The sequence below is a fragment of the Xenopus laevis genome, chromosome 8L (genome assembly GCF_017654675.1).
Source record: "Xenopus laevis strain J_2021 chromosome 8L, Xenopus_laevis_v10.1, whole genome shotgun sequence".
Lineage (NCBI taxonomy): Eukaryota > Metazoa > Chordata > Amphibia > Anura > Pipidae > Xenopus > Xenopus laevis.
In genome coordinates, this window is record NC_054385.1 from 120563690 (window position 1) to 120635778 (window position 72089).

The window sequence follows — 72089 nt, forward strand, 5'->3', positions numbered from 1 at the left end:
TACCAGAAAGCTCAAGCCCAGAGTCTTGAGCATTAGTAAATGAACCCTTAAATTTGACAACCATAAAAAAATCTAATACAGGTACGGGATCTGTTATCCAGAATGCTTGAGACATGGGGTTTTCTGGATAACAGATCTTTCCATAATTTGGATCTTTATACCTTAAGGCCCGAACTCCATGGTGCGAATATAATGTAAGTTATAAAAACATCACATCTACTAACTACATGCATCTGACACGACATGACTGTTTGATGTGAAGGCCGCACGCTGGGTCTTCATCCAAGAGTCATGTTATGTGTAGTTTGTAGGGGCGATGTTGCTATAAATTACATTATATTCGGCACCTCTGACTGGTCGTCTGTGTTTCCTCTCACTACATTGGATCAGAAGACATTGTGCTGTGGAGTTCAGGCCTTAGTCTCTCAGAAGATAATTTAAACATTAAGGGGGTTTATTTATCAAAAGTAAATTTTTGAGCTATCTGAGCTTTTTTAAACCTTGAATGAACTCGAATGAGCTCACAACTCGAATGGATTCTTATTTAAGGAAAAACTTGAATCAGTGAGTTCGAGTTGTGGAGCCCGAAAACTCGAAGTGATCAAGTTTTTAGTCGAAGAAAACCTGGAATTGTTTTAATTGGTCCAGCCTTAGACTTACAGCGGTGAACTGGCAAACCGGAAGTGGAACACACAGTCACCGGTATAGGCTGCTTAAGCTATATGCATGGACGCAGCTACCGGCAAACATCTGTCAAAGTGAATCGCATGGACTAACGTTAGCTGAGGGGGTTGCCAGGCAATGGTAAGAGCGTTTGACTCACGGAGCCTTCGTGTCACTTGCTGGTTCACCGCTGTAAGACTAAATTTGGGTTAAACCACACTTTACCCTTGTTGTGCCAGGCTGCAATGCTGAAATCCCACATCGGAATACTTGTAATCACCCTAAGGGCAGTATACATAAATTGTGTGACTCGATCTCGGTAACACTTTGCACACTTTTTGGTATTCAATTAGGTTGCTAGTTTGGCACCATTTCTTGTATTTAATTAGCTTTCTGTGTACTGGCACATCTTTTTCCCTGGCGAAGATTCCTGTATGGAATCGTAACGTTGGTCCACCAATAAACCTTCACTTGATTTGGACTTTTGCTTAAGTTTATTAATTGAGGAGTGCCGTCAGTGGTGGGATTATTCAGAATTTCAAGACTGGCACCCAGCTCTTCTATTTATTTATGGTTGTTCTTTCCTACTATACTCAGTAAAAAAAAACTAAAGTAATGCTGATGGAGTCATATAATTTAACCATTTCCAAGTCTGAGATCAAAGGTTGTTGAAGGCTATCATATAGAAAAGAGCAACATAACAATACAGAATCAATGGTGTCTGCAGCATAGATTTTATAGCAGGTGGCATGTTAACAGATACTATTACATTCCCACTACTCTTGTTATGGTTTTTTTAAAAATATGAATATAATGGGAGAATCAGAAAGGTTTTGATAAATTGTGAGAATAAACCAAGATCTCCCAGTTCAATATTTTTTTAATCTTTGTTAGCTCACCAAATTGAATTCCGCCTGTAAGTTGTCATGTAATTGACCATAATAAAATGTTTTCATTGATTTGAATCTGGCAATCAATCACTCACATCAAGCAAGGGTATAAAATTGTCATAAAGCAAAATCAGCACAACCCAAAAACAATGCAAACTCTACACATTTCTAGAAGGCATATATTTTCTGTTGCTTTTTATTTCCCCTCATCAAAACTTCATTGTGGGTTGAAAAGTCTTTATTGAGACCCTTCTATGGCTCATCACTAGGCTCAAAACTGACACAACAAAATATAAATATATAAATGAATATGTTTCAGGAAGACTGTATAGTGCGATATTGAACTAGTCAAATTCTGACATTGTTCATACAGAACAAACACTTTTTATTGAATAAATAGACATTTGCATGTATATAATTAAATGCATTTAGAGAATGCTTTATAAGTATTTTTTCTTAGGGTGCTTTTGATATCCTGATTTCTTATACTGTAGATGATGGGATTGAGCATCGGAGTTACAGATGTATATATAATAGACACTATTTTGCCCATTTCAGGAGAATAGGCTGAATGAGGGTGCAAATATATGAACATGATGGTGCCGTAGTACACAGCTACCACTGTGAGATGGGATGCACAGGTGGAAAAAGCTTTATATCTTCCTTGAGGAGCACGGATCTTGGCAATGGATGAGATTATATAGATATAAGATATCAGAGTCAAAAAGAATGCACATATGGCAATTATACAGGCTGATATGTACATTGCTAACTCATTGAACCAAGTATCTTGGCAAGACAGACGAAAAAATGGAGGGACCTCACAGAAAAAATGGTTAATGTGGCGTGACCTGCAAAAAGGCAGTTGAAATGTAAAGAACACATGGATGGTAGAGTTAATAACACCAACTCCCCAGCAGCCTAAAGCCAGACAAATGCACAACCTCTTGTTCATGATTGTATTGTAGTGTAGTGGTTTACAGATAGCTGCATATCTGTCATAGGCCATAACAGCCAGAATTAAACACTCAGTTGCTCCTAGAACTAAACTAACATACATCTGTGTAGCACACTCCAAGAGAGAAACACTTTTATCCTGGGAGAAGGTGATCACCAGAAGCTTAGGTACTACGGCAGAAGAAAAGCAGACATCAATAATTGAAAGGTGGCTTAAGAAAAAATACATGGGTGTCTGTAATTTTATATTTATTCTGACCACAACGATAAACAGAGAGTTTCCTAACACTGTGATTATATATATTATCAAAAATATTAAGAGATATAATTCCTGTAGGTATGGGATATTGGTGAGGCCAATGAGAACGAATCTGTTCTCAAAGGTTTGATTGGACACTGTCATAAGAATCTTCATGTCAAATCCAATTGGAAAAGCAAATCTGTCATTCAGTTCAATGTATGCATTTGTAAAGATCTGAAATTACATCAAAGATTGATTAATTAGGAACTCTGTTGCAAGGTTTTATATCATTCAAGCCATAATCTGATTGTCAGGGTAAATTGGACCACAGCAACCTGATAACAGTTTTTGACTTTTTAAACTGTTAAATAATCCAACCGATGCATATAATTAGGCTGCATACAACGGAGTACACCATAATATAGCACAACATGTAACAGCGTAATCTCATATTGGCTGATTTAACAATGGCAATTTAAAAAAAGTACAATTTTAAGTCATACTAGAAAATAAATTCTCTTCATTCTAGTTGTGGCAGTCACTGTACTCAGGGCCTTATTTATCAGATTTGTGTAATTTTAGAGTTTTTTCACTTCAAATAAACTCATAAAAGTTTAAAGTTTGTGCTCAAGACTACAGTGTTGGTGAAGCAATTCTCCTGAAGAATAATAGGGGGGCATATGGAGGGGCTTATACTTTACTGTCTGACGACTAGTGAATAGACCAAAGGCATTCATCTGTTTTTTTAAATTTTTTTTGAATGTGATTAAATCTTTTTATTATTTCTAGAAGAGATGTAGAAGTAAAACATGACACCTGTACCAGTATTGAGGTTTCCTTTCAGAAAGCAATGAACTGTAAAATCACAAGTGTGGGAAAGTACTTGCCCTTTCACAGTCAAAAAACCAGTGGCACCATTTTGATTTGCAATGTCTACAGCTAATCCTTTCAAACAGCTCCTCCCATATGGGTACATGTATGGCACCTTGTACTTGATGGTATCTAAGCTTCTTTAATGTTTAAATTCTTTTTTAGTATGGCGATATAAATTATGGAATGACTCCTTATCTGGAAAACCCCAGATCCCGAGCATTCTGGATAACTGGTCCTATACCTGTATTTTTATAAAGAAAAAAAAAACAATAGCAGAAAAAACTGTTAGATTTGAAATGGCTAATTTACAAAAAATATGAAAAAGTGGTGTAAAATGTTGTGACACTAAATATTTTTACCCACCTTTTTGTCAGCCAATAGTTTGCCCATGGCTACAGCTGTGTAAAATATTAAATTCATTTATAAATACAGATGTATATTATAGTGCTACGGTGGCGATGTTTAAAGATTCTGAATTGTTCGGCATTAATCAATTTAGTGATGGGCAAATTTCTCCCATTTCCCTTTGCCAAAATGTTGAGAATTTCCAGAGAAATTCGCGAAACAACGAAAAATTTGTGAAAATCGAATTTTGACGCCGGCCTCCAAATATTTTGGACGCCGACGACAATTCCGATGCTGGCAACAATTCTGACGCCCATTAAAGTTAATGGGCACCTAGCATTGCCGCCGGTGAATTTTTGCGTCAAGTTCGCGCATTTATTTGCCGGCGGCAAAACACGTGAATTCGCGCCTGCCGAATAAATTCGCCCATCACTAATCAAGTTGATTTTCACTATCCTTTTTCAGAATCTGTTTCTCTTCATTCTCTCTTCATGCAGCAGTTGGGTGTCAGATATTCATTGACAGTTAGATCCAATATCTTATAGGGGGGCTCCCTTTCCTAGCAGATGAATTATCATCATCATTTATTTATATAGCGCTGTAGAGCTCAATCAAGTAACTGATTCCAGTACAAACAAAATCGAACAAAATTCTGCATGTAGAGAGACATGATGTCTGGTGATTTTAAGAGAGTGAGCTCTAATACATCTTCTAGGCAAAAGGAACCTTCCTATAAGATATATTGCATCTAACTGTCAATGAATATCTGATACCCAACTCCTGCATGAAGACAGAATGAAGAGAAACAGAGACTGAGAGAGGGATAGTGAAGATAAACTTGATTATTTCAGAAACGGTACAGAATCTTTAATTGATCATATTTAGAAATCTTCTTATTTCAGTATGCTGAAGCATATATTAAATTTTCATTTTTGCGATAGTTCCCCTTTAATATAAAATCTAAAAAGTCCACTACATGGGTTGTATGAAAAAATATATGTAAAATACTGGCAGTCACTGCGGACAATTCTGAGATACTTTAGTATTTATGCTGACAATCAATGGTGAAACTGCCCCCATAAATAGCAACATTTATGAGAGATGATAATAAAACAATAACACCTGTCTAAGAATACTGTAATATACAGAGGCATTTAAACTGGAATAATTTGGAGTCTTCCCTTGGTGTAACAGCCACTCACATACAGTAAAGGCAAACTCACTCACTCACTCACTCACTCACTCACTCACTCACTCATTCATACTGAAGCAGAACCAATCTCATGCACACTCTATCTCTGCCTCTCTCTCTCTCTCTCTCTCTCTCTCTCTCTTCCACACAATCATGTAAAAAAGCTGGGCTCAGGTGTCTCTGGATGAAAAAACTAGTACAAGTATAGGATCCCTTATCCGGAGACCCGATATCCAGAAAGCTCCGAATTACGGAATGGCTGTCTCCCATAGACTCCATTTTATCCAAATAATCCAAATCTTTAAAAATGATTTCCTTTTTCTCTGTAATAATAAAACAGTAGCTTGTATTTGATCCCAACTAAGATATAATTAATCCTTATTGGAAGCAAAACCAGCCTATTGGGTTTATTTAATGTTTAAATGAATTTTTAGCAGACTTAAGGCATGAAGACCCAAATTATGGAAAGATCCGTTATCCGAAAACCACCAGGTCCCGAGCATTCTGGATAACAGGTCCCATACCTGTACCACGAATCAGGCTGCAACTGCCTGGCAGAGAAACTGTTACTGAGACTCTTGTTACTTACTGTTGCAGTCGGTAGAAAAGCTATACTACGGTGCTTAATATCGAATTTGCCTCCTTCACTTGAAGTCATGTTTACTAAACTTGATTATGCGTACCGTATGGATTGGCTGGAAGCCACTCTTGATAGAGAGCTAAGGGTTACATCTTTTTTTGCCACCTGAACAAAATACATACAAACACTACCCTCTGTTAGACAAAGAGAAATTGTCTATGTGTTCAGATTCACTACTTGGTATATGTCTGAAGAATTAGCAGGGAGAAATCCTTTAATGGATACTTTAAAGGACAAGGAAAGTCTAAAATAGAATAAGGCTAGAAATGCTGTATTTTGTATACTAAACATAAACATGAACTTACTGCACCACAAGCCTAATCAAACAAATGATTTATGCTTTCAAAGTTGGCCACAGGAGGCTGTCATCTTGTAACTTTGTTAAACATCTTTGCAAGACTAAGACTAAGCGCACATGCTCAGTGTGGTCTGGGCTGCTTAGGGATCGTCATAAACAAAGCTGCTTGAGTTCTGCATGGCTAGTAACTAAGGCGGGGGCTCCCCCTGCTGTTCATAAGTATGATTGTTTCCCTGCTCAGCAGTTAGGGACCATCTGACAATTCCTATCCACAGCAATAAAAGAAGGGAGAATTTCACTGCATACAGTCAGGTTTCTTATAAAAACGGTACACATTTTTTAATCAAAGTATATTGGAGATAGGTTTCTTTTTCATTAAAGAAAGTAAAAATGGGATTTTATTTTTTTTGCCTTTCCTTGTCCTTTAATAAGCGAGAATACACAATTAACACGTGGATAGTCTTTCATGTGACATAATCATTGGTGAGTGATGTGAGGTTCTAGGGTGGGAGGAGGGTGGAAAGATAATCTGTTCAAGGTTCAAAGTTTTTTAATGCTCAATGTACACTTCTAATCATTAGATGGTCAAAGAATCTGTAGACCTACTCCAGTTTATGTTTTTGACCCTCATTTATAATTGTATTGTCATGTTGCTTTTTGTTTGTGAACATGAATCTGCTTGGTGCAAACAATAAAGACCTTTTTTTAAAAAAAAAAATAATCTCGACAAATTGTGTTTTTTTTCACTAGAAATCTCGAATTTTTAGAAAAAAAAATACCTCAAATTTTTCAAGATTTATTATACCCCAAAGCTGCTAATAGTCTGAATTTAATAAATTTGCCATCTCAGACCTGTCGAAGTCCTGATTAAGTCTATGGGACATTTTAAATAAAATATGAGATACATTTGGATTTTAGTAAGTAATCCGCTAAAAGATAACTCATTATTGCACCATCCCAAAAAGTGCTCATTATAGTCACTGCTAGCAGAGGACCATGTAAATATTATCTCCTCCATTTTTTTTAAATTACTTCAGGTTTTCTTTCTTTCTTGTCCATAGTCCCTTTGCTTGCTCCATTTCTTTATGTATTTCAGTTGAGAGCCTTAATATTATCATTAAGCAAGTAAAAAATGTATTCAAAATGTTGCTTCTAAAAAAATGTATAACAATCCATTCTAGGGTATTCAAGATCATCAATAATAAGAATTTCTAAATAAAAAAACAAAACAAAATGATCACTATTATTCGATGTGATGTGTTTTCTTACCTCTGCTTAATATTCTGTATTCTTAAGATGTACATTTGTCTAATTAATGAACATCTTCGAGTCTGTGCATTTTTACATGAAGCGCAATCCGGAGGACACTTTTTCTTAAATACCATTTAATAGTTGTCGGAGGGCTCCCAGGTGTTGATGATATTTGAAAATCACATGTGAGCTGAAAGACTCCCAACACAATTAGAACTCTCTAGAGCTTCAGAATAAACCAGCTATGTGACTGTTACAGGACTATTTCAGTGGAAAGGAAACATTCTAATACAGACATTTATTTAATCAAAATCAGACCATAAAGATTGTTGTTTTATATATTTTTTTTTTAAAAGGTTTTATTTGTGTATTTTCAAAAAGAAAAAATTATCTGAACCATTACAGAAAAGAAAGAAATTAAAAAGAATAAAACAAAGATAATACAGTCTAAGGTTCAAGTGCAAGACAGGTATAGCACAATAATAGGGTCACATTGTCAATCATTGCAAGATAGCTCTTACACAGTAACACAGATGAATCACAGATAAAACATCTTAGGTCACTTTACAACTTAGGTTGTCCATTCTTATATTGCTCGTTACACGGGATTCTATTAGGGAGCAGCCGTGGGAAGCAGATCAATCCAGGGACCCCAAATTGTGTGGAATTGTCAGGGCAGCCTCTTGCTAAGTAAACTGCTTTGTGTAGTGGCAGTGTGTCATTAATGACTTTTTTCCAGCGGGTTAGTGTGGGAGGGCTGGTGTCCTTCCAAGTTAAAAGGATGGCTTTTTTTGCGTAGTACAACAGCTGTAAATAAAAAAGCCTCTGATATGATTTTAGCACTAGGGGACGCCTCTTCTATGCCTGCCTCTATTTGGACTCTTTCCCTTTTAATAAGGGAGATGAATTGTCCCCTGGTCCAAGCTTTTCAGGTATCCCATACTGTTGCTACAGGGGCAGAGTCCTTATTAGTGGACCAGAATTCTGCCAGCAGAGGGGTGAAGGACTCACGGATATTACTGTTGTAGATCCACTTGGGAGCTAGACGCCACAATTGAGATCTTTTTGGGCTAGGGAGGGTAAGGGTAATCTGTAGCGGGGCATGATCAGAGCAGACTGTAGGTAGGAATTCTGCTGCCTGTATGCACTGGATGGCCTCTGGGTTAGCTAGGGCAAGGTCTATGTGGGAGAGGGCCGAGGTTGCTACCGTGTAGCACGAGTATTGTCTCAGCTCTAGGTGTTTGGCCCGCCAGGCATCCAGAAGACCCACCCCCACCATCCAGTTGGCCAGAGGGCGGGTGACATCTTCCAGGTCGCTGATCCTGCGCTCAGCCTCTGTTGTGCGTTCCCTCACTGCCTGCAGATCATGGCGCAGCAGGGACAGGTCTATACGCACTTCTTCAATCTTGGATGAGAGCGTTGTGCTGGTGTCCGTCAGCTTCATTGTAAGCGCCTCCTTAGAGTCCGCAATCGCTTGCAGGAGAAGTTGAGTGGCCGGTCCAGCTGCATCCATTATCGGATCCAGTGGCTCACGCTGGTCCGGAGAGGTTGGGCCTGGATTTTTTGCCCCATTTTGTTTTGGTTCTCGCGGCGTGGAGGGTTGTTTTGTATAGCCATCAATGCGTCTTTGGCCTGATTTCCCCATTAAAAGTGTCACTGGAGAACTCTCACCGTGGTAGTGTAGAAATAAGGCAGCGTTGCACGACAAACTAAGTAAGGCAGTTGGCAGAATAATTTCAGGATCACGGAGCTATAGCACCACACGTCTGCTCAGCTAAGCATCCCGGCCACGCCCCCCTTATTGTTTTATATTTAATAGTAAATTTATAAAGGCAAGGTACATGGCAATTACAAACCTGTATAATCATTTTAAACTTCTCAGAAGCAAAACTGAATATAATTTGGACTATTCCCTAGTCAAATTACACTAAAATAAACTCAAAATTTGAATTAAAAAATGTAAAGATTCTAATTTTCAGTTTGACCCATGATAAATCTGCCCCTATGTGTACTGAATATTGCGAGTGGGTCCCGAAGTTCAATAAATGACAGCAACACAGAGCATATGCAGAAAAGAAGATGGGGAGCTACTGGGGTATCTTTGGAGACACAGATCTTTCCTACTAAAGGGCTGTGGTTGCCTTGGGCTGGTACAAAAGCCCGAAACATAATGTACACCATTTCTACTCTACTTCTGTAGTTAAGCTTTAGTTCTCCTTGAAAGGAATTGTTCAATATAAAATATGAAACTGGATAAACGGATAGACTGTGCAAAATAAAATATGTTTCTAATATCGTTACTTAGAAGGGAAAATGTAATGTATAAAGGCTGGAGTGACTGGATGTGTAACATAACAGAACAGAACACTACTTCCTGCTTTTCAGCTCTTTTGGTTTCCACAGACTGGTTACCCTGGTGACCAAGCAGTAACAAATCAGTGACTTGAGGGGGGGCTACATGGGCCATAACTGTTGCTTTTGAATCTGAGCTGAATGTTGAAGATCAATTGCTGAACAGTTATGCCCCATGTGGTCCCCCTTCAAGTCACTGACTAACTCAGAGTTAGAGAGCTGAAAAGCAGGAAGTAGTGTTCTGGCTATTATGTTACACATCCAGTCACTCCAGCCTTTATACATAACATTTTGGCCTAACTAACTATATTAGAAAAAAATGTTTATTTTGCACAATCTATCTATTTATCCAGTTTTAATTTGACATTGAACTGTTCCTTTAAATGCAATGTGATTTCACCTTGAATTTCTGTGTTGCCATTTTGCAAATATTCCTTGAGGCAAAACATTACAGGTCTTTTGTCTTGCAGTTCTGGTATCCTGAGTTTGATTCCATGTGTGGGTGGATTTCCTCCAGGTACTCCGGTTTCCTCTCATAGCCACAAAAAATACAGTCACCTTAACTGGCTCCTGATAAAACTAATCATAGTGTAATATGGACCTTAGCTTGTAAGCACAACTAAGGGAAGGCACTGATGTAAATAATAGATAATCTATGAGTAAAGTCCTGCAGTGTCAGCAATTTATAAATAGCAGATTAATAAATAAACAATAAATAAATAACACGAATGATCAGCCTTTCCACTTTCCATAAAATTTAAGACAACATCTGTACATAAATGGTCACTTTGAATATCTTAACCATATCTGGTCCCCAGGAGCTGTGTGCTCAAAGTCAATAACACAGGGACTGTAACATTTTTTAAAAAGTAAGTAAAAAAAAATAGATATATAAAATAAATGTGTAATATCCATTTCTGGGGGTTGCTTTATTTAAAAGTTATTGCAGAAGAGACAGCTGATGGTGGGCCCACTGTGCTGGTGGGCATTGAGAAAATGCCATCTTTACCATTCTGGATCTGGTAACCCTAGATGTATCTTGTCTATGATACCAAAAATATTATTTAAACGATCTAAGGCATTAGTTCATTCATCTTTTTTCTAATTGTGTTTTTTACATGTTTGTTCCTTATGCTGTAGATAATAGGATTCAGCATTGGTGTCACAGCTGTGTAAATAATGGATACTGTCTTATCAGACTTTGGAGAATAGGCTGAGTGAGGACGCAAATACATGAATAGGGTGGTGCCATAGTATAGAGAGACCACTGTTAGATGGGATGCACAAGTAGAGAAAGCTTTATGCCTTCCAGCAATGGAATGGATATTAAGTATAGTGGAAATTATGTGAATGTATGAAACAAGAGTCAAAATGAATGAACATGCACCTATTATACCAGCTGATATGTACACTTTTACCTTATTGAGATACGTATCTCGACAAGACAGCTGAAAGAAAGGAGGTATCTCACAGAAGAAATGGTTGACGTGGTGGGATCTGCAAAAAGGCAACTGAAATGTGAGATAAACATGAATGGCAGCATTTATAAAGCTGATTAACCAGGATCCAGCAGCCATACTTATGCAAAAATTCCTATTCACGATTGAGTTATAGTGTAATGGTTTATTGATGGCAGCATATCTGTCATAGGCCATAACAGCCAAAATAATACACTCAGTTGCTCCAAATGCTAAACTGAAGAACATCTGAGCAGCACAATCCAACAGGGAAATACTTTTATCCTGAGATAGGGTGATTACCATGGTTTTGGGGACTATGGTGGAAGAGAGGAAGATATCAATGATGGAGAGGTTGCTTAGAAAAAAGTACATTGGGGTATGTAGTTGAGGATTAATTTTCACCATAAGTATAAGTAAAAGGTTTGCAGACAATGTGATGATATAAATTATCAGGAACATTACAACACATGGAGCCTGTACATATGGGATATTGGTGAGGCCAAGAAGGATGAACCTGTTCACAGTTGTTTGATTTGAGTTCTCCATACCACTAACTGCTGATCAAAATCTGGAAAATTCAGAAGTTCAAAATACAAAAAAGCTTGGGGTGAAATGAGCAGGTGGTTCTACAAGAAGAATTCTGTGGTTGTGAGAAGAACATCAAAGATATTGACGTTTTGTTAACAAGCTTTTCCTTAAAGGAAATAGGGCATGTGTCTGAACTTTTAATAATGTGTTAACTATTTTACTTTTAAAAATTAGATCAACCTCACACCAATCTTTGTTGGTATTTGACCTATTGACGGCAGATCTCAATAGATGACCTTCTGAAGTAAGAACTGACAAGGCTGGTTTTAAAATATTATATTATATTTAAGGAATTACAGAATTAGTTTACCCTTAATATTTTCTATGGGAAACAGAAGAATAAAGAAGCTCAAGCTGGTAAAAAATATACTAATTGTTCTAAAAGTACAAGGGGCATATTTATCAAGGGTCGAATTTCGAATATGAAAAACTTCGAAATTCAAATTCAAAAAGACCAGCCAAAATTAAGTTGAAGTTTTTTTTTTCGGCGGAATAGGTCCGTTGTCAATCGAATAGGTCTGTATTCGGCCGAATTAATTTTTCCAAATTTTTTTTTTCAAATTTCAAAATTAAATATTTTTTTTTTCAAAGTCCACCAATTGACTCCAAATAGGTTCTAGGTGGTCCCACATAGGCTAAAACAGCAATTCGGCATGTTTTAGAAATTGAATTTTTAAAGAGACAGAACATGAGAAATTTCGATATTCGAATTTTTGATTTTTTTTATAAATTTAAATCGAATTTGGACTATTCTCTAGTCAAAGTACACAAAAAATAGCCCAAAATTTAAATTTTTCAAATTCAAAAATTCACCTCGACCTTTGATAAGTACATAGCGATTCACATGATAGTAAGATGACAAAAATTTTTTTTTAATATAAATGTGTTTCTTTTTATCAAAGAATTTTACATTTGACAATTGCTTGTGATAGTGAGGCACACAGTATGAAATTCACAGTGAGTGGTAAAATAGCAACTAACATAGTGAATAGATAACACTATAATTGCAATTTTTGCTCTTATTCCCTGTTTTATTTTCAATTGGAGATATTCATCAGCTTGTTGTGAAAAAGGGTTCCCTTTATGTAATGTAACACGAGGTTCTTGCCACTTGCATTGTATGGAAGAATGTAATTGATATGTGTAAAGCTGTATGTCCTTGTCCTGCCCAAATGCCTCCCCTTGAACAACTGGTGTCTACAATATTATTTGCAATTTGTACTTCTTTAGGAAATTAACTCCATTACATAGTTACATAGTTACATAGTTAAATTGGGTAGAAAAAAGACAAAGTCCATCAATTCAACCCCTCCAAATTAAAACACAGCATCCATACACACACCCCTCCATACACTCACATAAATTCTTATAGTCAATAACTGAATCAGCATCACAACATCACCCGGCAGTGCATTCCACAACCTCACTGTCCTGACTGTGTAGAACCCCCTACGTTGCTTCAAATGAAAGTTCTTTTCTTCTAGTCTAAAGGGGTGGCCTCTGGTACGGTGATCCTCTTTATGGGTAAAAAGGTCCCCTGCCATTTTTCTATAATGTCCTCTAATGTACTTGTAAAGTGTAATCATGTCCCCTCGCAAGCGCCTTTTTTCCAGAGAAAACAACCCCAACCTTGACAGTCTACCCTCATAATTTAAGTCTTCCCTCCCTCTAACCAATTTAGTTGCACTTAGACTCTGCACTCTCTCCAGCTCATTTATATCCCTCTTAAGGACTGGAGTCCAAAACTGCACTACATACTCCAGATGAGGCCTCACCAGGGACCTATAAAGAGGCAGAATTATGTTTTCATCCCTTGAGTTAATGCCCTTTTTTATGCAAGACAGAAATTTATTTGCTTTAGTAGCAACAGAATGACACTGCCCAGAATTAGACAACGTGTTATCTACACCCCTAGATCCTTCTCATTTAAGGAAACTCCCAACACACTGCCATTTAGTGTATAACTTTCATTTATCAACATTGAACCTCATTTTCCAGTTTGCTGCCCAGTTTCCCAATTTAGACAGATCAGTTTATATCATGTGTTTACTCCTAATCTATTCAGTCTCTTTTTATTGTGTGTGGTTAAAATCAGCTGAACAGCAGAACTATTTGAAAAAAGTCAGTCCATTCACATTCACTTTACTTAAGATTTGACATCTAAATGATCCTTTACTTTGACCCTATATACAAAAAGTAAGAGCAGTAAGAAATAGAAAAGCTCACCCCTTGGTGCCAAATTTAAAAGCACTGGCTGGCTGTTCTGACTGTTGGCAGCACACTTTACCTAGCACCAATTTGGCAATCCTGCGTTACAGGTACAGCGCTGCAAGGGGAATTTTGGAATCCCGCTTCCCCTTTTCTCTTGAGGACGATGCGCAACAGTGGAACAAGCGGTTGTGAGATTCGGATGTGAGCACGGAGCGTTGAGTATTCGGTGTGGGAGGTGATCCATTACGGTCAGTACTTTTTCTGTTTTGAACAGCGGCCTGCTGCAGCGTGGTTGGACGAACATGATTGCATAGCGATCGCTACACCACCAAGGCACTGTGATCCTGATGTCCATTGGATGTACATAAGTGATAATCCTTTTCAGTGCCTTATGTTCATATGACACAGCTTGAACTATTCTGGGCACTAAATATTTAACCCCACACCGGCTCCGCCCTCACATACCGCTATATCACACTACTCATTAACTTTACCGGATTAACCATCTCTTCCGTTACGGAATTGAGCACCCTACTGGCGACTTATACCACAGCTGCGATGATATATCGCTCTCCTCTTCTCATGAACACTTAATTACGGATCTATTCAGATCGGTGTTCAAAAGTTTGTTATAAATGAAATAACTGGTGGCTTCCATCAACAGCGTGCACATAGCCCCCCTTATTGCATTGTATTTAAAAGTGAGAAATAATAGGGTTAATGGGATCCCCACCCCCCCAAGCAGCGCTGCTTATTTTAAATGGTTTAGTAATTTTGGCATGGTGATAATAAATATTGATTTTTAATACTATTTTGTATGGCCTTGGTTATCTAGTATTGTTCATTTGCATTTGGAGGCCATATTGGTGTGGGTAAATATAATCCTGCGTTAGAAGCAGAGAGCACTATATAGGGTGTAAGGCAGGGTATGTGTTAAGGGAAGGATTCCATTGTGGCCTGCACAAGGCTTCGCTCCCTACCAAGAGGTTTATGCCTACATGCCTTCCCCCACTCTCCCATCAAGTAGTAATGTTGGCTTAAGTATCATTCTGTAAAAGCTGTAGATACTGTTCTAACATCTTTAGATCCTATTAAATAATGTTTTACTCATGTAAAAGACAGTTAAGAAAGTTGGTGTAATTTTGATTGTGTCATTTATTCTCTGTATAAGATAATAGAAGTGCAGAGGAACTAAGAGACTAGAAAGGGGCTGGTTAAATTAATCATAGTGATGAAAAAACTCTTGTACAGGTATGTAATTCCTTGTACAGGTATGCAATTCCTGATCCGGAAATCTGCTACCTGGAAAGCTCTGCATTATGGAAAGGCCATCTCACAAAGCAAATAAATATATTTTTTTTAATTATTTTCTATTATTTACCTTTGGTATCATAGCAAATTTGGGAAAACTAAAGTTGATAAAAGCTCACCTGCTTCATCTTACATACAGTATCTGTAGTGGTCTAGGAGTAATAGAAAGCCGATGAAATATATAATATATGTAATTAACTTTTACATACTTAGAAGCTGTACAATGGCAACACACACACATGATGAACCTCCTTTGTATATCTAAGCAAAGCAGAATCTGTTATCCTTAAATACAATCTGGTTTTTGTCTCTGTTTTCCCTGAGGCTGTTGACCCTCAAGTGTATATGGTGTGCTATCAAGCATAATTTATATTCACTTCTTATTTATAAAAATAATTGAATAAAAAAATTCAGTGCAATGTATATGACAAACACTATGCTACCACTGCCCATTTTAGAAGTGGCCACAAATAATTAAATAAAAATCTGATTAGTTTGCACAAACACTTTCTCTGAACCACAAACTCCATACTATTTATTTTTAATTCAAGTTGTTACAAAATTCAATTTGAAAAAATTGTGATTGAGTTTTTTCATGTTTATGATTCCTTTTTCTTTCATTGTTCCATTCATTTTGATAAATTATACTGTTTAGAAATCTATAAAAAGGGAAGACACTGCGGGGCAGATTTATCAAGGGTCGAATTTGAGGTGATGGGAGTTTTTTAAACTCCTATTAACTCGAAATTCTAATAAAAAAAGACTACCTGAAAATTATTAAAAAATCTAATTTTTTAACTTTGAGTGAATAGGCTGTATTTGATCATTTGAATCCAATTCGGATCGTATTCGATCAAATTTGATTCAAAGTATTAAAAATAAAAAACTTTTCAAAGTCCACCAAAAGACTCCAAATAGGTTCTAGGCTAAAACAGTAATTTGGCAGGCTTTAGATAGCGAATAGTTGAAGTTGAATTTTTAAAAAGACAGTACATGATAAATTTCAATATTCAAATTTTTTAATTATTTTTAAATTCGAATCAAATTTGGGCTATTCCTTAGACTAATACACTCTCTTCTCTTAGTCCGTTTGCTCCAGCAGGGAGCATAGGGCCTCAACGACACTCCTCCAACGAACTCGGTTCGCAGTGGTCTTCTTCAGCTGAGCCCATGTCCATCCAGCTGCCTTCATTTCAGCCTCCATGCACCTCCTCCATGTCTGTCTTGGCCGGCCAACTTTTCTTTTCCCTTGTGGGTTCCACTCAAGGGCTTGCCTTGTGATGTTGTCAGAACTTTTTCTGAGGGTGTGGCCTATCCAGCCCCACTTTCTTCTTCTGATTTCTCGGTCGATGGAGATCTGTTTTGATCTTTTCCATAGGCTGATGTTGGAAGTTTTCTCTGGCCATCTGATGTGTAGGATGTGTTGTAGGCAGCGGTTGATGAAGGTTTGGAGCTTACTTGTGGTTGTCATAGTCAGTCTCCAGGTTTCCGAACCATAAAGCAAGACTGCTTTCACATTGGTGTTAAAAATACGAATTTTGGTTTGTTGTGAAAGGGCAGTGGAGTTCCAGATGGGACATAAGGTGTTAAATGCATGTCTGGCTTTGTTGATACGGCTCCTGATGTCCTCATCTGCTCCTCCATCCTTGCTTACTACGCTGCCCAGGTAGACAAACTTGTCCACGTCCTTAATGTCAACTCCTTGCAGCTGGATTTGATCTTGCTGCTGGTTGTTAATCCTCATGGTTTCTGTTTTGTTAGTGTTGATCTTGAGGCCAGTTTTTGCTGCTTCCTCTGATAGACGTGTGAGTTTCTGCTGTGCATCTTGTTGTCTGTGCAACAGGAGGCTGACATCATCTGCAAAGTCTAGGTCCTCCAAGATTTTAGTGAAGGACCAGTGGATTCCTGTGTTGGCATTTTGTTGTAAAGTTGTTTGATAATGGAGATGAATTTTGGTGGTATCCCATAATGTGCCATAAGTTTCCAGACGACCTCTCTATCTACGCTATCAAAGGCCTTCTCAAAGTCTACAAAGATTGTGTAAAGTGGAGACTGCCATTCCAGTGATTGTTCTATGATGATGCGCAATGTTGCAATGTGGTCCGTGCAAGATTTGTCCTGCCTGAAGCCTGCTTGCTCATCTCGCAGTCGTTTGTCTAGAGCCTCCCTCAGTCTCAGCAGCATGATTCGTGTGAGTACCTTGCTAGGTACAGATAGGAACATGATGCCTCGCCAGTTGTTGCAGTTGGAGAGGTCGCCTTTCTTGGGAAGTTTCACCAGATGCCCTTCCCTCCACTCTTTTGGCGCGCTTTCCTGCTCCCAGACTTTCTGAAGCAGTGGGTATAGCATGTTCGTGGTTGTTATGACGTCCGCTTTTAGGGCTTCAGGTGGGATATTATCTGGACCTGCTGCTTTCCCAGCCTTGATTTCTTTTGCTGCTGTGATGATCTCGGCTCTACTGGGTGGGTTGGTGTAGATGTCCAAAAGGCTGTCTGCTGGTGGGATGAGTGGAGGCTGCTCTAGAGGTGGCCTATTGAGGACTTCTGCAAAGTGCTCTACCCATCTCGTTTGTTCTTGGCCTTCGTTGGTAATGGTGCGGCCTTCTTTGTCCTTTGTTGCACATGATGGCTGTGTGTTCTTGCCTGCGAGAGTTCTGGTGATCTCATACAATCGCTTCATGTCCTGTTTCCCCGCTGCCGTTTCTGCCTCCTCTGTAAGGTCGTGGATGAATTTCCTCTTATCCGCTCTACAGCTCTTTTTCACCATCCGATTTGTCTCCCAATACTGTGCTTGGAGATCCATCTTCTCCTGATGATTTTGACGATTATTCATCTTCTGTTTGAGTTCTTTTCTTTCAGTCGTAAGATCCCATGTACCCGGTGACAACCATTCCTTGTGCTTTCTGTTCTTTTTCCCCAGGACTTCTTGGCAGGTATCCCTCCAGACTTTCTTCAGCTCCAGCCAGTGGTCTCCCACAGTCTAATACACTAAGGGGGTTATTTACTAAACTCCGAATGCAAAAATCATGAAAAAATCTTGATTTTTTTTTTATAAAATTGTACTTTTAAAATATCAAGCTTTTTGGAATTTATTAAATTCAGAGGATGGAAAAGTATGAAGCTGAAAATCCGGCATCTCAGACCTGTCAAGGTTGCATATAAGTCAATGGGAGATGTCCCAATAATTTTTTGATGTGCGCTGAGTTTCGTGCAATACCCCAACGTTTTCTGAGCTTTCAGGCAAAAATCTGAGTTTTTGGGTGAAATATCCAAAAAATCATGAAAATCTAATTAAAAATACGTAAAAATACTGAAAATCTGATTTATTCCCGCAAAGCAAATTCGAGTTTGTAGCAGAAAATATTAAGATAAATTTGGACTTTGATAAATAACCCCATAAAAGTAGTTGAAAATTTGAATTTAAAAATTAAATTTTTCAATTCGACTCTTGATAAATCTGCCCCTGCATGTCTCTTTGGACTCAGTTGCTGGAGTAAGTTGTGTTCTGAAGGGCCTGGCACAGCGGTAGCTACCAGTAGGTGAAGTAAGTGCTAGAATGATTTGTAATACAGAGAGGAAAGGCAAGCTCAGCGTAGTTAGTAGAGCAGCCAGCGGCCCCAAAAGGAGGAAAACTGACTTATAGAGATAGAATTTAATGTATGCACTGGATTAACTCTTATAATGTAACAATTGCTTTCTATCTGTCGGATTAAATGCCAGCTCCATGTCTAATCACCCTCACCTCCAGAAACTGTATGAACAAAGGATCCATATGTAAGTATAACAAATATTTAGGTGCCCTTCCATACCACAAACACATCTTCGATTTATAGCTGCTTAATGGTACTTGATGAAAAATGTGTTCTTCCTCCTGCCTAAGCTCTATATCTATCTTGAGAAAGGAATAATTATTGCAAAATGTCCTAATGAGGAGATAAACATTAGACACCTACTTGTATTGTGATGGAATAAATACATATATTTTTTTCACAGAAGGGAGTGCTGGTCCAGTCATTTTCTATTCAAATTGATTATTTTCTCATTTTTCATTTTTGAAGGAGAGCAGACTAAAATTTTATATGTATAGTTTTTATGATCCCAAAGACATTCTTTTAATAAATCCACGAAAAAGTTCATTCATATTTTTTCTAATTGCATTTTTAACATGCTCATTCCTTATACTATAGATAATAGGATTCAGCATTGGCGTCACAGTTGTGTAAATAATGGACACTATCTTGTCCACTTCTGGAGAATAGGCTGAGTGAGGCCGCATATACATCAATAGGACAGTGCCATAGTATATAGAAACAACTGTTAGATGAGAAGCACACGTGGAGAAAGCTTTATGCCTTCCAGCAGTGGAATGAATCTTAAGTATAGGCGAAATGATATAAACATATGAAACAAGAGTCAAAATTAATGAACAGACACCTATTATAGCAGCTGAGATGTACATGACTACCTCATTGAGATGCGTGTCTTGACAAGACAGTCTAAATAAAGGAGGCATCTCACAGAAGAAATGGTTGATAAGGTTGGATTTACAAAAAGGCAACTTAAATGTGAGAGAAACATGAATGGCGGAGTTTATAAAGCACATTGCCCATGACCCAGCAACCATTCTTATGCAAAATCTCTTATTCATTATTGTGTTATAATGTAACGGTTTATAGATGGCAGCATATCTGTCATAGGCCATAACTGCTAGAATGATACACTCAGTTGATCCTAAAGCTAAACTGAAGAACATCTGTGTTGCACAATCCAACAGTGAAATACTTTTATCCCGAGATAAAGTGTTTGCCATAATTTTGGGGACTATGGTGGAGGAGAAGAAGATATCAATACTGGAGAGATTGCTCAGGAAAAGGTACATTGGGGTATGTAGTTGTGTATTCATTTTCACCACAAGGATAAGTAAAAGGTTTGCAGACAATGTGATGATATAGATTATCAGGAAAATTAAAACACATAAAGTCTGCAGGTATGGGATATTGGTGAGACCAAGAAGGATGAACCTGTTCATTAAGGTTTGATTTAAGTTCTCCATTCCACTCACTGCTGATCAGAAAGCACAAAAATAGTTCAGGATATGTTTAATATATTCACACAGAGGTGAATCCTCATTGCTGTCTGATCAGTTGGGCCGTGGGCTGTAAGGAGCAGATTACATCTCATAGCATAGTTGATTTCTTAACTAACCAATATTCACAGTACAGTATTATAAATCTCTGCTTCTGTCAGCCCTCAGCCTTCTTCACAAAAGCTGCTGTGGTTTTCCTGGACAATAATGAATACAACTATGACGATCTTTATTCATCCAGGTCGTGGTATATCTAATATAAGTAATTCTAAAAAAATTGAACTTTCAGAGTAATCATTGAAGATGTCTCACTACTCATCCGAGCAGCTTCTTCAGTTCAAATGATGACTGGTGTGGGAAGTCCTCAGCATAGATGTCATAGAGTTACAATGTGCCATTGTGATTGGATTAGTGGAGGAGTTTATATGCAGAGGACTTCCCACACCAGTCAGTTGAACTGAAGAAGCTGCTCGGATGAGTAGTGAAACGTCTTCAATGATTACTCCGCAAATTGCAGGAACAACTTGCGCCTTTACTTCTAATCTGTTCAGTCTCTCTTTTGTCTTGTATAGTTTCAATTAGCTGAAAGAGAGCAGAATAGCTACTATAAAAGTGAACACATTCACAGCCTGGAAACTAAACACTATAACAAATACATAACAATTCGCTTTTACCCCTGATACAAGTGCAAGAACACAAAGGGATGGAAAAGTTCACAACTCAATTTGAAAGCACTGTCTGGTATATATGAATTATTAATGTTCCATTCCATAGAAAAGACTGATGGTGCACGTAATTATATTATATTCAGCGTAGACAAATTCAAACAATAACCATATGTATTCACTAGACCTAAGTTACGTGAGCTCAGGAACAATCTAGCAAACTAAAAACAATTAAAAAGCTAATACAATTTATGGAAAAAATCCTTTATCTGGAAAACCCCAAATCCCAAACATTCTGGATAATAGATCCTATACCTGTACTGTACCATATATATTATAGGCAAATGCTATTATTTAGATAAAGAAATCAGATGGTTAAAGTCACTTCTATTATGTATAAATTAGTAAAATCACTCACCTCACTTCTTCTTCTTTTTTTTTTTTGTCTGCTGTTTGGTAGAATGAATGATAGCTGAATTCTTTAGTTCTGATGTTTTTTGAATTCATATTTTATTGTATGTTTGTGAATATGTGTGCATGTTTATATTTTACATTTCATTGTAAAGATACATTTTAGGGGGACCCTACCAATGTAGCTTCATAGTAAATTTGGAAAAACTGTGAAAAAAAGTTGATAAAAGCTCACCTGAATCATTTTTTACATATTTGTATTGATCCAGAAGCAAGGAATAAAAAGCCCATGGAAAATATCATAGATACAATTAAATTGTTTTTTTTCCTTTCTTAGTACCTGTGTAATGTCAAATACATTTTACTTGAGGTTTATTGATTCACATCTGATTTTCTATGATTTTTAAACTCAACATATTTAAAGTAACTTACTAACGTCTGTATCTGTTTAAAGCAGAATGCGTTATCCTTAAATACAAGCTTTTTTGTCTCTGTTGGCCATTAGACTGTTTGACTCCCAAGACAGTTGCTTCTTTACATGTATATGGTATACTATCAAACAACAGTTATATTCTTTTTAGAAAAATGAATTGCAGAGAATTAAATACAAATCAGATTAGTTTTGCACAAACACTTTAACATGAACCAGACACTCTATACTATAAACTGTTGTTTGCTATTTATTTTAATTGAAGTTTTTCAAAATTCAATCTAAAAAAAGAATGTGACTCAATCATGTTTTTTCACTGAAAAATCCCAGTCCAAATGAAAATCTCATAGTGCTATCTACTGTTTTGGAATGTCTCTGCTGTTTTGAAATCTCAAAATAATTTTACAGTTTGAGGCCACTTGGAGCAACATCCAAGACAGAGGTATGGAGAGCTAAAAACAAGAAAAAGCAGTAAAACCCCACACTACCTTACTAAAATTAATTGAGATCTAATTATATAAGTGCTTAGTGCTATTATAAACATATGCTTAGTTCTCAATCAATTTAGCACCAACATACAATTAATGGTATTTCAATCGATTGTGTTAATACCAATAATTATGATTAAAGTGCTTAAGTGCTATAAATTAGGTGCTGTGACCTTCAACAAAATGTATCTACACACTATTGATGAATAATCTAAAAGTTCATGGTTCTTATATGAATTAAATAAGGTGCTGGTGCTGTAGTCATAATTTAAAAGTGAGTTCATGGTTTCAAACAATTAAAAATAAAGCGTCAATTCATGAATAAAAGTTAGAAAATAGTATAGAGGTGGAGTTACTAAAGTACTAAATACTATTTTCTAATTTCTAACTTTTATTCATGAATTGCTGACGCTTTATTTTTAATCGTTTTATACCATGAACTCACTTTTAAATTATGACTACAGCACTAGCACCTTATTTAATTCATATAAGAACCATGAACTTTTAGATTATTCATCAATTGGGAGTAGATACATTTTATTGAAAGTCACAGCACCTAATTTATAGCACTTAAGCACTTTAATCACGATTAGTTGTATAAACACAATCGATTGAAATACCATTAATTGTATGTTGGTGCTAAATTGATTGAGAACTAAGCATATGTTTATAATAGCACTAAGCACTTATATAATTAGATCTCAATTAATTTTAGTAAGGTAGTGTGGGGTTTTACTCCTTTTTCTTGTTTTTAGTATCCCTATTCTGGTTTATATACCTCTACACAGCCTGAAATTGGGTAATACAAGTGAGTGAACATTAATTACAAGTGAACTATATTTTTGTTTGTGATCAGAGGTATGGAGAGCAACATGTTGCTCACGACCTACTGGTTGGGGGATTACTGATCTAGGGGATAAACACGTGTTTGGGCATTTGTGAAATGATTGATGTTTGTACTATCACATCAGTGTCAGCCATGAGACTGAACTATTCAGTCAAGAGTTATCAATTTGTTTTAAGAAGCACTGGCACCCTAGTTATATAAAAGATCAAGTTCTACACTGGGGGCCCACCTAAAAGGAAACAATCACATATAACCTGTGCTCTACTGGGAGTTGAAGGAGTAGTAAATTTGTGATTTTGAGAGAAGGAGGCAGGCTTGCAGAAGGCAGCTAGAGAGAAAATGAGCTGGAATAAGTGATGTGAGTCACATAATGATAACAGTATGGTTGTAACAGAAATGTGCTAAATCAGTTCTATTCTTCATTGTATACAATAAAAGAGTCAGAGTTCCCAGACTCGCTTCATAGCTGCACTGTAGGCTCCGCTCGGTCTAGCTTAAATAAAAATTAATGTGAACAAAGTGCCAGGGCCAGATGGCATACACCCCGAGTACTAAGGGAGCTTATTTCAAATTTAGATCGTTCTCTATTTCTGATTTTCTCAGATTACCTTTCATCTGGTATGGTACCTATGGATTGGAGGAAAGCTGATGTCATTCTAATATTTAAAAAAGTATTACAATCTCAGCCTGGCATTTATAAGCCAGTAAATTTTACATATGTGGTGGGCAAATTATATGAAGGCTTGTTAAGGCAGGGGTCCCCAACCTTTTTTACCTGTGAACCACATTCAAAATTAAAAGAGTTGGAGAGCAACACAGACATGCCCCTATGTGGACTGGCAGAATACAGGAGGCTCTATATAGCAGTACACCTGGTTTTTATACAACCAAAACTTGACTCCAAGCAAGGAATTCCAAACTAGGCACCTGCTTTGATTCCACTGGGAGCAACATCCAAGGGGTTGGAGAGCAACGTGTTGCTCGCGAGCTACTGGTTGGGGATCACTGTGTTAAGGGATCACATTCAAAATTGTGTCATAGTGAATGGCGTTATGATCAGCATGGCTTTATGAAGGATAGGTCATGTCAGACAAATTTAACTGCTTTTTATGATGAGGTATGTAAGATGCTGGACAGCAGGCGGAGCAGTAGATGTGATCTATTTGGATTTTGCCAAATACTACTTGGAATAAGGTTCTTAGTGGGGTCCCTCGGGGCTTGGTATCGGGTCCACTTTTATTTAACTTGTTTATTAATTACTTAGGGGAGGGTATTGAAAGTAATGTATCAGTGTTTGCAGATGAGACAAAACTTTGCAGCCCAATTAATTCCATCCAGGATGTGACACTTGCAACAGGATCTTAACAAACTGACAATCTTGGCAGCTAAGTGGCAAATGAGATTCAATGTTGATAAATGTTAAGTCATGCACCTGGGATGTAAAAATATCCAAGCCACTTATTCCCCTAATGGGACTGCACAAGGCAAATCCACAATGGAAAAGGACCTTGGAGTCCTTGTAGATACTAAACTTGGCTGTAGCAATCAATGCCATTCAGCGAAATCAAGGGAAAATAAGGTCTTGAGCTGTATTAAAATGGGCATAGATTGGCAGGATGTGGGGGTTATTCTTCCACTGTGCAGGGCACTGGTAAGGCCCCATCTAGAATGTACCATACAGTTTTGGTCTCCAGCGCTTAAACAGGATATTATTGAGTAAGAGAAGGTGCAGAGAAGGTCAACTAAGCTGGTAAAAGGTATGGAAAATCTTAGCTATGAGGAAAGACTGGCCAAGTTGGGGGTTGTTCATGCTGGAGAAGAGACAATTAAAGGAGAAGGAAAGCTCCAAGACAGTTTATTGCCAACAGATTAGCCACAATAGTGCAAGCTAGAATGCTATATTTATTCTGCAGAATGATTTACCATACCTGAGTAAACAGCTCTAGACACTGTCTCTGTTTGTTTAGAAGCTGCCATATAAGCGGGGTGTGACATCACTTCCAGTCTGAGTCTCTCCCTGCTCACTTACAGCTCTGAGCTCAGATTAAATCAGGGATGGGAGGAGGGAGGGGGAGAGGAGCAAACTGAGCATGCTCAAGCCCTGCCCTGGAGGTTTATGCTGAAAACAGGAAGTCTGATACAGAAGTCCATGTGTATGCATTAAAAGGAAAGAAATGCTGTTTCTTTTGACAGAGGACTCAGAGCAGCATTACTTTGAGGGTTTACTGGTGTATTTATATAGACCTTTCTGTTAAAGCTTACTTAATTTTAGCCTTTCCTTCTCCTTTAAGAGGTAATATGATAACTATATAAAAATATATATGGGGATTATACAATAATTTCTTTCATGATTTATTTATCAGTAGGTCCTTCCAGCTGACACAAAGCCACCCATTCCGATTAGAAGAAAGGAGGTTCCATTTAAATATTCAGAGAGCTGTGAGAGCTGTGAAGATATGGAATCCCCTCCCTGAATCATTTGTACAGATAAGTTAGATAGCTTTAAGAAGGGGTTGGATGGCTTTTTAGCAAGTGAGAGAATACAGGGTTATGGAAGATAGCTCATAGTACAAGTTGATCCAGGGACTAGTCCAATTGCCATCTTGGAGCCAGGAAGGAATTTTCCCCCTCTGAGGCAAATTGGAGAGGCTTCAATTTGTTTTTTTTGCCTTCCTCTGGATCAACTAGCAGTTAAGCAGGTTATAAATATAGACTTCAAAGTTGAACTTGACGGACGTGTGTCTTTTTTCAACCTAACTTACTATATTACTATGGTACATAGCAATCTCAACATCAACGTCACTTTGTGAGGCAAAGTGAATAGAAGAAGTGAAGTGGAAGTTGCACCTAAAATACTTTCCTGTTTCAGTAGTGGAATTATTAGAAAATGTCAGTGAGACAGTGACAGTGAGACACTTCAGGTCAATGTTGGAAAGGCCCTAGAGGGGGGTAAGCCATAGTCAGAACCTGATCAGGGTCATCAGCAGCTGCAGACATAGAGAGTCCCCAAGTAAGCAGTAGTGAGAGACTTCCTACTGAGGGATAAGTGCTTGTTCATGAACCCATGTAATAACAGAACTCACTCAGGAAGGGGTGACTAGGTTTGAGGAGCCTGATGCCAAGTCAATATGCATTCAAGATAAAAGTGAATGTAGCACCCAAACTAAGTTCCTGTTTGGATTACAGTGAAGAAAATGACACTTAAAGTTACTGTGTAATTATCCTACCGCACACCTGTAGTTCACCAATCCTGCAAGCTGATGGTGCGTTTCTTCCGTTGACCCGACCGGGTCCCTTAGCAACCAATGTGTAAAAGAAACGGATCCGCACACACACCGATTAGTGCAGTCGGGGATTATCCCCTTTTATTCAGCCACCAAACATCATGTTTGGTGGCTGAATAAAAGGGGATAATCCCCGACTGCACTAATCGGTGTGTGTGTGTGGATCCGTTTCTTTTAAGAGATCAAGTTCTATGTGTGTGAATTCAGTGTAGTTCACCTTTTCTCTACAGTACAGTGAGGGCCCATCCAAAAGGAAAGAGTTACATGTAGCCCAAGCTCTACCAGGAGCTGCAGGTAGTAGTAACCCAATCCCTTGCCCAGCCAAATTCAAGGTAATCCCTCTGGGATAATTCATAATGTAAGGTACCCCATATTTTAAATTGTATTACATATACAACAGTATCTGTATATGGATAATCTTGAGATAACAAAAGTACATGACATTTTAAATTAATTAATTTTGATCTTACATGCATGACCTATCTGACAACCATTTTTGATCATTCAATGTATTTTAAAGATAGCACTATCTGCAAGGAGTGTTATATGCTACCTCAGTCTACATGGGCTTCCTCTCACATTCCAAAGACATAGATGCAAGTCACCTGATAAAACTGACCCTAGTGTGTCTGTGCCTGTAAGGTCTCCTGGGCTTAAAATCATAGGTTATATGATCATTTGCAAACCCATAAGCAACATGCAAATGCAACAATGAGCATATTTTTACACTTTGCACACTATGATTTGGTGTGCGAAAACAATAATTTCAGAACATAGAGACCTAAAGCTCACTTCACTGATACAGCACTGACTGCATTAGAATTTACCCATTATGAAGAATATGATTGGACAAGCACTTCCTTCTGTTGTGGTCAGTGATTAAGCCTTTCTTAGGACCTTTATCATCCTTGAGAAAGTTCTAATAAGGGCCGAAACGTCGGCCCTCAGTAGGATTAAATTAATTTTCCTATTCTTTAATTAGATTTTATTGTTTTCTAATTTTTGAAGAAGTGCAGAATAAATATGTATATAGTCTCGATGATGCCAAAGAATTTATTTTAATAAGTCCACACATTTTTTCTTTTATGGTGTTTTTGACATGCTTATTTCTTATGCTATAGATGATAGGATTTAGCATTGGTGTCACAGTTGTGTAAATAATGGACACCGTCTTGTCTACTTCTGGAGAATAGGCCGAGTGAGGCCGCATGTACATTAATAGGATGGTGCCATAGTATATAGAGACCACTATTAGATGGGATGCACAAGTGGAGAAAGCTTTATGCCTTCCAGCAGTGGAATGAATCTTAAGTATAGTGGAAATAATATAAACATAGGAAACAAGAGTTAAAATAAATGAACAGACACCTATTATAGAAGCTGCGATGTACATGACTACCTCATTGAGATACGTATCTTGACAAGACAGCAAAAAGAAAGGAGGCATCTCACAGAAGAAATGGTTGATGTCATGGGATCTGCAAAAAGGCAATTGAAATGTAAGATAAACATGAATGGCAGAGTTTATAAAGCAAATTATCCAGGATCCAGCAGCGATACTTGTACAAAATCTCTTATTCATTATTGTGGTATAGTGTAATGGTTTATAGATGGCAGCATATCTGTCATAGGCCATAACAGCTAGAATGATGCACTCAGTTGCTCCTAAACCTAAACAGAAGAACATCTGTGTTGCACAATCCAACAGTGAAATACTTTTATCCTGAGATACAGTGATTGCCATGATTTTTGGAACTATGGTGGAAGAAAAGGAAATATCAATAATGGAGAGGTTGCTCAGGAAAAAGTACATTGGGATATGTAGTTGAGAATTGACTTTCACCACAAGGATAAGTAATAGGTTTGCAAACAATGTAATGACAAAAATTATTAGGAACATCAAAACATATAAAGCCTGCAGGTATGGTATATTGCTGAGACCAAGAAGGATGAACCTGTTCATGGAGGTCTGATTGGAGTATTCCATTCCAGTCATTGCTGATCAAAAAGTACATCTGAAAAATTGTTCAAAATATATTTAAAGAAAGAGCTGCTTGGGGTAAAATAAGAAGGATGTTGTAGAAGCAGAATTTGTTGCAAGACTAAGGAGAACATCAAAGCAATGGAAATTTTATTTAAAAGCAAATCTCATGGCTACACACTTTTAATAAACTATGACTCAATATGCCTTTAACGATTTAGCATTTGAAATGAAACATTTTTCAGGTCGTCTTTTCTTCCTTAGTTCCCTTGATTGGCCTACAGCAAAAACACTTCCAATTTGGTCAGCCAAGATAGATTAAAAACCAACGTAGAAGATGCAGAAGAATTAAATAGCAGGGTAAACTACAGTAAAGGGGTCCGGTGAGGGTACAGGCAGCAGATGACCTTCTGAAGTGGGAACCGACAGGGGTGGAATATACAGTAGATGACAAAGTGGTGGGCCATGCCCATAAATAAAGACTACTCAGCTCACCAAGAGGCAGGCACAACCCTTTAATAAGTTAGTCTTTGATAGCTACACTGATAAATTAAATGTAATGTACAGTAAATGGTAATGACTAATTTCTGACCATGTTACCCATTCCCCTTTATCTAAGAGTGAGACTATATAATGGTGGAAATTTGATGTACACTCAACAAATATCAGTGAAATATAATATTAATGAAGAATTATAAGTACAATTAATAACTAAGAGATCAGTTCATTAATCTAATAGTAGCAAGTGGAAATGGCTGGTTTACTGACCATTTTAATTTGTTTTTAAATATTATATTTCAGGTTTGGTATCCATATTTTTAGACACATTATTTTTCGTTCATACTTTTTGAATTCTGATCTTTTAATAAATTCCACGACATTCATAGTTTTAGAGTTTGTGAGTTTAGTTGTGGTTTCAAAAATCTCTAAGACCATTAAAATCGACGTATGATAAATAGGCCTCTAACTGATTATCAAGGTGATGGAAAACTTCTCAAGTTGGACAGCTACTAGACTGTATATATTATATGTTAATTTATTGTTCAGAAGAAAAAAATCAAATTAATATAACTGGTTTATGCATTAATGAGTAAACGCACCCTCTTTATTTATCAATTGTCTGCTAGATTGTAGAGTAAATGATGGCTAAATTCCTCAGTTGTTTTTGATACTTAAATTTTAATTTTTAATTCGTGTGCATGTGTATATTTTTTTGGGGGGGCTTATAAGCATATTTCCAATGTAGTCACCTTTGGTATAATAGTAGAATTAGACAAAACTGAAGTTCAGAAAACCTTACCTGATTCATATTTACATATCTGTATTGGCACAGAAGCAAAACAAGGAGTAGAAAGCCCATGGAATATATAGTAGATGCAATTAAACTTTTTTAGAACCTGTAAAATGGAAAACACCTTTTGCTTGAGGTTTATTGATGCACAGCTTTCTGCTTTTTCAACTCAGGATTTCTAAAGTGCAGATCCTTATCTCTATATCTGAGAGAAACCAAATGCATGAACCTTAAATAAATCCGGTATGTGTCTCTGTTGACCCTGAGGTTGCTGACTCTCAAGACATTTGATTTCTCAAGTGTACATCGTTTGCTAACAAACATCTTCTTATTAAAAAAAAAAAAAAAGGAACTGCATGAAAATAGAAATTACAAAACTTACATTTAGTTGAAAAGGTAACATTTTTAATGTTAGGAACCTTGGCAATTATTTCCTGAAAGTAAAGGGGGCTATTAAACTAGGATTCATAAACCCATTTCACCTAAGATTTTTCTAAATGTACCTAATTTAATGTTTCAACATAAGTTTGTATTAAACTTCATCTACCACTTTTTTGTCCATTGTTGGAATTTGTATAGAGAGGTACCATATTCTATGTTTATCTCCTTGTGTAATTTGTAATGCACTTGTCATGTATGGCTCCCTAAATTCAGAACAAGTGCTAGGCTCCCTGATCATGGCTAAATCTTCTGCCTGTAGCAGCCACCTTTGGCCTCAGGAGGAGCCCTCAGCTACTCAGATGCCACCAGGTCTTAACTTGAGAGGAGCAAGCAAGTGTTCTGAAAGAATAAAGGGAAACGTTAGTTTCCAAGGTTTTGGACGGAAGGCAACACTAGGTTCTCACGGATTAAATGATAAAGCGTAGTCAGGCAAGAATAGTCAGGCAGGCCGGGGTCGGTAAATGTGGAATTCAAGGATAATCATGCAGACTGGGGTCGGTACAGGCAGAGTTCAAGGATAGGCAGGAAACGGTCAATATCAGCAGAGTTCAGAATAGTGAGGCAGGCAAAAGGTCAGAATTGGCAGAGTTCAGATTAGTCAGACAGGCAGGGATCAAAACCATGATTAACACAGACAAATCGCACCCAGGAAACTAATCAAATTAGACATAACAACGGGCAATGGTTTCCAGCACAAAGCCTCTTTTAAATATTCAAAGTTCTCGCCAAAACGCAATGACGTCATGACATTTGCGACGCATAAAACCCGCGCCATAGGAGAAACTGGCAATGGAGAGAGAGGATCACCAATGGCCCACTAGACCACCAGGGTGAGTCCTCATAGTAATAAAATTCAAATTGTAGTGGATTCACTAAAATTTGAAACCACAACTAAACTTACTTTTTTACTATAAAACCACTAATATCATGAAATTTATTTAAAATTCGAAACTGAAAAGCACTGAACGGGAAAAGTTGCAGAAAAATTGAGAAAAATGCAACTTTTTCATACTGACGCAGCCAGCATCAAAAATATCTGAAAATGTCTAAAAACCACAAATCAGTTGGAGTATTTTTGTATTTGGAATTGTTGCAGCTTTGTTGCATAATAAATCCTGAAAAAAGTCACCCTTTTTTTTCTATAACATTTTTGGCATCAAAAATCCAAATCTGAAAAAGTCACTGCTTAATAAATCGGCCCCTAAGTCTGTACAGTTTGTATTGTAATACATAGCAACCTTTAGCAAATGAAAGTAAGCATCTAGATTGCTATGTGTTACTAGGCCCTGTCCAATCTTTGCAACTTTAAAAAAGTACGAGATCTACAGTTATTTTTTTTTGGAATTCTGTGCATTTTTTTCCTTAAGTGCAGGTCTGGGGTCTGTGTACACTATAAATGTATTTCTGTTCTCTGAACTGAACAGAGGCATGAATATTTTTTTTTAAAAAAAAAAAAAGAAGAAAGTTACATTTCTTATTGCATAAGTAAAGACTAAAAATGAACTGACCTGTAATTCATTAAGCAAATGTCCTTTTTTGCACATTTATTAAAGTGGCCCCCGTTAACCCTCTGACGTCCTATATGTAAAACAACAAAACTTGATCACCCAGACACAGCACAACTATCACACTCTTCACATAGATAGATGTTTATTTAATTGCTAAGTACACCAATGTGTAACCCCTGCAGATAACACAGAATAACAAAACCATAAGAAAGAATTTGCCCATTATGCCCAGATTAATTTGCTTCCGTATGAGTGTTGTGATATAAAATAATCGGAGAACATCTTATGTTTGATTTTAATTTTAAAAAGGTAGAAAGGATTTTAGGAAAAATCAACAGGACAACAGATCTTTTGGGTAGTGGAAATATACAGTTATGGGATCTATTATTCAGAAACACTTTATCAGGAAAGCTGCAAATTACCAAAAAGGTTGTCTCCCACTTTTATCCAAATAACCAAATTTTAAAAAATTATTTATTTTTCTCTGTAATTATAAAATAGTACCTTGTAATTGATCCAGACAAGATATAATTAGCCTATTTAAAGGGGTATTTATTAAAGTCCAAATTCTAAAAAGTTTAAAAATTCAATTTTTAACTACAAAATCCAAAAAAAATAGCATTTTTCAAGATTTATTATACCCTGAGGATAGAAAAAGTCAGAACCCAAAAATCCGCCATCTCAGACCTGCTGAGGTTGTATATATGTCAATGGGAGAAGTACCTATTCTACTTGGAAGTTTCTGTGATCTGCACTGGAATTGGCCCAAAAATCTGACTACGTATATCTGGCTTTTCCGGCAAAAATCTCAAAAATTCTGACTTTTTGGGAAAAAGCCTGAAATAATTAAGAGATTTGGGAAGAACATCAGAAAAAAACACAATTCGGGTTTTTGCGCAAGTTTTTCCCTGATCCATTTAAATCATACTTTTTTAAATAATATATAATGTCAAACAGTGGATTCTAGTTTGGTCTGACTTTTTTATTTTGAAAAATCAGATATATTCAGATTTTGATAAATAACCCTATCTAGTGGATTTAAGGCATAAAGATCTAAATTATGGAAAGATCTGTTATCCAGAAAATCCCAGGTCCTGAGCATTCTGTAAAATGTGCCCCATACCTGTCCCATGCTGCAACAGTACTTCTTTCTATTGTGTCCAACGTTTCAATCCCCATTATGACCTTTCTAAAAGGAATGATCATTAAGAACTCTGGGCACATACATGCAATATGATGGATTAAATAAATCCAACTTTTTACAGAAGGGAGTGTTTGTACAATAATTTTTAATTTTGCAATTACATTTCCAGACAAGACAATTATATTTCTAGACAAGAATAGGCAGCACTCAAGAGTCCAAGCAGCAAAAAATGTATTCAATCCACTACACAAAGTGCAACACACAATGACTGCTATAGCATGAGGTACCCACCAACTTTTTGGGCACGCAGTAAATGGTACAGTTATTTTTCGATTCTGCAATGACATTTCCATCACAGTTTTTTAGCTTTATGGAGTGTGGACTCCATAAAAATGAATGACTGTAAAGTCCACATTTGGGTCTTATGATGAAATAGCAAGTTTTATTAAAGTGAAGTTTTTGAAGGATCCCCAGCCTTTATCAAAGTGCAGAAGAGAAACATTCAACATACCAACCATGTATGTAAGGAAATACATATAAATTAAAAAAAAAATTATGATACCAAAGAAATTCATTTAACAAGCCAAGGCATTATTTCGTTAATTTTTTTTCTAATTGTGTTTTTGACGTGTTTGTTCCTTATACTATAGACAATAGGATTCAGCATCGGTGTCACAGCTGTGTAAATAAGGGACAAGTTTTTGTCCACTTCTGGAGAATAGGCAGAGTGAGGTCGCATGTACATGAGAAGAAGAGTGCCATAGTATAGAGATACCACTGCAAGATGGGATGAACAAGTGGAGAAAGCTTTATACCTTCCGGCAGTGGAACGAATCTTAAGTATAGCGGAAATGATATGAACATATGAAACGAGAGTCAAAATGAATGAGCACACACCTATTATAGCAGCTGAGATGTACATGACTACCTCATTGAGATACGTATCTCGACAAGACAGTCTAAATAAAGGAGGCATCTCACAGAAGAAATGGTTGATCTGGTGGGATCTGCAAAAAGGCAATTGAAATGTGAGATAAACATGAATGGCAGCATTTATAATGCTAATAATCCATGACCCAGCAGCCATACTTATGCAAAATCTCTTATTCATTATTGTGGTATAATGTAACGGTTTACTGATAGCAGCGTATCTGTCATAGGCCATCACTGCCAGAATAAAACACTCAGTTGCTCCTAAAGATAAACTGAAGAACATCTGTGTTGCACAATCCAACAGTGAAATACTTTTATCCTGAGATACAGTGATTGCCATGATTTTAGGGACTATGGTGGAAGAGAAGAAGAAATCAACAATAGAGAGGTTGCTCAGGAAAAAGTACATTGGAGTTTGTAGTTGTGAATTGATTTGTACCACAAGCATAAGTAAAAGATTTGCAGTCAATGTAATGACATACATTATGAGGAACATCAAAACATATAAAGCCTGCAAGTATGGGATATTGGTCAGGCCAAGAAGGATGAATCTGTTCATGGAAGTTTGATTTACGCTTTCCATACCGCTCATTGCTGGTCAGAAATGACTAAAAAATTGTTCAGAATATATCTAAAGAAAGAGCTGCTTGGAGTGAAATGAGGAGGAGGTTGTAGAAGCAGAATTTGTGTCTGGAAGGAAAGACTGAGAACATCATAGCAAAAGGTTACCGGAACAAACTTTTAAAAATGTGTTTAGAGTGACTGAATAAATCTTTATAGGGATCCTGTCATCGGAAAACATGTTTTTTTTCAAAACACATCAGTTAATAGTGCTACTCCAGCAGAATTCTGCACTGAAATCCATTTCTCAAAAGAGCAAACAGATTTTTTTATATTCAATTTTGAAATCTGACATGGGGCTAGACATATTGTCAATTTCCCAGCTGCCCCTGGTCATGTGACTTGTGCCTGCACTTTAGGAGAGAAATGCTTTCTGGCAGGCTGCTGTTTTTCCTTCTCAATGTAACTGAATGTGTCTCAGTGAGACATGGGTTTTTACTATTGAGTGTTGTTCTTAGATCTACCAGGGAGCTGTTATCTTGTGTTAGGGAGCTGTTATCTGGTTACCTTCCCATTGTTCTTTTGTTTGGCTGCTGGGGGGGGAAAGGGAGGGGGTGATATCACTCCAACTTGCAGTACAGCAGTAAAGAGCGATTGAAGTTTATCAGAGCACAAGTCACATGACTCGGGGCAGCTGGGAAATTGACAATATGTCTAGCCCCATGTCAGATTTCAAAACTGAATATAAAAAAAATCTGTTTGCTCTTTTGAGAAATGGATTTCAGTGCAGAATTCTGCTGGAGCAGCACTATTAACTGATTCATTTTGAAAAAATTTTTTCCCCATAACAGTATCCCTTTAACTATTTTACATTTCAAAGTTACATTTTTTAGGTTCCCTCTCGCACAAACTCTGTACCTTCTTTTAAAGAGGCCCCACACGGGTCAGTTATCATTGCTATCTGCTTTATTGGCCCATGGATAGGAATTTCCAGCAAACTAAATCCCTAAACCAAACTATATGTATAGTATGTGGATTCTGATTGGCCACCATAAACACATTGGGCCAGATTCAATTCAGTGAGAAAACATTATCTCACAGTTTATCACATGTAAACTCATGGATGATATTTAATTCTAAGGAAAAATTTTACTTTTCTCATGATTCAGTTCCAGTTTTCCCCCATAGACTTTCCTATAGGGTTTTTCATATGAAATATTGGAAATTCTAAATGATACACTTCAGTTACATTTGAGCTGCATTATAACCTTGATAGTTTCTAATATCTGCCATGCCTTTTGAAACAATGTAGACAAAGGGTGTGTTGGCTTTTGTGCAATGGTATGGGAAGTCTTGTCCTAGTGCAACACACTTCTGGCAGAAAATTCAGAAGAATTAAATGTCAGAAAAATATAAAAGGGTCCCTTGAAAGTACAGGCAATGGATGACCTTCTTAAGCATGAGGTGACAGAGGTGGAGTATAAATGAAAAATATTGGGATAGGACTACACCCACGATACAGACAAAACCAGTTTATGATGTACAGTAAATTCAAATTACCAAATTTAAATTACTATAAATCTATTGTATAATTTAAATTAGTACCTAATTCAAATTACCATATAGGTCATCATCTGTTGATGCTGAGCTGTATACCATATATACAGCAGATTTCGGAAATGCAATATGGCTGGCTGGAGGCTTCCTTAATGCATTTCTCTTTTAATTGCTGTAGTCAACATGTCTTGAACAGGAGTCCCTTTGCATGTTGCATATTGCATAATGGCATGTGAAGGGAGTGAATCGGTATGTCATGTCCCTGTCCCTTGCAGGAACAACTTTCAGTATCATTTGTAATTTGAAGTCCTTTGTTAATTGAACCCCTATTAAATCAGGCCTTTTCTCTCTTTTCTGGTATTGCTCATAACTGCTGAAGGAAAGCAGAAAAGTTAAAAAAATTTTATTATGTGCAACAATTTTTTTTTCGTGCTTTTTTTTCTCACTCCAAATGCATCAAAGTCAATCAGCAATTTTTCATGGAGTGATTTTTTGTCTCTGGGACTTTTTTGTTTAAATGCATTAAAGTCAATGGGTATTTTTTCTTGCCATGTCTTTTTTGTCTTGGCGACTTTTTTGTTGATGTCAAATTTTTTCGGGGCAAAAAAATTTGCAGATGGCAAAAAGCGGAATTTCCCTGAGAGCCCATGCCTGGTGAAAAAATGTGCTCATCACTAGAAATAACTATATGCATACAACACAATGAATGTGAACCCAATCTTGTATACTAAAATGACAATTAAGTAATTTTCATGTCTGTTAGCAAGTAATAGAAAAACATTTACCTGTAATAAAATTGAATAGATTCAGGTAAATGAATGTATTGCTATACATACTATTCTTTACTGATAAAAATACATTTAGAGGCCCATTTATTAAAGGTTGGATTTTATTGGAATTAGAGCATTTGAAACCACATTAAACGTATTTTCTCTAAAAAGTGCGTACAGATCCAAATTTAAAAAGTGCCTACAGAAAAAAATTCTGAATGATGTGCTAAAAAATATGAATACATCTGAAACCTCACAAATTTTAGTTTTTCAGACAATTAATAGTGAAAAAAATCAGAAAACCTCTAAAAGTCTAAAGGGCTGAAAAAAAGGTCCAACAGGATTGGCGCAGCTCCCCATGACTTCTATAGGACCTCACCTGGTTTTATTGGCAAATATTTGTATTAGAGTTTTTCAGGGTTTTTACACTTTAATAAACCTTGGATTTTAAGAGTTTTAGAGATATTAAAAAATTCCGAATTTCTAGAGGACAAAAACACGACTCGTAAAATCTGAATGTTAGTAAATCTGCCCCTTATTTCTTAATTCTGTAACTAAACTTCAGAAATGGGCTCGTTAAATTAACCAAGGTGATGGAAAACTCTACTCTACTATTGTTCTGTATACATTATAGGCAATGCTATTATCCTGATCAAGAAATTATACTGTCAAAATAACTTCATGTTTTGCATCCAATATTTTATGGTATTTTTGTGAATGTGAGTGTGCATGTGCCTATTTTAAATTTACTTGTACAGATAATTTTTTAGGCTCACCTGGTTCATCTTTAAATATCTGAATTGATCCAGACGAAGAAGATTAAATAGAAATCCCACTGAATATATATAAATATAGTAGATAAAATTAAGACAACTTTTTATGAAATTATTAACATGTTTTGCTTGAAGTGTTTTGATTCCTAGCTAGTTTTCTATGATTTTTCAACTCTGAATTTTAAAGTAATGATCCTCATCGCTATATATGAGCAAAGAAGAATGCATGATCCTTAAATACAATCTGGTAGGTGTCTCAGTTGGCCATGAGACTGTTGGTTCCCAGGACAATTGATTTTTTTTAAGTGTATATGGAATTATAGTAACTTCATATTTAGAAAAAATAATTGTACAGGAAGAAAAATTTCAAAAAGATACCGGTAGGTATGTTTTGAAGTTGCCTGAAGTTTATAGATTTCTATTTTAAACCCACCATCACATGTTGCTTGCACTTTGCACATTGTTCCTCCTGTGTATGTCAGGGTGTTTTGGTGCATGTTCAGTGCCTTTAAATAGATTCTGAGGCCTTAGTTCTACACCTGCTGGTAAAGTCTCTGAACCTGCTATTCGTGACTGATCTCTCAGTTTCTGACCCTTGTCTATAAATTTTCCCTTGTCTGTTTCCTGATCCTTGGCCTATGTGCTGACTACAAATCTTGCTGCCTGTCTCAACCCGAGTCAATCCTCTGACCTGGTTTCTACATTTGACCCTGAAATCTCTGCTGTGGAAGTCTTATTCTGTTTTACAAATTCCTGTCACTCCTCCACTGAGCTAAGGCTTCTCAGGCACTATTCCTTGAGTTGAAAGTGAAGGAGAGGCTAAACCTCAACTCTTAAGTTCTCAAGTTCTAATTTTAGTCAATCTGTCTTTAACGTATATATTATTTTAAAGGAGAACAAAACTCTTAGTAATATCATTGCCCTCTCCAGATCCTTCCCTCCCCACTCCAGAACCACACTCAACCCTTTATAATGTTCTATATTTTATATGAATGTGACCTAAAACATCATCTGATGTCCGAAAAGTAAATGAAGAAAACCTAGTTAAACAAATGAAACAACAATGATTATATTTGTTCATGTAGTTATTGTATTTTTATGATCCAATAGTATACAGTATCTTCATGTGACAAAAGTAAGTGAATCATTATGATTGTCATATAATTTAAAGATGAAATCAGAGTCTGGTGTTTTCAGTCAATGGAATGAATCAGGTGTGAGAGACCCTGTTTTATTTAAAGAACAGTGAGCCAGCAAAGCCTGATCACACATACAACACATTTGTAGATATGTATCATGGCATGAGCAAAGGAGGAGTTTTAGGACCTTAGGAAAAGTTGTTGATGCCCATAAAGCTTGAAAATGTTACAAGACTGTCTCTAAAGTGCTTGGACTCCCCCAATCGACAATCAGACAGATTGTGTACAAATGGAGGCAATTCAATATCGTTACCCTACCCAGAAGTGGTCTACCATCAAAGATAACTCCAACTGCAAGACATCTAATAGTCCTAAAAGTTACAAAGGAAGCCAGGGCAACTTCTACGCAAGTGAAGGTCTGTCTCATATTGGTGAATGTCCAACATCAGGAGAACACTGAACAGCAACAATGTTTATGACAGGGTAGCAAGGAGAAAGCCACTGCTCGTCCCCCAAAAATATTCCTCCCCACTCAAAACTTGCCCCCTTGACCCTATGCCTTCTTCTCTGCTCAAACACTGTGTTGCAGAGCTTACGCCAACACTTACTCACATCTTCAATTCTTCTCCAGCTTCTGGAACCTTCCGTTCTCTTTTTCAAACATACCTGTGTAAAGCCTATTCTTAAAAAGGCCATGCTTGACCCATCCTGTCTATCAAATTACCGTCCTGTCTCACTTCTACCACCTGCCTCTAAACTGTTAGAATGTATTGTGTTCTCCCGTATTACTAACTTTCTACACACCCATGATATGTTGGACCCTCTGCAATCTAGTTTCCGGCCTGGTTACTCTACTGAGACTGCTTTGTACAGAGATACAAATGATCTTCAGGTTGCCAAAGGTCACGTCTCCATCCTTATCCTCCTTGACCTATCATCTGCATTTGATATGGTTGACCACTCTCTCCTGATGCAGATTCTGTATTCGCTTGGTATCTGTAACAAGGCTGCATCTTGGCTTTCTTCTTACCTCTCTAACCGATCATTCACTGTCTCCTATGCTAACAGAAACTCATCTCCAGATTCACTAAATGTGGGGGTGCCGCAAGACTCTGTGCTTGGCCTGCTGTTGTTCTCCCTGTACACTCTGTCTTTGGGAGATCTCATCCAATCATTTGGATTTAATTATCATCTGTATGCTGATGATACCCAAAACTATTTATCCACCCCTTCATTAACAGCTGAAACAGAGGCTCAAATCTCTAACTGCCTCCTGGCTATCTCAAATTGGATGAACCAGCACCACCTCAAACTCAACCTAACAAAAACTGAACTAACCATCTTTCCACCTAAAGCGTGGTCCTACTCCACTTTTTACTATCTCTATTAATGGCTCATTAATCCTGTCAACTCAGCTCGCTGTCTGGTGGTAATCTTTGACTCCTCTCTCTCCGTCTCTGATCATATTAACACCACTGTCACCACTTTTTCTTGCACAATATTGCCAAAATCCGTGCATTCCTTTAACCTGCTATGGCCAAGACACTCATGCATGCTCTCATACTATCCTGACTACATTACTGTAACCTTCAAATAACTGGCCTCCCTAACTGCCATCTCTCCCCCCTACAGTCTGTATTAAACACTGCTGCCAGAATTATCCTTCTTTCATCCAAAAGGGTACAGGCCCCTCCCCTGCTGAAGTCCTTATCATGGCTTCCTATAAAACAAAGAATAACTTATAAACTCCTCCTCATAACCTTCAAAGCCCTTCATTCCTCTGCACCTAACTACATCTCATCTCTTGTTTCTCTATATGTTCCTGGCCAAAACCTCCACTCCTCTCAGAGCTTGGTTGTACCCCCACTACTACTGCTGTTTCCCGTATTAAACCCTTCTCTCTTGCGGCTCTTTATATTTGGAATGTCATTCCTGAAACTCTCCGGAGAGAATCCTCCTTCAAAGTTTTTAAACGAAACTCAAAGACTACCTCTGGGAACACCTGGATAACACCTGAACTGGGAACTGGCACTTATTTGACAGTGTAACAAACTGTAATCTACAGTACTTTCATACCCCTCCAAATTGTGTCTGTTACCCTCCCATTTAGACCCTACGGGGTAGGGTCCTCCAGCCTTTTGTCTCCTTGACACTGAGCACAATAATCTGCATTGTAATTATATTTTATATTTATAATAATTGTATATATTTATACAATTATTTAATTATTCCACTATTTTAGGATTCAGCCAAATCCTGAATCCTTAGTGAAAGATTTGGCCACATACGAAACCAAATCTAAAACCTATGCATATGTAAACGATTAGTAAAAAGAACCATGCGTGCAACTAAAACTGTTTTGCCTTTCTTGTCTGTGTAAGGAAAAGCCATGTGATTTTTTGGATTTGCATTCGGTTCAGCCAGGAACTTGGATTAGGCAAATCTGAATCCTGCTGAAAAAGGCAGAATCTTGACTGAATCCAAAACCGAATCCTGGATTCTGTGCATCCATAGTATAAGGGTTAATCTTATGATGCCTTCAGATGTGGTTCTTTATTAAGAGTATGCTGAATATGGTCAACTCTTCTCACCTGGCAAAACTCAAATCTAGAAAGTTTTAAAGGTTACCTTAGGAAACTGGAAAATGAACACCACACAACTGATTGTTCTTCAATTAGCAAATTGGCAGAATGGAAAACTAGGTCAATGCCATGATCCCTGTGTTACAAGGAAAAAGAGCATCCTTGGTATAAATGAGAGTCCTTGCATTTTATCTACTTTTATTAAATTCCCATTACATGTCACAAGCCAAATGTTTGATTCCATTTAACCCCTCTACTTTTGGACCTTCTTAAAATTTTGTTTGCAAGTAAGGGTTTAGCTCTTTAAATGCTCTTTAAAAGCTCATTAATGACCCACCAGTTTAAAGAAGCTGCTTTAGCCCACACCAATAGCATAAATGATCGTCACCAATTATAATGTATAGCCTTATGTGTTAATTGTTTCTTATCCCTTTATATTATAAGCTGTTTGAGCTGAGCTCTCTAATCTTTCAACTGTTCTAACTGTTTTGTTCAATAATCCTTCTCTGTAAGCCCTACAGGGCAGTTATTCCTTCCTAATGCCTTTTTTTATCACTTAAACAATTATATTTATATTATATTAATGTACTTTTCTATATTGTAAAGTTGCAGTGCACTGTGTATCCCAGTAACTCCTTATAATAAAGTTATATAGGCATTCAGTATATACCTTTGTTTGCTATAATATTATTAGTCCCACTGACCACTTTGCTGCCTATTTAAATCAAAGATATCGATCATGATGAATAGTTTATACTTTCTGTCATGCAGGGAAAAATTGGTACACATTGCATCCCTTTCTCCTGTATCTTAAATATGGATCCGATGCCCATTGAGTATTATTGTTATTGGCTTATCTACTGGGGGGAAAAAAACAATCCTTCCCTTTCTATGTTTGACCCTTGACAGCAAATGCTTCTCAGCACATTTAGAAATAACGCTGGACATATCCCTAATAATCCTCTTATATGGCAATGTTGACAGTTTTCCTCCTTAACCCAACGTGGTCAACCATGTGTGAAACCATTAGATAGGGACTCATCAATAGGCCAAAGCAGGCCTCATCCAAAAGGATTTTCTATCCTGTTCAGTCAGTATTGTGCTGGAGAGCCCTTAGCCCATGTAATGGCAGCTTACCGTATATACTCGTGTATAAGCCGAGTATTTCAGCACACAAGATTTGCTTAAAAACTCTACCTCGGCTTATACGCGAGTCATACGCAGGAGGGGAGCAGGAGTTGACATCGCTACTTTGCGTCTCACGTCACGCTGCAGATTGATTCTCTTACTTCTTCCGGTGGGAGGGGAGTGTGCACGTCTGTCACTCTCCATCTTGCGTCTCAGTTTCAGCCCAGCCGGTTAGCCCTGCTGAGGAGTGGAGATATTCTGCCACATGATGATCGGATCATCCCTGCCTCACTGCAAGTGCATAGTGGAGATTGGAGAGTGGGCGTGGCCTTGCTGTTTTAATAGGGTGGGCGGAGAGTGGCAGAGGCTGCTGGTGGTCAATAAGTTTACCCAGTTTTTCTAGGTAAAATTAGGTACCTCGGCTTATACTCGGGTCGGCTTATACACGAGTATATACGGTAACTGTTATATCTGACACCTGCCCATATTGTACGTTAGAACATGCCATGATACTTATGTGGAACAGAAGAATCATTCAGATAAGAGGCGGGGTTAAAATATTAAAAAGGATGGATGAAAATTTTTCCTGGAATTTTCTATTTTACATCACTAAAAAGCTACTGATTCTCACCCTGCCCCATCAATTTCTTCAGTTGCATTTTCAGCAAACAGTACATGTTAACAAATGGGTGAAGGAGTTGGTTTACAATGTACTGCTTCAGGTGGAAGCTTCAACGCTCATATCAGAGCAGATATCCGCCAATTGGGAGGGTTGTGCTGTGGGTGAAGGGGTTGGCTGACCAAGGGCTGCACAACGGGGGTTGTTCCACTAGAGACGCAAGCTCTGGGATTTACTAAGCCTGCCTCTCCAATGATTAGCAGCACCTCTACCCATACTAATGTTGTACACATCGGGGGTGCTAACTAAGTGAGCGACTTACACAACCCCACCGATTTAGGCCCCACTGACCCTTTGGGTTATGTTCTTCTAAGGGGGCGATTTGTGTTGTATAACATTGCATGTAGTCTACTACCATACATTTACCACTTATCTGTACCACCAGCCCACTACCCCAAGTTAATCCGTCTCCCTTGTCCTAACCATGTTTTAATTATCACTGGACTTTTTTATCTTATTTATCAGTAATAAAAAGTTAAGTTTTAATGGTGTATAAATACAAGCTTGTGGACATGTTTTGATGCAAATACATGGGTCAGTTCTTTCTCTTTCTTGTTATCTTTTTTAAGTTTACAAATCAAGTATATTTAGAGTGGCCTATTCATGATTGTTCTTTTCACCACTGAATTTTATTCATAAAAGTTCACAATTGCTGAAAATTTGACTTTAATTTGAGTTGAAACACATGAACCATTTCTGCATTCAGCCACTGATATGATTGAAATGTAAGTGAAATAAAAAGCAAACGGAATTTACTTACACTGAGCAAGTTGCTTAAAAAAAATAATAAAGTCATCATCCTTAGAACTTTTCAGGTATTTGTCTGTTCAGCCTCTTTCTTAGTGTACCTTTGACATCCTTATTCCTAATGCTGTAAATAATAGGATTTAGCATTGGTGTCACAGCAGTATAAATGATGGAAACCGTTTTGTCTTCCTCTGGAGTATAAGCTGAGTGAGAGCGCATGTACATGAACATGATGGTACTATAAAACACTGATACCACAACAAGATGGGATGCACAAGTGGAGAATGTTTTAAGCCTTCCTTTATTGGTACGTATCTTGAGAATAGTGGAGATTATATGAACATAAGAAATCAGGGTCAAAAAGAAAGAAAACATGGCAACTAACACAGCTGAGATTTTCATTGCTACTTCATTGAGCCAAGTATCTTTGCAAGATAGCCTTAAAACAGGAGGCATCTCACAAAAAAAGTGATTGATGTGGTGGGACTTGCAATAAGGCAGCTGGAAAGTAAAGACAACATGAATGAAAGAACTGACAAAGCAGAATATCCATGATCCGGTGGCCATAAGTATGCAGAATCTCTTGTTCATAACTGTGTTGTACTGTAATGGTTTACAGATCGCTGCATATCTGTCATAGGCCATTACAGCCAGAATTAAACACTCAGTTGCCCCTAGAGATAAGTGACAGTACATTTGTACAGCGCATTCTAAGAGTGAAACACTTTTGTCCTTAGCTAAGCTAACAGCCATTATTTTAGGCACAATGGTGGAAGAAAGGCAAATGTCAATAATGGATAAGTTGCACAGAAAAAAATACATTGGTGTCTGGAGTCGGATATTAATTCCAACCACAATTACAAGTAAAGCATTTCCTGTAAGCGTGATTAAATATATTATTATAAATATCAGGATACATAATACTTGTGAGTTTGGGATACCCGTGATTCCAAGAAGGATGAACCTGTCTGACGCGGTTTGATTTGCATTCACCATGCTTAATACAAAATAACTGAAAGGATAAATACATATGAGAGAAAAGTGATTATTGCAGAGGATTTCATTAATGTGGGGAGTTAATTGTAAAAACTACAAGGCCAATTCACAGAAGATGATTCACTACCATGAAATGCATCATTCTAAATAAGGCATAAATTATAATGAATAATAATAATAATTATCCTGCGCTGAAAATCCATTTTTCTAATTTCTAATTTTGAAATCTAATATGGGGCTAGAAGTGTTGTTAGTTTCTCAGGTGCCCTTAGACATGTGACTTGTGCTCAGATAAACGTCATTCTCTCTTTACTGTTGCACAGCAAGTTGGAGCGATTGCACCTCTCAATAGTAAAAGTCCCACTGCAACCCCTTCAGTTACACTGAGTAAGAGAAACAATAGCTTATCTCATAGCAGTTCCATTGTGAAGTGCTGACTCTTTCTGAAAGCACAGCAGGGCTGGAACTAGGAGTATGCAGAAGAGGCAGCTGCCTAGGGCGCAACAATTGGGGGCGCTGTGCAGGTACCTCTTCTGCCTACCCCTAGACCGGATCTGTCACTAGGCTTGCTGCTACTGTGCATGTGCACTCGACATGGATGGGGGATGAGCTGGCCTGCTGGGCTGCCTAGGATGCCTGGCCAGCCTGGTCTGCCTCTAAAGCACAGGATCAGGCAAAATGACCCGAGATCATTGCTTATACATCTTCGCTGTATAAGGCAGTGTATACTGCAAGGGACCCTTGAATTCTACAATACTAACCATCCACTTTAATTTTCTTGAACCTCTTTAGAAACCCATAGAGTCGCTTTATATTAAAAAGTTAATTTATCATCTATTGTTTCAGCTGAACTCTTTGTATGTTTGTTTTGTCTTTCCTTTTTTTTTCTTTATTATGTTTCACTGTATAATTGGGAATAAAAACAATTAAAAAGTTTCCTTTAAAAAAAATTAATTTATCAATATGTTCTATGAATCAGGATGAGTGCAGCAGTGAATTACATATGGCATTTCTTTTGTATTAATAAAGTAATTTCAGCAAAGACATATATGTAATTATATTTTGTATTTATTTATATTATTGTATTGATCCCTGTATGTTTTATTAATGTATTGTTTATACAGTACTACAGAACATATACAAGTATATAAATACAAATATACATACAGAACATACTTAGCCTAATTTGGGGATTACCTCAAAAAATGTAAAAATTAAGGAAAACGTGTTACAGCTAGTGATGAGCGAATAAATTCGCCAGGCATGAATTAGCGGGGAATTCCTGCGTTTCGCTGCCGGTGAATAAATTTGCTAATCTCTTGTGAAAATTCGCTGGTGAAAATTAGCCTGCGGCAATTTCCGATTTTCACAATTTTTCAGTGAAAACTTTCGAAATGCTTGATTTTTCCATGAAAAGGTGCGAATTGCTTGATTTTGCGTGAAAACGTCTGAATTTCACTATTTTTTTTGTGAAAACGGGCGAATTTCACGAATTGTTTGTGAACTTTCCATTTCCAAGATTTTTTTGCGATTTTTCGTCGTTTTGCGAATTTTGCGCGAAATTCACGAAAAACGGGAGAGATGCGCCCATTACTAGTTACAGCACATGCATCAGAATAGTAACTTCTATTGGACACACGTGAAGACCACCAAAATTACATTTTAAATTTGAACACTAATATACCCTATATTAAAACATGTTATCAGTGTTTCATTAGTAGAGGTAATTAACATTAACTATTTATCAAAATTTGAATTTGTGTTATTTTAGAGGTTTTGTTTTACTTTAAATAATTGCACAATTTAAAAAATCGGAATATTTAGAAATGTAATAAACAAAGTTGTGGGGACAAATTCCTCTCATTCGTGGTTTACTTGCCATTGTTCTCATGAATCATTTTAGCCCCAAAAAAATTGAATTGCAAGAAAAAAAATAAACATTGATAAACAATCTCCTTAGAGGTTGCTACGCAAATTCACAATATTTTTGATTTTACTGACCGTTACCTCTATCGCCAGACTTGCCTTCGCCACCTCAGACCAGGCGAAGTGCAATGGAGTAGTTAGAAGTTTGCCAAAAAAAACTTATCATTTTTTCTAAGTCCCAAAAAACACTGGTGTCTTTTCCTTTTTAAAGGGTGGTAGGCTGAAAATGATCAAAAATTTTTTTGGGGTACCCTATTTCCCCCCTTATTTGAACATATGGCACCTAAATTATACTGTGGGCACATGTATAGGGCAATAAAACAACTCTATATAATTTTATTATGGTTGCCTGGCCTTGTGTAGTGTAATGTATTTGCTGCAGCATATACGGCCATTGTACTTTAACTGTACGTCATTAAACAGAGTGTAACTTGCACCATATGAAGCCGGTACACTTTCATAAATCATATTCTGTCTGTACAAATATGGAACCTGTTATCCAGAATGCTCAAGACATGGGATTTTTCAGATAAGGGATCCTTCTGTAATTTAGATCACCATACTTTTAGGGGCACATTTACGAAGCTCGAGTGAAGGATTCGAATGAAAAAAACTTTAAAATTTCGAAGTTTCTTTTTGGCTACTTCAACCATCGAATTGGCTACTTCGACCTTCAACTACGACTTCGACTTCGAATCAAACGATTTGAACTAAAAATCGTTTCGACTATTCGACTATTCGATAGTCGAAGTACTGTCTCTTTAAAAAAACTTCAACTATCTACTTCGCCAACTAAAAGCTACCAAGCATCAATGTTAGCTATGGGGACCTTCCCCATAAACTTTTGAACCTATTTCTGATCGAAGGAAAATCGTTCGATCGATGGATTAAAATCCTTCAAATCAAACGATTTTTCCTTCGATCAGGCGCGATCCTGGCCCCTCTGCCACCTGAGGCAGCAGCAGTTGCTGCTGCCCACCCTCCCCCGGAAATTCGCTCTTAAAGTACCAGGAGCAGCATTTTTGCCGCCCCTGGTACGTAGTGGGGTGCTGCTGCCTGAGGCAACAGCCTCAACTCGCCTCATTGGCGAAGCACCCCTGCCTTCGATCAAAGTAAATGCGGTAAATCCTTCGAATTCGATATTCGAAGTCGAAGGATTTTACTTCGATAGTCGAATATCGAGGGTTAATTAACCCTCGATATTCGACCAATAGTAAATGTGCCCCATAGTAATTATTTACTAAACTCTGAATGCCTAAAACCTGCAAAAATGTGTGTGTTTTTTAGTATAAAATCCGAATTTTTAGTGGAAAAAAAACTATTGGAAACTTTTGTACCCAGAGGATGGAAAAAGTCAGAATCCGAAAAATCTGGCATCTCAAACCTTCTGAGGTTGCTTATAAGTCAATAAGAAAAGTCCCAAAGATTTTTTGATCTGCAATGAGTTTCGTGCAATAATCCAAAGTTTTCAGGCAAAACAGGTGGAAATTCCAAAAAAATTCTTATTTTTCAAAATTTTTCGGGAAAGTGTATTAATAAATAAGCCGAAAAAACTTGTGCAGATTTTTTTACAGAAAATATTGAGATCAATTCAGACTTTGATAAATAACCCTCTACGTCTACTAAAAATAATTGAAACATTTAATAAACCCAATACCATTGATTTGCCTCTATTATGGATTAATTATATCTTCGTTTGGATGAAGTACAAGCTACTGTTTTAATATTACAGAGAAAAAGGAAATTGTTTTTAAACATTTGAATGATTTCAGTAAAATGAATGGGAGATGGTCTTCCTGCAATTCAGAGCTTTCTGGATAATGGGTTTCCTAATAAGGGATCCAATACCTGTAACAGCAAGCTATGAGCAGGACCACAGATCAGAGTAACAATAATACAATACTTGCATGACACAGAAGTCAATAATGGGAAGTAGTGGTACAGAAGTTTGTGCTCACATCATACTAATAAACTTTATGCTCTTGAAAAATGTGGAAGAGATTTGGGATTTGTTATCCAGAAACCTGCTTAGAACACTCTGAAATGCAGCAATGTCATCTCCCATAATGTGCCAACTTCATTTTTGTCTCATTTCCTATTTCAATCTGAGAACAAGATTTTGTACTTTATCATAATCTAGGATAAGACCAAGCCAATTGTTAAGCAATCCTACCAGATTTTTGTAATTTTTTAATTTTTCATTGGTAAATTACATAATCTCTGTAAAGAATGTAAAACACTTTCTATACGAAAAGACAAAATGATAAATCAAATGTTATCAAATTCTAGATTGTATCAAGTTAAGAACGTTTATTCTCTTATATTTATGATAAGGCATAAAATTAATCTTACTTGTAGAATGACGGCAAATTCAAGAAAATAACACTTTATCTGCCAACACTGATTGCTTTCTTCTGCAGTTCCTACTCTAACAAGTGCAGTTTAAATAGATAAACCATGTAATTAATGCCTTGTTTTTTTTTTGTCCCTGGTGTCTGAGTTAAGAAAAATCTCAGATGAATATCATAAGTGACTTTCAAATCCTTACAGCTTAAATAACTATTCAAGATTCCTTTGTAATTATTACCATATCTGTTGTTACATATTTCATTATATGTCTAAATTAATCTGTATATATGTTATTAATCATGTATGATTAATCATGTTTTGAAACCGTGTGTTGAAAATAAATGGTATTATATCAAAGTTATCTTAAATTCCAATGTCCCTTGTTCATTTCAAGCGAGGTACAGATTCAAAAAAGAGATTTGTCTAATTTTATAAGTAAAAAAGATTATTGTTCATTCCCAGTGACAGGCGAGTAAGTCAAATCAGAAACCAATGAATTTGCAATAATAGTAATTTCAAGTAATTGTTTAAAAGAGTACTGCGAACTTGGGAAACCAACAACTACAATCTCTCATTGAACCTAGAACTTAGGCTATAAGTCTGATTTTGGTGGGTTGACATGAAGCTGATCATGGCAATTTGTTACAATTTCTTACAGAGGACTCTTACTGATAGGTTTTCAGAAAATTTCCAATCAAGGTGGGGCATGAACATTACAGTGCCAGGACTGTTTTTCAGATCCAAATCCCTCCCAATGGTTGATGTATCGTAGGGATCTTCTAGAGAATTTTGAACAAATTATACTCTTCACTTCTTTTTCTGGTTGACCACTCATCGTGACAGAAGCAGGAGGTTGTATGCTTGAAGAGAACTTGATAGGCATCACAGGTTAAAGGAGAAGGAAAAAGTAATAATACAGTTAAAGGAGAAGGAAAGGTTAAAACTAAGTAAGCCTTATCAGAAAGGTCCATCTAAATATACCAGTAAACCCCCAAAGTAATGTTGCTTTGAGTCCTCTGTCAAAAGAAACACTGCATTTCTTTCCTTCTATTGTGTACTCATGGGCTTCTGTATCAGACTTCCTGTTTTCAGCATAAACCTCCTTGCCCCGGGCGTGAGCATGCTCAGTTTGCTCCTCTCCCCCCCACCCCTCCCTTCTCTACTGTAATCTGAGCCCAGAGCAGGGAGAGACTCAGGCAGGAAGTGATGTCACACCCCATTAATACTGCAGCTCCTATTCTAAACAAACAGAGAGTTTCTAGAGCTTTTTATTTAGGTATGGTAAAACATTCTACAGAATAAATATAGCATTCTAGCTTGCACTTTTGCAGCTAATCTATATTGGTAATAAAATGCCTCAGTAGCTTTCCTTCTCCTTTAATTGGCCATCAGTTGCCCTGGTTCTGTTCTCTTAAACCACCATAATAATTCACCCCAAAGCAAATACTATATTCAAATCCTGCAAAGCAAAATGTTTGCTACTGCTTTGCACATATGTCTAATATGCTTTTAGTAGTATCCGTACACAATTTATATAGTCCAGTGGCCAGCTTTTCAATACTGAACAAGTAAACACAAAGCATGCACAGGGTTTGGGCTTTGCCTCATGCTCATGATTTGTCCAGGGTGGGTGATTTGGTGATGTGTGCCAGCAGCTGAGTTGGCCAGTGTAAAAAGTCATATGCACGTTTTTCATTTGGGGTCTGTACATACCACACACTTTGGTAAATATATGCATATTGGGCATCAAACTATTCAGTAGACCTCTAAAGTCCATATTTAGGGTAATTTTTCTTTATGCTTAAAACATTGTGTGGGATAAATGCAGCAAACTGCAATGTTTTGAGGCGATTTCCAGAAATGCCGTAAAAACCTCTACATTTAGAAAAGCTTTGCAGTAGAAAGACGTCTTTCTCTTTGATGGATTCATCCGAATGTGTACTTTCCAAAAAGATATGGTTTTGGGTGTCTTTGTGCTGTTAGGATGGTCTTTTGGCACATTATTCACAGTCACGGATATTTGTTCACAGAAGGTGAATCGGCAGCGGAAAATTCATATGCACTATTTTTTTTGGGTTCCCTACATGCCAGCTGCTTTGGTTTATTTATGCATATAGGGCATCAAACTGTTCCATAGACCCTTGGCATCAATATTTAGGGTGTTTTACAATTGTATATAAGAAATTGGGTAAGATAAATGTTGGGCAATTACAAAATTTTCAGCTCATTTTCAAAAATGTAAAAACATTCAGTTCACAGAAGTTGTTAGATATGGTTGAGCACCCCTCTGGTTAATACAAGGGACAACCTCAAGAAGGCACACTAGGTAAAACAGCTGTACCAAGATGAAACCCAACAGCTCTCATTTTGTATGTTTTGCGTATCAATCTGGTGTTTGATAAAACATCTGTTTTTACTATATGTACGCCACTTTCTGTTCTATATCGCAACATGTTTCAAAATCCTACAAACAAAGAATTTTAACAATTTTTTTCTCTAGATAATGCCAAATAAAAACTATAGGGGAACAAAAACATTTTTTTGGCAAAGTGAGAGAAACAAAATCAATATTTAACTACCCATGATAATATTGTCAAAAAAATTTGAATGCTATTGCTATATTATGGTAAACATTTTACTAGTTCTAATAAATTCCCATGTAATCACTGCAAGACCCTTGACATTTTTGCCAAATTTTCCAGATCCACATGACTTTTCTGATGCTTTGTAAATATTAGTTTTTAACAATGATGTAAAATAATCATAATTGCAATGAGTTTGCTACTTTATAAAAAGGACACATAGAATGCAATTTGTTAAAAATATAGATCAAAAACTTGATTGGTGAAAAAAATCCCAGTTAAATCAAAGCTCAATTTATTTTTGGTAATGTTTAATCCTTGAAACTCATATTTACACAAAAACTCAAATTCACAACAGACATAATGTGCCCCCCATCATTTTATGGCATAGTCTGTCCATAATGGCTTATGCTTCACATTGTACTGTATATATTTTAATACTAAAATCATGATGTGGTCATCTTAGAATCACTGATGAGCCATTATGGATGAATTCTTCAGCTTTTGTGCTAAGTATCAATATCTGAATTTTTCATACAGAGGTCAACAGAAATGTTTTGTCCTTTTGCTTTTCTTATACTTATCTGATTCCTGTTTCCTGTAGTTGGTAACAGAGAAGTGGTAGCTTTGTGCCACTGAATAGGCCACCAATGGACCACAGCAGAACAGGATATATAAACTGACCAATAACCAACATACTGTATATTATACCTTTTATTATACATTTTATGTTAGAAGATTTATTGTGCAGGAAGCCAAGTTCCTGTGTGTTTGTAACATCCTACATCAAACATTTAATGGTGATCGTATGCCTTTAAGAATTAGTATTGGACTTAGAGATCTTTTCCTGCAAAAGGGAAATATAAGCTTGTGAGGCCAATGTTTAGATCAGGAGGAATTGTTCCTAAGAATTGGATGTACCAGAAGTGGCCAGATGCACATAGTAGTCATTTAATCCACTGTTTTAAAAAATGTTTTATCTTACAAAGAATTAATTACTAATAAATCATGTAGCAGAGATCAATTCTGCATCATGGATCAATTCTAAAAAGAGCAAGTTCACTGGGAGGGTGGTTAATGTATAAGCACAAATAAGAGATTAATAAGTGTTGCTATCCACAATTATTGGGACATTGGCCCATAATTGCCATAATCAAATGCTATAAATTGTATTAGAAGCATATTTAGAAGTTGTTGGAAATCATTTATTGACCACTGTATTTCTCAAATTTTGGTTGTAAAAAAAATCCTCCGCCAAATGATTTCAAAAATAATTACACACACAAAGTATATGCCCATATACTTTACTTATATTTAGCAACATTTAAATATCATGTACATTACACATACCCAGTCCACTTCATTATATATGTTCTCCGAGATTCTTTGGGAACTTGGGAAACAATTGTCTTTCCTTTCCTGCACCCCAGTCACTGAACTGGTGTAAAAACAAGAGTGCCACAGTACTTTCTTCACTTCTATCAGCCATTTTAATCTAGTGTTGGATTTAAACTGTGGGTTTGAAGACATGTTCTTTAAGACTTCTCAGAAACTCTGAGTTTATTCATTTCTTTTCTTATGGTGCCTTTGACATCTTTATTTCTTATGCTGTAAATGATAGGGTTCAACATTGGGATCACAGCAGAATAAATAATAGATACTGATTTGTCTAAGTCTGAATATGTAGAGTGAGGGCTCATGTACATGAACAAGATGGTGCCAAAGAACAGAGAGACGACTGTGAGATGGGATGTGCAGGTGGACAAGGACTTTTTTCTTCCTTCAGTAGAACGGATCTTTAGGATAGTGGAGATAATCTTTACATATGAAAAGAGAGTCAAAAGGAAAGAGCACATGGCAATGAAACTGGCTGTGCTGTACATGGCTACCAGATTGGGCCAAGTATCTCTGCAAGAGAGACGGAAGAAAGGTGGCATCTCACAGAAAAGATGGTTAACAAGAGATGTACAAAAAGGCAGTTGAAAGGTAAAAAAGACATGGATGAATGCACTGATAAAGGCTAACGTCCATGATCCAGAAGCCATACAAATACAGAATTTCTTGTTCATAACTTTGTTGTAGTGCAATGGTTGACATATGGCTACATATCTATCATAGGCCATGACAGCTAGAATGAAACACTCCGTCCCTTCTAAAGATAAATGGAAGAACATCTGCAATGCACAATCTAAGAGTGAGACACTTCTATCCTGTGATAAGGTGTTTATTATTATTCTGGGTACTACGGTGGAAGATAAGCAAATGTCAATCATTGAGAGGTTGCTCAGGAAATAGTACATGGGTGTCTGCAGCTGCTCATTGATCCTCACTACAATGATAAGCAGGGAGTTTCCTGACAGTGTGGTTATATAAATTAAAACAAATAGGATCCCACATAATGATTGTAGGTATGGGATACTGGTGAAGCCAAGAAGGATAAATCTCTTTGGTGAGGTTCGCGTTGAGTTCTCCATATCACATAGCAAAATTTAGCTGAAAGGATATAAAATATAGATAAGATGTCAAATATTAAAGTTGTTGTGCTAACCCTAACTAGCCCTCAGACTGGGCCCCTTTAGTTCATAACAAGGTTACAGATATATAGAAACATTGGGGTAACAGTCACCCTGCTATAGTTCCAGGGGTACCCAGGGCACAAATAAGCACTCACCCCAAATCTCCCCCTAACTGGCCTTCAGATTGGGCCCCCTTAGCTCATAACAAGGTTACAGATATATAGAAACATTGGGGTAACAGTCACCCTGCTATAGTTCCAGGGGTACCCAGGGCACAAATAAGCACTCACCCCAAATCTCCCCCTAACTGGCCTTCAGGCTGGGCCCCCTTAACTCATAACAAGGTTACAGATATATAGAAACATTGGGGTAACAGTCACCACCCTGCTATAGTTCCAGGGGTACCCAGGGCACAAATAAGCACTCACCCCAAATCTCACCTCAACTAGCCCCCCTCAGATCCTAAAAAATATACATTAATCCTAAAACTAATATAGCAGTAAAAAGACTTTATTTTCTCTATAATGTAAATATTTAGCCTTAGGGATTGGGATGTTTCCAATCATCCATGATTATTGTGTCATTAACATACATGTGTTATATGTTATATGTGTGTTTAAATAATATAATGATCATGATGGAGCTTAAAATTATTCTGATATGAAATAATTTTCCTCCTTCCAGAATATCTGATCACATGTGTAATGTATTGTCTTACCTTTTTAAAATGCATATCAATAAGATATATACATTTTTCTCAACTGATTCAGTTTTGATGTCTCCAAAATGATCTTTTAATGTTAAGTCATAGCAAATTCAAACATCATGATGATTGTTCTTAAATATCATGAAATAATGGTCTCATGTGGTTACAGATGCCAATGACTACAAATCTCATCTGCTCCCAACACAATTAGAATTCTCTAGAGCTTTGGAGCAAATCAGCATCTAACTGGTACAGGGTTATCTCAGTGCAAACGAAAAAGAGGAAAATAAATAAAATAAGTATCATACTAAGTTACTCACTTCAAGCACTTTATTAGCATTTTATTACTGTAAAACCCTTGCAGCCAATCAAATCAGAGCATGAACACATTTTAGAAATATTTTATCTTGAACATACAGGTATGGGATCTGTTCTCCAGAATGCTCAGAGCCTGGGGTTTTCCAGATAATGGATCTTTTTGTAATTTGAATCTTTATACCTTAAGTCTACAAGAAAATCATGTAAACATTGACTAAACCAAATAGACTGGTTTTGCTTCCAATAAGGATTAATTATATCTTAGTTGGGATCAAGTACAAGCTACTGTTTTATTATTACAGAGAAAAAGGAAACCCTTTTTAAAAAGGTGGATTATCTGGATAAAATTGAGTCTTTAGGAGATGTCCCTTCTGTAGTTCAGAGCTTTCTGTATAATGGGTTTCCTGAAATAGGATCCCATACCTGTACCACAAGGCAGTGTCCTGACACATTTCGCACAATTGGAGGAAGTGAGCAGAACATGTCTAACAGACTATAAATATCTTCTCATTTTAATTTCAGTTTTTGCAAATACACTTAGTTACTTGTTCATTAAAAAATAAATAATTAAATAAATGCACCTTATGTTTTTCATGAAAATGGGACATATTTAAGATTGCTCATGCTTTTTGCCATGGGCAATTTTTAAGGACACACTGCATGAGTTTCCTAACTCACGCTAGGTTTTGGGCCGAAAAAACCCTGGGCTTTGGGAATGAAGAAAAACTTTGACAACTTTTCGGTACCTTCTTTACCCTTGCAACTATAGCAGTGTGACTGTTACCCCAATATATATCTGTAACCTTGTTACGAGCTAAGAGGGCCAAGCCTGAATGTCAGTTAGGAGTTGGGGTGAGAGTTTATTTGTGCCCTGGGTACCCCTGGAACTATAGGAGGGTGACTGTTACCGCAATGTTTCTATATATCTGTAACCTTGTTATGAGCTAAGGGGGCCCAGCCTGAAGGTCAGTTAGGGGGAGATTTGGGTTGAGTGCTTATTTGTGCCCTGGGTACCCCTGGAACTATAGCAGGGTGACTGTTACCCCAATGTTTCTATATATCTGTAACCTTGTTATGAGTTAAGGGGTCCAGCCTGAAGGTCAGTTAGGGGGAGATTTGGGGTGAGTACTTATTTGTAACCTGGGTACCCCTGGAACTATAGCAGGGTGACTGTTACCCCAATGTTTCTAAATATCTGTAACCTTGTTATGAGCTAAGGGGGGCCAGCCTGAAGGCCAGTTAAGGGGAGATTTGGGGTGAGCGCTTATGTGTGCCCTGGGTACCCCTGGAACTATAGCAGGGTGACTGTTACCCCAATGTTTCTAAATATCTGTAACCTTGTTATGAGCTAAGGGGGTCCAGCCTGAAGGTCAGTTAGGGGGAGATTTGGGGTGAGTACTTATTTGTAACCTGGGTACCCCTGGAACTATAACAGGGTGACTGTTACCCCAATGTTACTATATATCTGTAACCTTGTTATGAGTTAAGGGGTCCAGCCTGAAGGCCAGTTAGGGGGAGATTTGGGGTGAGTGCTTATTTGTACCCTGGGTACCCCTGGAACTATAGCAGGATGACTGTTACCCCAATATTTCTATATATCTGTAACCTTGTTATGAGCTAAGGGGGCCCAGCCTGAAGGCCAGTTAGGGGGAAATTTGGGGTGAGCGCTTATGTGTGCCCTGGGTACCCCTGGAATTATAGCAGGGTGACTGTTACCCCAATGTTTATGTGAGCCCCGCCCAAATTCTTCATGTACATCTTTGTAGACCCAACCAATGAACAACAATGTCAAGAAGTACTACAGCATAAATTGTAAATATGATGAAATTTATGCACCTAAAAGTATTGGATGTCTCATATTCACTAGATGGCACTGGTCAAGCTTAAAACAAAACACACAGCAGGCACATGTAAAGACAAAATCTCTAAAGATCACTTTTGGATTCCAAACTAACAGATCTACAGTATCTGTTTATGTATCTAGTGATCCATCTGGCCATCTCTAGAACACACTCAGCAATTGGAGGATTGCAAAAAATGATGTAAGAAACATCAAAAACAGTGCTAACTACAATATTATGCAAAACATACCATACCTCTTTGCTATTAATGATGTGACAATGGGCTAAAAAAAAGTGCATAACTTATACCACTGTAAACATAACCATACCATGCTTAAATAATGTTAACATTAGCTGACGGTGGATAATGGACTCTAAAAATGTTAGCCTACCTTGCATCAGATTTGCTAACACACACACATGCAATTCAATACAAACAAAGTTCATTCAGCACTTATACTGTGAAGTCTTCAATTGGTATTAGGTTTCTTGAATGCAGCTGCCCTTCACTGGTCCACTCTGCTGGACAGTGGACACTCCAACACAAAACAAAACTCTGCAGGGAAGCGCAAAAGGTATAGGAATCATGGTACATTAATTATATAAAGTGTCAAGTGCAACACACTTTTTTTTTTTTATTAGAGAAAAAAAGTTAACTCTTACACCAATAAATAAATACTCAGACTCTACAGTCACGCAAGGTATCGGTTAGTTATAATAAAGAAAAGAAAAAAGGAACCTTGTTTGGTAACTGTATCAACACTACACCTCTGTATTTCACCCACCTCTCTCCACGATTAGTTTCAGTTTGTTATGCAATTTAAAGGAACCTTAATTGTTGCAATAACCCAAACAGAAACTATGTTGACAATCTTTAAAATGAACTGATAACACCAGATTAACACGTTACAACGTTGCTTATTGTTTAAAGTCTAGTGAAAATGACTCTTCTCTGCAGAATATGACAAATCATATGCCGTATTCACCTTCAACCACCTTTAACGAATAATTCTAATAAAAAACCTTTACACTTGGTATTGTCCGTTATTTTATTCCAGTTTAACCCACACGGTCAATAGCCAATTGAACTAAGGATTGGGAGTTCGTTACTCCCTATTAAATCACTTGTGATTAAAGGTGCCGTTTGTCTTGTGAGGATTCAAGTTCATTCAAAAAGATTCAATTCCCTCTCAATATTCTTAGCCAATTTAACCAATAAGGGTTAACAATTATAATTCATAAATATAAAGTGACCTGTGCAATTAGTTCAAAATTGATTAATTTTTATATGATCTATTTAATAAAGTGCCATGTGCAATCGATTAGTTCACCATTCCATTTAGTGATTAGTGCATAATTAATTAAAATCTGAGAGTTGATCCTTATGGTCACGATTAAAAAAACCCTGGTTATCGATCTCTGGTTAGAATTTAAGAAAGGTGAAATTGTATAGAGGGTGGAGTTGCTCCCAAGATTCTAGCTATAATTTTTCTAAGTCCCTAGGAGCACCACAAAGATGTAGAACGACAGGACCTGTAGGGCTGCGGTCTCAAAAGTACCTTTTCTAACTGTTTGAGAGAGGCTGTCTAAACCTGTAAAACCGCAAACCCCACAGTCCTTAGAAAGGAAATAGGTCAGTAAAAGAGTCTGAGAATATTAAAAGAATTTTGTTTCAATCCCACCCCACCATCCGATGGTTCGAAGCTAAAAGCAAGGAGACCGTCAGCTGCCTGACGCACGTTTCGCAATTCGCTTTTTCAAAAGGCAATTACCGCTCGCCTTCCGACGCGGTTCTTTATAGCCGCATTCACTTCCGCATATCTTCTGCGCTGACGTCATCCTCTCGCGAGGCCACATGCACAGACGTGCATCTCAATGAGTTTCAATGACGGGCGCATATCTTAATTTCCGATCCAGAGATGTGGGGGACTTCTTTGAAAGTTAACCCCCACAGTACTGGACTAAAATTGGTGATTTTGGGGAATTAGATGTAGCGGTTTCTATACTAAAAAAGATACCTTCAAACCTATATCGTATGATCCTATCGTTACTACCATTATGATTTTTGATATTGTTCAAAGATATGCTGTAAATAGATTGTTTTCATTGATACCTCGAGGTGCAACTGTGTCAAGATTAAAAATCCAAAAGGTTTCCCTTTTGAGAAGTTCTTGTTCTAAATTGCCACCTCTGATTCCCAATATCACTTTTTCTATTGCCCAAAACGATAACTTTTTTGGGTCTGATTGATGTTTGGCCCTAAAATGTTGTGCCACAGTAGATAAAGTTTTTTCAGTTCTTTTATCATTTTCGGCATTCTTAATGGTGCTGCAGTGTTTCTGCATCCTTTGTTTCAGCATCTGAGTGGTCATTCCAACATAGCGTAAATTGCACGGACACTCGATGCAATAAATTACACCTCTTGTCTTGCAATTTATGTAATTTCGTATTTGTCTATTTTTCCCAAATCTATCCTGGAATGTTTCCTTTCTCACCATTTGTTTACACATATTGCACTCTCCACATGGGTAAGAGCCTTTGATCTTTTCTGGGATTTTTTTACTGCCGAAATGGCTGTGGCACATTAGATCTTTTAGATTAGGGCCTCTTCTGTAACAGACCTGTACCTGGTTAGGTAATATTGATTTTAATGTTTCATCCATTAGGAGAACATTCCAATGTTTATTAAGGATGTTCCGAATTTCTTTACTGTCAGTACTGTAGGTACTTATAAACCGTATGGCATTGTCGCCTTTTGATTTTTCATCCTTCTTTGTTAAGAGAGATTGTCTCTCTGTACAAAGAGCCCTATGGTAGGCATTTTTAAGTTGTTTATTGGAATATCCCCTGTCTTTTAATCTATTTTTTAAATCCTTTGCTTGTAATTTAAATTCAGTCAGAGTAGTGCAATTCCGTCGTAATCTAAGAAATTCCCCTGTGGGTAGGGCTTTTTTCACATTTGTTGGATGGAAACTAGAGTGACTCAAAAGGGAATTTGTGGCCGTTTCTTTCCTATAGTTGCTTGTTGTTAATTCGCCATCCTCTCCCATGGTTATATTGAGATCTAAGAAGGATACTTCTCTATCTGAAATTTGGGAAGTTAGTTTAATGTTCAGGTTGTTGGTATTCAATTCCTCTAGGAAACTAGAGAATTCTGTATGCGTTCCTTGCCAAATTATTAGTATATCGTCTATATAACGAAGCCATTTAAGGATATGTTTGTGGTACTTGGCAAGTTTTTCACTGAACACAATTGTCTCTTCCCATTGTCCCAGGAATAAATTGGCATATGCCGGGGCACAAGCCGTACCCATGGCTGTCCCCTGAGTTTGGAGAAAGAATTGTCCATTAAGGGTGAAATAATTGAAATATAGTACAAACCTCAATAGCTTGCACAAAAATTCAATTTGATCTTCCGATTCTTCCCCTGATTTGGACAAAAAGTATCGTACAGCCTCTATTCCTAGTTCATGTCTGATTGAGGTATATAACGCCTCCACATCTAGTGTAATTAATAAGATGTTACTTGGCGTTAACTGTATGTCCTTGATTTGTACTAGAACATCCATTGTGTCTCTTGCATAAGACCTCAAAGATTCTACCATGGGTTTGAGGCATAGATCTAAATATTGGCTCGCTTTTTCCGATAAATTGCCATTCCCAGACACTATTGGTCTGCCTGGAGGTTTCTCTATATGTTTGTGAATTTTTGGTAACAAATAAAACGTCGCAATTCTCGGATGTTCGACCTTAAGGAATTGATATTCCTTTTAACTAAATAGTAAATCTTTCTGTGCATTTTTGAGTATTGTTTCATAAATTGTACTGAAATTCTCAGTCGGGTCTCCCAGTAACTTTTTATAGCATTCAGATGTCAGATGCCTATCTGCTTCCTCCAAATACATTACATTGGGCCAAATTACAATGTTCCCCCCTTTGTCAGATTGCTTGATCTGAACATCATCCCACATGGTTATTTCTCTAATAGCTTTTCTTTTCATACTTTGAATCTCGTGTTTTCTTTGGACCTCGGTATAGTCCTGTTCTCCTGTTCGGTGCCTACCCCTAAAAAAATTGGATAATTTGATTCGGCCCTGCTCGTAGAGGGATTAGGGTCAACTGGAATATTAGGAGGATTAACGTTAATTGTTGCTTCCAAATTCACCTCAGTACTGACAGTAAAGAAATTCGGAACATCCTTAATAAACATTGGAATGTTCTCCTAATGGATGAAACATTAAAATCAATATTACCTAACCAGGTACAGGTCTGTTACAGAAGAGGCCCTAATCTAAAAGATCTAATGTGCCACAGCCATTTCGGCAGTAAAAAAATCCCAGAAAAGATCAAAGGCTCTTACCCATGTGGAGAGTGCAATATGTGTAAACAAATGGTGAGAAAGGAAACATTCCAGGATAGATTTGGGAAAAATAGACAAATACGAAATTACATAAATTGCAAGACAAGAGGTGTAATTTATTGCATCGAGTGTCCGTGCAATTTACGCTATGTTGGAATGACCACTCAGATGCTGAAACAAAGGATGCAGAAACACTGCAGCACCATTAAGAATGCCGAAAATGATAAAAGAACTGAAAAAACTTTATCTACTGTGGCACAACATTTTAGGGCCAAACATCAATCAGACCCAAAAAAGTTATCGTTTTGGGCAATAGAAAAAGTGATATTGGGAATCAGAGGTGGCAATTTAGAACAAGAACTTCTCAAAAGGGAAACCTTTTGGATTTTTAATCTTGACACAGTTGCACCTCGAGGTATCAATGAAAACAATCTATTTACAGCATATCTTTGAACAATATCAAAAATCATAATGGTAGTAACGATAGGATCATACGATATAGGTTTGAAGGTATCTTTTTTAGTATAGAAACCGCTACATCTAATTCCCCAAAATCACCAATTTTAGTCCAGTACTGTGGGGGTTAACTTTCAAAGAAGTCCCCCACATCTCTGGATCGGGAATTAAGACATGCGCCCGTCATTGAAACTCATTGAGATGCACGTCTGTGCATGTGGCCTCGCGAGAGGATGACGTCAGCGCAGAAGATATGCGGAAGTGAATGCGGCTATAAAGAACCGCGTCGGAAGGCGAGCGGTAATTGCCTTTTGAAAAAGCGAATTGCGAAACGTGCGTCAGGCAGCTGACGGTCTCCTTGCTTTTAGCTTCGAACCATCGGATGGTGGGGTGGGATTGAAACAAAATTCTTTTAATATTCTCAGACTCTTTTACTGACCTATTTCCTTTCTAAGGACTGTGGGGTTTGCGGTTTTACAGGTTTAGACAGCCTCTCTCAAACAGTTAGAAAAGGTACTTTTGAGACCGCAGCCCTACAGGTCCTGTCGTTCTACATCTTTGTGGTGCTCCTAGGGACTTAGAAAAATTATAGCTAGAATCTTGGGAGCAACTCCACCCTCTATACAATTTCACCTTTCTTAAATTCTAACCAGAGATCGATAACCAGGGGTTTTTTAATCGTGACCATAAGGATCAACTCTCAGATTTTAATTAATTATGCACTAATCACTAAATGGAATGGTGAACTAATCGATTGCACATGGCACTTTATTAAATAGAGCATATAAAAATTAATCAATTTTGAACTAATTGCACAGGTCACTTTATATTTATGAATTATAATTGTTAACCCTTATTGGTTAAATTGGCTAAGAATATTGAGAGGGAATTGAATCTTTTTGAATGAACTTGAATCCTCACAAGACAAACGGCACCTTTAATCACAAGTGATTTAATAGGGAGTAACGAACTCCCAATCCTTAGTTCAATTGGCTATTGACCGTGTGGGTTAAACTGGAATAAAATAACGGACAATACCAAGTGTAAAGGTTTTTTATTAGAATTATTCATTAAAGGTGGTTGAAGGTGAATACGGCATTTGATTTGTCATATTCTGCAGAGAAGAGTCATTTTCACTAGACTTTAAACAATAAGCAACGTTGTAACGTGTTAATCTGGTGTTATCAGTTCATTTCAAAGATTGTCAACATAGTTTCTGTTTGGGTTATTGCAACAATTAAGTTCCTTTAAATTGCATAACAAACTGAAACTAATCGTGGAGAGAGGTGGGTGAAATACAGAGGTGTAGTGTTGATACAGTTACCAAACAAGGTTCCTTTTTTCTTTTCTTTATTAAGTGCAACACACTGTGCTATGTTAATTTCTTGTTTAAAAAAGTGCCATTTGCCATGTGCATGTGTGTCTGCCACCCTATGGTAAAATTGCCTACTCACCAAACTTTCAAAGTAAGTACAAACCAAGCAAGCTCCTGCTGAATCAATGGTGTCCTCGGATAGTCTCCAATATTCATGAAAAGAAAAAATATATATAATAGTGCAGACGTATTTATTTAAAAACAATGTGCTCCAACAACTGGGTCTATTCACACAATAACAGGAAATTGAGGGCATTGTATAATCAAAACAGGTCAATTGCCACTGCTCCTAATCCTTAAAGGACAAGGAAAGTCTAAAATAGAATAAGGCTAGAAATGCTGTATTTTGTATACTAAACATAAACATGAACTTACTGCACCACAAGCCTAATCAAACAAATGATTTATGCTTTCAAAGTTGGCCACAGGGGGTCACCATCTTGTAACTTTGTTATACATCTTTGCAAGACTAAGACTAAGCGCACATGCTCAGTGTGGTCTGGGCTGCTTAGGGATCATCATAAACAAAGCTGCTTGAGTTCTGCATGGCTAGTAACTAAGGCGGGGGCTCCCCCTGCTGTTCATAAGTATGATTGTTTCCCTGCTCAGCAGTTAGGGACCATCTGACAATTCCTATCCACAGCAATAAAAGAAGGGAGAATTTCACTGCATACAGTCAGGTTTCTTATAAAAACGGTACACATTTTTTAATCAAAGTATATTGGAGATAGGTTTCTTTTTCATTAAAGAAAGTAAAAATGGGATTTTATTTTTTTGCCTTTCCTTGTCCTTTAACACGTTTCACGTGGAGCATCAGCTTCTTCAGAAGGAATATTTACATCTCCACTCTCACTCTAGCTTTTAAAAATAATTTAATACACTTATGGTGAGCTATTTGTAACAACTTCACTTAATTAGCTGTGTTTGTGAATATTCTTTGCATATTCAATTAGGTGGGCATTCACAAGTGCATATGTACTTGCACTATGCACTTTATTTCTTTCGCAATTGCATTTGTTTGGGGCAAGGCTCCCTATTACACTGGAATTATGTTGCAGCAATATCAGTCCTCCATGCCCAACAGCATGACCATATAAAGGAAGTGGAACCAGGAGAGAAGTCTCATGGAGGCCTAATGTATTTTTCAAAGGTCTGATTTTAGGGGTTTTACAGGTTATTGCGTTTTATACTCAATACATCTCCAATTTTTAGAGCTTTTAAAAAAAATGGAAAAGCCACAAATGTTTAGAGATTTGTAGAAAAAAAACTAAATTTGATTTTAAATAAATAGGCTCCCAAGTGTTGACTCTTCAGCAGTAAGAACCATGTTATCAACTACAAAACATCTGTTTTTAAGTAAAGCGGCAGTCAGATGCCATTTCTAGTTGACAAAATAATTATTTTGTTGAGCCAGGTTCAAGTGGTACAATTGTGTATAAGTTCAGTCATGTAGCCATCTACTCTGCTGAATGCTCACAGCCCAATTAGAAGCAAACACAATGGCATTGGGATGAGGCAAATTGGGTACTAATGCATGCTGCATGGCTAATGATACACAGGTTTTACTTAAGTGCCTGCTAGGATATTTTTTTTACTGTTGTATCTCTTAGCAGTACCTAAAATCCCCAGTGGTGTTATTGAATAATTTCTTATTTTTAACTGGCCTACTAGGAGAATTTCCTCTGGGAGTTTAGAGAAAAAACAAACTATAATATTTATCAGGCAATAATGAGTTCGGAGACCAATTACCTTCCTTATTAATAGATTACAGTTTAGACAACATTAACAAAAATTAATTGGGCATTCATAGCAAAGATGCCGATCTGCTTGTGCAAATTAAAGGCTACAAAACAGTAAATAATACCTTAAGGACTTGATATTGTTTTCATGACACCTCATGAGGTGCCCACGCAAATTATAACACAAGAGTACACAGTTAATTGTGTCACACATAGAATCGAGTTACCTGATTTTTTTTGGAAACAGTTAAGACTTGCAAACTGATTATATACGGAAAGTTTCTTATTACCATTAGATAATATTTGTTACATTTTTGTTGTCATGATAGTGCCCCTTTAATGAATGAGTGAACAGTAATGTTGCCACCTGTCTGGTCAATTGGTCAATCGACAGCCGCCATGTCATAGCCATGACCTTCAATGTCTCCACCCTGCCCCCGCAACATCACTGCTCTCCCCTGTGACATCACTGCCCCACCAGTGATGTCACCACCCGCCCCCCAGCTGGAATTAGCAGCGGGGAAAGGTGGAAACCCTAGTGAACAGCATACTGTATGTATACAGTTTTGGAAAGAGATAAGGAGACATCAGGAAACTAGGAGCATAGGAGTAATTTACTTGGGTAAATGAAGTGTGCAGTTTAAAGCACAATTTGCTATGTTTTTAATTACAATGTAGCCTTTCCCCTACAATGGTAGTGTGATTGCAGCTGCAAAGAAGAATTGCACTTGATGCAATTTGATGTCCCAAAACTCATGCAATCGCACTTGCGTTCTGAGGTAGATCAGACACAATTGTGCCAAAATTTTTTGAAATGTTATCTGTCATGGTGCCTGGCATCAAAATGAAGTTTGGACAGGAGGCAGGTCTACTTTTCACAAATGGCTTTAATACATGCAACAACTGCATCAATTTTTGGACAGCAACTGTGGTAGCAATCTTAAATGAGTTTTATGGTGAATTTAGGGCTGAGATGTAGCAAAATGCACTTGGGGAAAGTGGGCCAAGGTAAGTAGGAGAACTTTATATATGTCCCAGGGACCGCAAATGTCAGTGGACATTTCTTGCCACCTTGTAGATCACCAGCAAACTTGTAATTCATTTTTTCAGCAAAGAATCGACCGTAATGAATTTGCCTTTTTAACCTCAATTACTATGGGACAGATGTGAGTGGCTCTAATACAATTGGAGTTGAAATATTTGTTTTGTTTTATGAAATACATTGTGTTTCCCATTATTTGCTAAAGCATATTGTCCTATGTCTTTTCGGCATAACCTCCAGCTCTTAGGTGGTGGAAACCATAACAACCTATGACTAAAACTGTAGTTCATTGATATGAAAAGTTGCTTAAAAAGTTTCACATCTAGAAAAATATAGTTTAAAATGAGTGCATATGGAAAACAAAGGAAGCAATTAAAAAAATATGAAAAAAGTAAAAAAAGTTTCCAATCCCGATTTTCTGTGTCCCTGTTTTTGGAATTCTTCTATTAGCAGGACTGAAAGTGAAAGGTTATTATCAAATCTTCAGGTACAAATTTCACAAACCAAATAAAACCTTTTATTTTTTTTGATTATTAGATCAGTAAAAAGAATTTATAATCAATACATTTTAGTGTATTTTTAGAGGGGTTTCTTCAAGCTCTTTTCACATCGGCATAGATAACCTGCAGGGAAAAAGATACACAATAAGTAGTTTCAACAATACGAAATTAAGACAATTAGTAAAGAAACTTCAGCCAAGGTTTGAAAAATGAAGAAATTAAAAATATTTTCCACATGGATGTTAATTTTTTTAAAAAAAATCTCTCTCTCAAGGTAAATACCATAAAAAGCACATGGCCAGTCCTGAAAGGACTTCTCTTGCTCCCTCTGCTGTGTCAGCGAAAGTTCAGGCATGAAGTGCTGCTGTGCATTCCATTCCTTCCAGTTTCCATGTATGCCATTGAGGCAACTTGTATCAACGTTGCTTCCATAATACTTTTCTTAAGAGTGATTTAATAAAAAAATTGGGGAAATGGCCTTAACTTCACAGATTTTTTTTATACATTCGGCCACTTTTCTGACCATTCTGATGGTAATTTGTTGGTATCCTTTATTTATGTAGTGCTTATTACACAGCACTTTACAGAGAATGTTCATCATTCACATCAGTACCTGTCCCAGTGGAGCTTACAAACATACTAGGGTGTTGGAAGAGCTTTTAGGGGCCGATTCACTAACTTCGAGTGAAGGATTCGAAGTAAAAAAACTTTGAATTTCGAAGTGTTTTTTGGGCTACTTCAACCATCGAATGGGCTACTACGACCTTCGACTACGACTACGACTTTGAATCGAACTATTCGAACTAAAAATCGTTCGACCATTCGATAGTCGAAGTACTGTCTCTTTAAGAAAAAACTTCGACCCCCTAGTTCGCCATCTAAAAGCTACCGAACTCAATGTTAGCCTATGGGGAAGGTCCCCATAGGCTTGCCTAAGTTTTTTTGTCTGAAGGATATTCCTTCGATCGTTGGATTAAAATCCTTCGAATCGTTCGATTCGAAGGATTTTATCGTTCGATCGAAGGAATAATCCTTCGAACGTTCGATCGCACTATTTGCACTAAAATCCTTCGACTTTGATATTCGAAGTCGAAGGATTATAATTCCCAGTCGAATATCGAGGGTTAATTAACCCTCGATATTCGACCCTTTGTGAATCGGCCCCTAAATCTACAAATATGGGGGGGGCAAAGGAAATTCAGGCACAATTCAGGAGCAAACTACATGCAGATAGAACACTATTCTGATACTGAACCCTACACCCTGCTCTGCAAGACATCATGCACTGTAGCAAGGTACTTTGAACCAATACATTTATTACATACGCACTCACATATACATAACTTTCTGTTCCTTGAGTTTTTAAATTTCTGTTCCTTTTCCCTTATTAACAGAATGGATGATTTACTGTGCGCACAAAGTTTTTAAGCAAGTATGAATCTGCAGTAAAATTCAGCATTTTTCCTCCAGCAAATATTTTCATGAAACCATAACAGAGCACCAATAGACCCCCAATGTATTTTGTGACTGCAATGTCATGAAAAAATAATTGCAGAAAAAAATTGGAAAAAATTAATGCATTTTTGTGATTTTTTTGAAAATTTTCCTGCAGTTTTGCAAATTTTCAAACAAAGCGAAAGTGAACAGATTCCTTAATTACTTGAACACAATAATTGCATATTTGTATTTACTGTACTTATGCAAGTGGAAATGTTCTAAATGCTTTCCTTTAGGGAATTGAAATGTTTCTGTATTACAATTAATGGTAGCTGATTTTGATGTATGGGGTTGTAAACCGAATATGTAAACAGGCCTGATCTTAAAGAGGTTTGAGTAACTATACAGGCTTGCATGCAGGCTAATGCTTATAATGTGCACAGAGAGGGTTATCAAGGTGCTTCTACAAGTTATAAACCATATGAAGTTTTTGGAATTTCAAAATTCAAAATGACAGAATTTAAATAGCAATGCCAATTCACTGTAGGGGAGACCGTTCCTCTTCAAAAGTAGTTTATCTAAAATATTCATTAGCAGTGTTCAGTAGGGATGTAGCGAACTGTTCGCCGGCGAACTTGTTCGCGCGAACTTCGACCGTTCGCGTCCGCCGAATGTTCGCGAACGTCGCGCGACGTTCGCATTTTGAGTTCGCGTTCGATTCGAATACAAATCGTTCGACCATTCGACCATTCGAATTCCTTCGACCGCTAAAAATCGAACGATTTCCATTCGTTCGAACGATTGTAAGCATTCGATCGAATGAAAAGCATTTGATCGAATGCTTCGATCGTTCGATTCGAATGAAAATCGTTCGATCGAACGATTAAAATCCTTCGATCGTTCGAATCGAATGATTTTAGCGGGTGTTCGAAGTTCGCAAACTGTTCGCGAACGTTCGAATTTTTTGCCGGTGTTCGCGAACGGCGTTCGCGAACACCAAATCGGCAGTTCGCTACATCCCTAGTGTTCAGTGAGCTTTATCAAAGGTAACACAAGTGAAATAGCCAATAAAAGGCCTTTCTTATAGAGAATAGAGCATGGATAATGTAATTTAACCAATACAGAGCATAAACACAACTCTTAATTCTCACCATCTCATTTTCCACGGTGCTTCTCATTCTCTGGTCTGCCCCTAAAATAAAAGATAATATTTAATATAATTATTAATTTTTTTAAGTATATCAACTGCTCAATCTATGTTTTATATTTCTGAATAGGGAGGCAGTTATATACTAATTCAAATTTGAAGAAAAATACTTAATGGGCACTTATTTGTGAAAAAAACTCAAAACTTTTGATCACACTAAAAACCATATTCTACATTTCATATTCAATGAGTATGCAAAAGTTCAACTTCTTTACAAAAACGTGTAAAATGTTAAAATTCCTTGAGTTTGGAAAATATAATTCCCATTGACTTTTATATAGACTTTCTAGCTTTTAGCTGCTGATTGTATTTAAGTTTTCAAGTTTTTTGCACTTAAACATTCGAGTTCTGGAGTTTTGCTGCAAAAAACACAAAAAAAAAAACCCAGTAAGATTTGACTTCAAGCTTTGATAAATCTACTCATATTGTCCTGTAAAAGCAATATAAGCATGCATGTTAATTTAAACCACATTCTTTAAATGTAGACTTAAATGTGTCTACTGTCAAGGATCAATGAACTATATATTAGGAAAGGACACAGCGAAGAAGCAATGCCCATGATGTTTATCTGTATAATTTGGACCTCTAGGCATCTGCATATATTGTAAAAGTGGACAAAGTGGACAGTATGAACTTTGTGAGAGAAACAATAGCAATATTTTAAACCCTCCTCCCATAAACACACACACACACACAAACTGGCCCATGTTGACCCATGCCAATCGGTTTTAGGTACACTTTGTCTTAGTGGACACACCACATTCATATTCAATTTTTTTTATCAATTTGTTTGTGAAGAAAATTTAGAATCGAGTATTTTTAAACTTGACTCCTGCATGTTTAAGCTTGAATCTTGAAAATCTTGAATCTTGAAAAACGGGTGCTTATTTGCATTATCAAAACGCAATTCCTACAAAAATATTTTTTTTCCATATTTTTTCAATTATTGACTTTTACTGACTCAGGTTTTAAAGTTCTTCAGCTTGAAAGTTGCAAATACACCTTCCACTGACTTCTATAGAAACTGGTCAAGTTTTAGCTGCCAAAGTTTTGAATTTTTTGATAAATTTAAAAAAAAAATGGAAAATATTCCCAATTGTGGTTTTCGAAGAATCACAGCCCACCCATAGTATAACAAGCATTCTAACAAGTACCTTTGTAAGCATTTGCCCTTCTTAAAACTTGCCGTCTGTGCAAGAGAATCATCTGGTGCAGTAGCAAAAGGCCGGCAACAATCCCTATTCCAACATATAACACAACCGAACACTCTGTGGAAAAAAATAATGATCTTTATTGGTCTCACGTTCCATTAAAGGTATATTAATGAGGTACAAATGGAGCAGACTTTATTGATACAGTTTATGTGCAGGGTAGAGAATACAGTGGAGTGCCTGTATATGCCAGGTCATGTAATTGCTTTAGTTATACTTGTTCCATCTATGATTAAGGAGGATATATATTAGAGTGTGAATGCAAAAAAACTATAAAATCCAAATTTTTAGTGGAAAAAACTCAAATTTTTTGAGATTTATTATACCTTGAGGATGGAATAAGACAGAAACCGAAAGTCCGCCATCTCAGACCTGCCGAGGTTGTATACAAGTCAATGGGAGAGGTCCCTATCCTATTTGGAAGTTTCTGTGGTCTGTGCTGGATTTAGCCCATAAATCCGACTAGTTCGGGCTTTTGGGCAAAAATCTGAAAAATTTGGACTTTTCAGGAAAAAGCCCCAAAAAAATCCAAAAAAATCTTACTATTCGGATTTTTGTTTGATTTTATAGATTTTGGCCCCGATCCGATTCAATCATGCTTTTTTAATAATGAATAAGGTTCAATCATGGATTCTACTTTGGTCCAGTGTCGGACTGGCCCGGTGGGACACCGGGAAAAAACCCGGTGGGCCCCGACCCTCGTGGGCCCCCGCCGGGCTAGACCCCCTCTAATAGTATAAAAATTTTTAAAAAGTTTTCGGCGATGCGCATCGCATCGCCGCTTGCGCGCCGAGAAGTGCGCTCGCGCATGCGCATGGTGGCGTTCGAGCGGCGCAGTAGGGGGGCGGGGGGCCCTGGACAAGCAGTCCCGATGGGCCCCGGTCCCCCCAGTCCGACCCTGCTTTGGTCTGACTTTTTTTGTTTAAAATTTCGGATTTTGATATATAATAATAATAATAATAATAATAATGCCCCAAGTGTCTGTGTTTAAATCAAAGACTTGCTGTACCCTGCATAGTTAAAAGGAGCAACTCACCTACAGGATTTTCAGTTGCTGGAGTGCTGAGGATTTTTCCACTAGAATTTTCTTTAATAAAACACATCATTTTTGCATCCACATATTCACTTGTTTTTGGAATAACCATCAAACTCCTTATTGTGCCATCAATGCCTGAAGTGGTGAGACCATCAGATATGCTTCCCCCAAGATTCCATTGGACTGAACTCCAGCCATGAGACCAGTTATAGACAACACACATCAGCATTATTAAATGGGAGCCTGAGCTTTCCTGCTGACTCTGGACAAGTAGCTCTAGACTGGGATCCATGAGTGTTTTATCTGAAAGGATAGAAACTACTTTCGATTAGAGATGGGGGAATTTGCGGTAAATTTGCTAAATTGCGTGACAATTCCGACGCCGGCGACAATTAAACAAACCAATTGACTTAATGTGCGTTGAATTGTTGCCGGCGTCGGAATTGTCGCCGGCTTCACATTATTATGTTTCACAGTGTTGAGTTACATTGTAGAGAATGGGACAGTATCTAAAGAACAGCTAGCCATAACGCAGAGTGCATGAAGGAGCTCCCCTAGAAATTAAAAACTTAGTTGAGCAGACTAGGCCCTAAGGGTGGTGGCAGACAGAGAGATTAGTCGCCCAGCCACTGGCAAGAATAAGAATCTTCGGTTTTCAGAAGTTGCTCAAAGTTGCCTCACAATGAAACTTCAGGCAACTGTAGTTACCAGCAATGTTTAAGGGATATTTTAGATAAACTACTTTTGAAGAGTAACTGTCTCCCCTACAGTGAATT

At 37.2% G+C, this 72089-nt stretch overlaps 8 protein-coding genes across 8 annotated transcripts in view; all 8 read right to left on the minus strand.

Annotated features, from left to right (window-relative positions):
- Window positions 1–1971: 1971 nt before the first annotated feature.
- On the minus strand, window positions 1972–2913 carry LOC108699100 (olfactory receptor 2G6). Its single transcript, XM_018230959.1, has one exon. The coding sequence runs from the start codon at window positions 2911–2913 to the stop codon at window positions 1972–1974; it is 942 nt and encodes a 313-aa protein (XP_018086448.1).
- Window positions 2914–10775: 7862 nt separating this feature from the next.
- Window positions 10776–11708, minus strand: LOC108699580 (olfactory receptor 5B21). The gene has a single exon (XM_018231662.1). The coding sequence runs from the start codon at window positions 11706–11708 to the stop codon at window positions 10776–10778; it is 933 nt and encodes a 310-aa protein (XP_018087151.1).
- A 7653-nt stretch (window positions 11709–19361) lies between these two features.
- On the minus strand, window positions 19362–20324 carry LOC108699101 (olfactory receptor 1020). The gene has a single exon (XM_018230960.1). It carries the CDS (start codon window positions 20322–20324, stop codon window positions 19362–19364), a length of 963 nt encoding a protein of 320 aa, XP_018086449.1.
- A 190-nt stretch (window positions 20325–20514) lies between these two features.
- On the minus strand, window positions 20515–28469 carry LOC108699102 (olfactory receptor 1020). Its single transcript, XM_018230961.1, has 2 exons — window positions 27556–28469; window positions 20515–20554 (listed from the first exon to the last, which is right to left on the minus strand). The coding sequence occupies exons 1-2, from the start codon at window positions 28467–28469 to the stop codon at window positions 20515–20517; spliced, it is 954 nt and encodes a 317-aa protein (XP_018086450.1).
- Window positions 28470–33418: 4949 nt separating this feature from the next.
- LOC108699581 (olfactory receptor 1020) lies at window positions 33419–34363 on the minus strand. The gene has a single exon (XM_018231663.1). The coding sequence runs from the start codon at window positions 34361–34363 to the stop codon at window positions 33419–33421; it is 945 nt and encodes a 314-aa protein (XP_018087152.1).
- A 9407-nt stretch (window positions 34364–43770) lies between these two features.
- On the minus strand, window positions 43771–44712 carry LOC108699103 (olfactory receptor 2D3). The gene has a single exon (XM_018230962.1). The coding sequence runs from the start codon at window positions 44710–44712 to the stop codon at window positions 43771–43773; it is 942 nt and encodes a 313-aa protein (XP_018086451.1).
- Window positions 44713–53104: 8392 nt separating this feature from the next.
- On the minus strand, window positions 53105–54043 carry LOC108699104 (olfactory receptor 5AS1). Its single transcript, XM_018230963.1, has one exon. The coding sequence runs from the start codon at window positions 54041–54043 to the stop codon at window positions 53105–53107; it is 939 nt and encodes a 312-aa protein (XP_018086452.1).
- A 12373-nt stretch (window positions 54044–66416) lies between these two features.
- The window catches only part of LOC121397188, a 15019-nt gene continuing 9346 nt past the window's right edge, over window positions 66417–72089 (minus strand). Inside the window, exons 3-6 of the mRNA XM_041573505.1 lie at window positions 71314–71616; window positions 70221–70334; window positions 69011–69051; window positions 66417–66545 (exon numbers count right to left, since the gene is read on the minus strand). Coding sequence (XP_041429439.1) covers window positions 66516–66545; window positions 69011–69051; window positions 70221–70334; window positions 71314–71616 — 488 coding nt within the window. The 3' untranslated portion in view covers window positions 66417–66515. The remainder of the gene's footprint in view (window positions 66546–69010; window positions 69052–70220; window positions 70335–71313; window positions 71617–72089) is intronic.

What these genes read in the sequence shown, in the direction of transcription:
- LOC108699100 (XM_018230959.1), bottom strand. Translation starts at nt 2,913, where the DNA reads ATGACAGTGTCCAATCAAACCTTTGAGAACAGATTCGTTCTCATTGGC.
- LOC108699580 (XM_018231662.1), bottom strand. Translation starts at nt 11,708, where the DNA reads ATGGAGAACTCAAATCAAACAACTGTGAACAGGTTCATCCTTCTTGGC.
- LOC108699101 (XM_018230960.1), bottom strand. Translation starts at nt 20,324, where the DNA reads ATGGAGAACTTAAATCAAACCTTAATGAACAGGTTCATCCTTCTTGGT.
- LOC108699102 (XM_018230961.1), bottom strand. Translation starts at nt 28,469, where the DNA reads ATGGAATACTCCAATCAGACCTCCATGAACAGGTTCATCCTTCTTGGT. An exon ending in AACACCATAAAAGAAAAAAT is followed by an intron (nt 20,555 to 27,555) that starts GTGTGGACTTAT and finishes ATTATTGTCCAG; the next exon opens with GAAAACCACAGCAGCTTTTG.
- LOC108699581 (XM_018231663.1), bottom strand. Translation starts at nt 34,363, where the DNA reads ATGGAAAGCGTAAATCAAACTTCCATGAACAGATTCATCCTTCTTGGC.
- LOC108699103 (XM_018230962.1), bottom strand. Translation starts at nt 44,712, where the DNA reads ATGGTGAATGCAAATCAAACCGCGTCAGACAGGTTCATCCTTCTTGGA.
- LOC108699104 (XM_018230963.1), bottom strand. Translation starts at nt 54,043, where the DNA reads ATGGAGAACTCAACGCGAACCTCACCAAAGAGATTTATCCTTCTTGGC.